The sequence below is a fragment of the Rana temporaria genome, chromosome 4, assembly GCF_905171775.1.
Source record: "Rana temporaria chromosome 4, aRanTem1.1, whole genome shotgun sequence".
NCBI lineage: Eukaryota > Metazoa > Chordata > Amphibia > Anura > Ranidae > Rana > Rana temporaria.
The window spans coordinates 396,184,558-396,256,646 of record NC_053492.1 but is presented as its reverse complement, the minus strand read 5'-3'; the positions used below and the strand labels follow the sequence as shown (position 1 = coordinate 396,256,646).

Sequence of the window (72,089 nt, the reverse complement as noted above, 5' to 3'; positions counted from 1 at the left end):
GCATCGGATGGCTCAATAGAAACCGGCCAACATTCGGCCTGTGTGTATGGCAGCTGGTCTGACACGGGCAGCTTCTGTCGAAGGTTCATGACCAAAAGAGGTCTGCTGACCGTCTCCCTGAGAGCGCTGACCGGAGTGTTCTGGGGGGGGGGTCCCCCCTGTCAGAACACAATAGAACAGCAGGGGAGAACATTGGATTGTTAGTACAGCAGCTCCTCCTGAGTAGGGATGAGCCGAACACCCCCCGGTTTGCATCAGAACCTTCTAACGGACCGAACGTTCGGGCAAACTTTAGAACCCCATTGAAGTCTATGGGACTCGAACGTTCGAAATCAAAAGTGCTAATTTTAAAGACTAATATGCAAGTTATTGTCCTAAAAAGGGTTTGGGGACCCGGGTCCTGCTCCAGGGAACATGTATCAATACAAAAAAAAGTTTTAAAAACGGTTGTTTATTCGAGAGCAGTGATTTTGACCACTTGACCACCGGGCCTATTTTGGCACTTCTCTCCTTCATGTAAAAATCTTAATTGTTTTGCTAGAAAATTAATCAGAACCCCCAAACATTATATATTTTTTTTTTAGCACACACCCTAGGGAATAAAATGACGGTCATTGCAACTTTTTTCTCGCACGGTATTTGCGCAATAATTTTTCAACTGCCTTTTTGGGGGAAAAAAACGGTTTCATGAATTAAAAAAAAAAAAAAACAGTAAAGTTAGCCCAATTTTTTGGGATAATGCGAAAGATGATGGTACGCCAAGTAAATAGATACCCAACATGTCACACTTTAAAATTGCGCACACTCATGGAATGGCGCCAAACTTCGGTACTTAAAAATCTCCATAGGTGACACTTTTTTTTACAGTTTACTATTTTTGAGTTACAGAGGAGGTCTAGTGCTATAATTGTTGCACACACTCTAACGCACGCGACGATACCTCACATGTGGGGTTTGAACGGCGTTTACATATGTAGGCGGGACTTGAATGTGTGTTTGCTTCTGAGCGCAAGCTACCGGGGACAGGGGCGTTTTTAATAAAAAAATATATATATATTTATTTTACTTTATTTTTTTATTTTTACACTTTTTTTTTTTTTGATCACTTTTATTCCTATTACAAGGAATGTAAACATCCCTTGTAATAGGAATCACTGTGACAGGTTCTCTTTATGGAGAGATGTGGGGTCTATAAGACCCCACATCTCTCCAACAGGCTTAGAAGCATGAGATTGTGAAAAAAAATTCACAGATCTCATGCCGACAGCCGCTATTGCGGCTTTGTTTACTTACGGGCGTGACGTCATAACGGGCCTCCGACGGTCATCGAGATGACTGGTGACCAGATGGTCACCAGTCATCTCTATGCTTCCCAGCCAGTGTCGGCTGATTTGTTCTCCGGGCCCCCGATGGCACGGGAGACCCAACATGTCACACTTTAAAATTGCGCACACTCATGGAATGGCGCCAAACTTCTGTACTTAAAAATCTCCATAGGCGACACTTTTTTTTACAGTTTACTATTTTTGAGTTACAGAGGAGGTCTAGTGCTATAATTGTTGCACACACTCTAACGCACGCGACGATACCTCACATGTGGGGTTTGAACGGCGTCTACATATGTAGGCGGGACTTGAATGTGTGTTTGCTTCTGAGCGCAAGCTACCGGGGACAGGGGCGTTTTTAATTTAAAAAAATATATATATTTATTTTACTTTATTTTTTTATTTTTACACTTTTTTTTTTTTTTGATCACTTTTATTCCTATTACAAGGAATGTAAACATCCCTTGTAATAGGAATCACTGTGACAGGTCCTCTTTATGGAGAGATGTGGGGTCTATAAGACCCCACATCTCTCCAACAGGCTTAGAAGCATGAGATTGTGAAAAAAAATTCACAGATCTCATGCCGACAGCCGCTATTGCGGCTTTGTTTACTTACGGGCGTGACGTCATAACGGGCCTCCGACGGTCATCGAGATGACTGGTGACCAGATGGTCACCAGTCATCTCTATGCTTCCCAGCCAGTGTCGGCCGATTTGTTCTCCGGGCCCCCGATGGCACGGGAGAGCCCGGAGAAGCACCGGATGGCGGCGGGAGGTGGGGGGACGTCCCCTCCCGCTGCCTATAAGAACGATCAATCGGCAGAACTGCCGCTTTGATCATTCTTATTGTGCAGAGAATCGGCGGCTGAAGACGATGATATCTGAATGATGCCTGTAGCTGCAGGCATCATTCATATATCATCGCACAAAGTCGAGGACGTCCATGGATGTCCTCGGTTGTTAAGTGGTTAATGATGCTTAAAGTGGAAAAAAAAAGTGAAATATTCCTTTAAATATCATACCTGCTGGGTGTCTATAGTATGTCTGTGAAGTGGCACGTGTTTCCCGTGTTTAGAACTGTCCTTGCACGCAATGACATTTCTATAGGAAAAAGGTAATTTAAAACTGCTCGTGGCTTTAATGTAATGTCTGGTCCCGACAATATGGATGAAAATCATTGAGAAAAATGGCATGGGTACCAGCTCAGCCCATTACCAGCCCCTTTGGGTCTTGTATGGATATTAAGGGGAAAAGGAAAGGAGTTTTAAGGAAAAAAAAAAAAAAGAAAGATGTGGGGCCCCCAGGCCCTATATACTCTAAACAGCAGTATACAGGCAGTGCAAACAAGACAGGGGGGTAGATTCAGAAAGAATTTACGCCGGCGTATCTATAGATACGCCGCGTAAATTCAAATCTGCGCCGGCGTATCTTCTTTCTGTATTCAGAAAGCAAGATACGCCGACATTAGCCTAAGATACGACTGGCATAATTCTCTTACGCCGTCGTATCTCAGGGTGCATTCTCACGCTGGCCGCTAGATAGCGCTCCCGTTGTTTTCGGCGTAGAGTATGCAAATTACCTAGATACGCCGATTCACAAACGTACGTGCGCCCGGCGGTAGTTTTTTACGTCGTTTGCGTAAGGCTTTTTACGGCGTAACGTTGCTCCTGCTTCTATGAGGCGCACGCAATGTTAAGTATGGACGTCGTTCCCGCTTCGATTTTTGAATTTTTTACGTCGTTTGCGCAAGTCGTTCGCGAATAGGGCTGGACGTAATATACGTTCACGTCGAAACCAATACGTCGTTGCGGCGTACTCGGGAGCAATGCACACTGGGAAATGTACACGGACGGCGCATGTGCCGTTCGTAAAACACGTCAATCACGTAAGGTCATCACACATTAACATAAAACACGCCCCCCCTTCCACATTTGAATTACGCGGGCTTACGCTGGCCCCATTTACGCTATGCCGCCGCAACTTACGGAGCAAGTGCTTTGTGAATACTGCACTTGCTCCTGTAAGTTACACCGGCGTAGCGTAAAGACGATACGCTGCGCCGCCGTAAGAGGAAGCGCAGCTACGTGAATCTACCCCAGGGACTGTAGGTTTGTTGTTAAGTAGAATCTGTTTGTAATTTTGAACTGGTACATTTTTAAAGTGTAGCTCCAGCCAAAAAAAAAATATTTTAAGCTTTTTGGAAAACAGAGAAGGGTTATCACCCCTGTAACATTTGTTTTGCTGTCTGTGCATCTGTTCAGAAGATTTCACCTCACTTTCTGTCCCAATGACACATGTTTTTTTTTTTTTTTTGTTTTGTTTTTTGTGAAACAAGGATTGGTGATAAAGCATCAGTGGACAGGAGACACCTCTTACATAAGAGAATTTCCCTTCCTAGGGGTAGATTTCCTCTCACTTCCTGTTGTCTCCTTCCGTTTGCAAGTAGGAGTCGTTTGTAAGTTGGATGTTTGAAAGTAGGGGCCTGCCGTATATACTCTGCAGAAATTTAGGCCTTAGGTGTTGGTGTTGCCACAACACTGTAAGCCCTCACAGTTAGTCTTTGTGGGCGCTGGAACGCCCTGCTGTTAAATATTAGATCAAGAATTGTAAGTACATGCCCCTGTTGAACAGGGGCAGAAAAATTGGGCCTTTGTTGGTGGTGGGGGCGGTGCTGTTGCCACAACATTGTAAGCCCTCGCAGTTACTCTTGGTGGGCGCAGGAATAGGCCCTGCTGTGAAATATTAGATCAAGAATTGTAATTACCGTATTTATCGGCGTATAACACGCACAGGCATATAACACGCACCCTAACTTTAAGAGGGAAGTTTCCGGGAAAAAAACTTTCCACAGCCCCCTGCGTATAACACGCAGGCACAGTTTACCCTCTATTTTCAGGGTAAAAAAGTGAGTGTTATACGCCAATAAATACAGTACATGCTCCTGTTGAACAGGGGCAGAAAAATTGGGCCTTAGGCACCGCACCGCAACCCCTCACAAATACTCTAGTTGGAGCGCAGGAATGAGCCCTGCTGCAAAGTATTGCATCAAAAATTGTAATTACACGCCCCTGTTAAACAGGGGCAGAAAAATTGGGCCTTGGCCACTGGTGGTGGTGCCCAGAACCAAAAATGTTCTTACAAGCTATCAGCATGATCATGGAGGAGGAAGAGGATAGTCACTCAGCATAACAGGATAGTCACTCAACATCAGCATAGGCAGTCTTGAAGGGATCTGACATTTAAAAAAATATTCAGTTACATCAGCATCAGGTGCTTGGTAGCTGGTGGTGATCCAAGCCTGATTCATTTTTATAAAAGTCAGTTGATCGACCGAGTCGGTTTGATAGGCGCACCCTGTGATCGATTACAAAGCCTCTAGCAGTACTGAATGTGCGTTCCCGAAAGAATGCTGGATGCAGGACAGGCCAGTAGTTCAATTGCATACTGTGCAAGCTCTGGCCAGTGATCCCATTCTCAGGACCCAGTAACCCAGAGGATTTTCGGTGGGAAAGGTGTCCAAGCCTGATCTTGCCCCTAGGTATTCCCGCACCATGTAAAACAGACGCTGGCGATAGTTGCTGGAACTGGTCATACCTTGGGGCTGCAGACTAAAAAATTGTCTGAACGCATCGGTCAGACGGCCACCTTCTCCACCGCTCCTTCTTTGACTGACCGAAGCCTCAGCAACACGTTGTCCAGGACCAGGATTTTGTAACCTCCCAGTCCCTGGGAACGCGTTGCACAGACCTTTCTGCAAGGCCTCCCAAAGATGTTTCATCCTCTGCGCCAGCAAGATAAGGTCCGCAACCTTACCCTTGTAACGTGGATCAAGGAGGGTTGCCAGACAGTAATGATACCTCTCCTTGATAGCACGAATATGAGGATCCTTCCGCAGGCTTTGCAGGATCAGGGAGGCCATGCAGCGTAGATTTGCTGAGGCATTCTTTGCGGAGTCCTCTGGGTCACTGAGGACGACATGATCTGCAGCCACTTCCTCCCAGCCACTTACACGTCCATGGGTTTCTTGGGACTGTAATTGATCCCTTGAAGACTGCTGCTGATGCTGAGTGCTAGGCTGCACCTCCATGCTGACACAATCCTCCTCCTCGTCCTCTTCTTGATTGATAGGCTGGCAAGCAGGAAAACTGTCTGGATAAAGGGGGCCTTGAGAGGTAAGGAAGTGGTGTTTGGGAACCTGCCACTGAGGTACCGCACATTCCACAAACTCACGGAAGGGGGCAGAGTCTACCAACTGAAAAGGCAGCAGTTGAAGTGCTAGCATTTTATCTAAGCTAGTATTCGACCGCTGGGCATATGGATGGCTGGGAGCGAACTTCTTTTGGCGCTACAGCAGCTGGGGCAGGGAAATTTGCCTGGTACAATCTGATGTCAGTATACCGATAGCAGATTGCCCGCAAGTACTTGGCTGTGACACACCTAATTCTACACCTTCATTCCTATCAGTGCAGGCTTCAGAGAGGACTGAAGGTATAGTGGGGTTGGAGATCCCAGCTGATGAGGAGCAAGGAGAGGTCCGCTTTGTTCTTTGGTCTGGTTCTTTTAGGTACGGTTGCCAACGAACTGCATGGCAGGTCGACATATGTCAGGTCAAGCATGTGGTGCCCAAGCAGGTAATGTTTTGGCCACGCGAGATACGCTTGCGACATATGTTGCAAATAGCAGCAGTGCGATCTGATGCACTCATCTCAAAAAAGGCCCACACCAAAGAACTTTTGGAATAACGTGGAGAGACAGCAGCGCCCTGCACATGCGGAGCTCTGCGGTGTGATGCAGTCAGTGTGCTGCCCTTAAGCTGGCCCCTGGAGGGCACCCACGTGGAGTCCGTGACCTCATCATCCCCTCCCTCCTCCTCACTGTAGCAAACCTGGCAGTATGCTGCAGCTGGGGGAACATGACTGCCAGATTTCTGTCAATCTTGGGCACCCCCTCTCTCTGGGCTCACGTTACTGCCTTCCTCTAGCTGGGTACCATCATCAAAGCCTTCAAAACGCTGCGCATCCTCCTGAAGCATGTACCCAACACTGTGGTCAAACAATAAAGTAAATGAGGCATAGGGAGTCAAATCAATAGACACCACATCCCGTAACAAAAGGAGAAATCAAATAAGGGGATAGGGTAACAAACCCTGGGACTTTAAACGGTGTCAAAAAATAAATGGATCAAAGGGTAATGAATCTACATAAAAATATAATTTATTGAAAAGTACAATATTTCACAACATTAAAGCATGACAGTGTTGATCCTTGTAGTCATATAGCGGCTTGGATAAACCAAACAGCGCCCAGACCTGTTAAAAAGTGCCCTTTTTCCATTTTTTCTGGGTTTTCTTTTCTTTTCTTTTTTCTTTCTTCCCCCCCCCCCTTTCCCTTTTCCTTTCTCCTTTTCTTTCTTTTTTCAATTCCCCTTTCCCTCCCCCCCCCACCCTTCCTTTGTGTTCTCTTCCCCCCCCTTTCCTTTCCCACCCCCCCCCTTCCTCTTCCCTGTTTCTCCATTTTTCCCCTCCCCTTTCCCCCTATTTCCTTCCCCCTTCCCTTACTCAAATCTCTTTCTGTTTTCTCTCTCTCTTTCCTTCTTTTTTGTTTCGTTTTTTTTGGCTAACACTAAGATTGGTCTATTGTTAAATCAGTCATTTTTATATCTAATGTATACATGTCTATGCAGAGCAGACTTGCCAAGTTCCTCAAATCCAGATTATTTCATTATTGAGAAATATCTATATTTATATCTATTCGTTTTTATATATTTCTCTGTAGCCGACACAACAACTATTACAACTGTGTTCGCTTCATTTTTTCCTTATTTACTAATCATGCGTCCTTTTGCACACCCATATGCACAATTTACCTTCTGCCACTCCTGTATTTTTGATTGTCTGCACTGTATCCTCTCCTACATGCTGGTGTCATATTGCTGTATGGGCACTAGGGGCGCATTATTTACTATGGGGCATTAGGTCCGGTCCCTATAGTCCTTGTGATCCCTATTGGTCTTGTGACTTTATTGTTCTCTCTCTGCTTGGCTTCCGCCACGGATGAGGTTTTTAGGTTTCGCCTGGCCACCTTCATCCCGGCCTCCATCTACTTTTGCCCCGCCAGCCCCCAAATGGGTTCGCTCTCTCTGCGCCGTTCACTTCTATGTGTCGGCGCATTTGACAGTCAGTGACCCATTCTAGAGTTCACTGCACGTCTTTGCCAGGCTTCCATCCCTGATCTAAGATGGCGTTCCCTCCCAGCGCCGCCTTGTGACGTCATCCATCTGTCACAGGTGGGCGCGCTTTGGGTCTGTCTCACCGCCAGTGGCATTCCCAGACAGGGGATTTCCAGTTTCTTTCCCCCTGTCCCCTCCCTCTGAGTTGAGCACCAATCACTGACCATCCTCTCCGCCCACCCCCAGCGGCGTCATCACACGCCGCTCGGGTATATAAAGGGATTTTCTTTCCTGATCCATTCAATGGCTCTGCCTGGTGCAGGGCTACTAGACTACCGTATGTTGGTCTATGTTTCACTACCCAGCCAATTCACCTCCAGCAATCAGGTATGTGTTGCACTGCTGCTTTGCTGCTTTCCTTATTTTTGTGAACCTTTCTTTATCTTCAAATCAATCATTGGTTATTGGTTTGTTTCTTTTGGATTTGGATCTACTTATACTCAAATAAAACCAAAATAAAAGGATTTTTTCTACACAAAAAATGTTTTTATATTATTTTCTTTCATTTAACAGTTTTCAATATTGGGAATTTTTCCTGCTTTTGACCAATGGTTATCAACCATTTATGTGCTGGACTCACTTATACATTGTTGCCAGTTCCTTTACCGGATTCCACCAACCTAAATAGGTAATTTTAATCTTCTCCTAACACTCAGCATGCATACTCCATACTTTCCATGCGAATACCCTGTAATTACAGGGTCTTTGCAGAGATATTTTTCCACGCATGTATACATATATGTGTGTGCAAATTCATGGACACACATCCTGTATACACCGCATTAGTACCTTTTGCATATTTAACTCTATCTATTCTTTCCTTTGTACTGCAGCAATTTTTGACGAATCCAGGCACGGATTGGTGTCAGTGTGGCTTGTATGTCTACAGGACAAGTGTGGCCAATAACTATGGCTATACATGCATAGTTTTTATTTATTTTCATGACTTGATGATCTTTGATGTTGCTTGGTAAGTCTGCTTTTTGATCACGTCTGTTCATATATGTTCTGTTGTGATCTATGTATTATTCATGAATATTTGACATTTTCTACTTGATTCTTCTCCCCTCTCCCCCTTCCCCTCCTCAAAGTTTGATGATTGATCGCCATTATTGACTGTCCCAATTTTCTGAATTGCCTGTCACTGTAACAGTATTGACACGCCTACGATATATTTGTATTAATATTCATGTTGTTCTTTGTTTATTCCTTGTAGCCTCCCCTGTTTATATGCTCCTAGGGCACTTTTTAACAGGTCTGGGCGCTGTTTGGTTTATCCAAGCCGCTATATGACTACAAGGATCAACACTGTCATGCTTTAATGTTGTGAAATATTGTACTTTTCAATAAATTATATTTTTATGTAGATTCATTACCCTTTGATCCATTTATTTTTTGACACCGTTTAAAGTCCCAGGGTTTGTTACCCTATCCCCTTATTTGATTTCTACTGTGGTCAAACAGTTCAGGGGACTCCTCAGGAGAACATGGTGGGGCTAGGAAAGGAGTGACTGATGCCATTGAGCAGAGGGAAGAGGCCGCGTTGGCAGCTGCTTTGCTAAAGTACCCTGAGCCTGGGTGAGAGAGAATGAGGAGGATGAGGACGACTTGGTCATCCATTCTACCAAGTCTTCGGCATGTTGCAGCTCAACACGGCCAGCTGCCGAAAAAAAAGGACGAGCGTGTCCCACGGCCACGTGCTGATGAGGATGCACCGTGTCCACGACCAGCACTGTTGCCTCTAGACGCAGAGCCTGCTTTCCCTCTTTTATCGGCTCGTGACTCTCTGCCTCTCCTTGTTGTCCTTCCAGATATACTAATGGCCTGGAGGGAAATGTAGCTGCACAAATACTGACAATACTTGCAGATCCCTGCCTGTGGTATTAGTATGAAAACACCAGCAATTGTAGTCAGATAGCTTTAGGTGCACACTGCAGAGGACACAGTACACCAAGTGAAAATACTTGCAGATCCCTGCCTGTGGTATTAGTGCCCACCTTGCCTGTCGTGGTTTCAACTGAGTGGTTGGTCCTCTTGGATTAGGAGCCAACCCACTTCAGTGTACTCATTGCATCCCACATGTAGTTGAGGGAAATCCTCACTAGGGGACACCTCACAGAACCGGAAGTGTCCTCCACGTGGGGAAACAACATATAAAATCACACTGGTCGGCATTAAGGCGCCGCAGAGTGACGTCACGACGATCGTAATTATGATCGCATCAGTGAGGGAGCAAATACTTGAAGGGAGTCCTTTCACAAGGATGCCCCATCGGGCCGAACATCTTACAGGGGTAAAAACCCCGCGCCTCTCTGCGGATCCTCCGCAGTCGGCAATTGCGGCGCCGCGAGATGACGTCACAACGCCCGGGAATCAGTGACCAAAACATTAGGTTACATGATCCGGAAGACGCGGGCCAATCATGCTTAAGCTTTGAAGGCCATGTGACCACAACAAAGGGTCACATGGTTGGAATGCAATGTAACAACGTCACATCTCCAGCCACACACAAACACACATGCCAGAAACCTGTGCAGATACAGGCACTGCCCCTTTTGTATCATCCAGGAGGAAACTGCTTTTCGTGTTTTCTGGGAGTGCCCCTTTGCACAGGGCCTGTTGAGGGCCTTGGAACCTGAACTTAAAGACTTTGTACCACAGACTGCTATTACACACTCTTCTGTGGAACTCATTCACAGGAGGACATTTACAGTGCCTAGCGGGTGCTGTGCTGCCTTAAGGACGCTTTATGGTGCGCCAGAAAGCATCTCATCCACCAGCGGGAGAGGATGTCCATCGAGGACTATCGCAGACTGATCTTCAGCCTGCTGAGAAACTATACCTTGATGGACTTTAAGGAGGAAGAGGACGTCTGAAGATCCCCCCCCTCCCCCACCTGTGTGTATCCACTGGCAGTTCAATAAAGCTTCGGGCCTGTGAACTCTTTTTTCCCTCCCATACCCCACCTCCTCCGCCTCCCCTCCCCCCCATCACACCCGTCGTCCATTAGAATGCTAGTTTGACAGCAGTCCCATTGACTTGAATTGTCATCTTTGACAGCCTGTCACCGTGATGCGTCACTTTAAATTTGCTGTAGTTCAAGGCGTACGAACAGTACTCTGACGGTAAGTGGTCACAAAACGGCGACTCAGTTAACCCCTGACCACCCATGTAAAAGAGGCCTAAGAAAAGCCTTTGGGACTGTAATGATGAGGTAGAGATGATGTGGAGGAGTGTGTGTGGTACCCAGTGCAGGAGGTGGTGATATGGGGCCTGAGAAGAACACACACATAATAATACTGAGCACAGCCCCCCTCCCCGGTCACTACTCACTAGTTAGAGCTCTGCCAGAAATTCCCCACCATCAAACCTCAACCGGCAGCAACACGTCTGAGCAGAACCCCCGACTGGTGACGTCACCCCGAGCTTCTCTCCGCCGGTCCGCGCCACAACACGGCTCCCTACAGCTGCTGTACAGGAAGACAACAGGTGTGCAACCCGAATACGCTTCCGTCTGGAAACTAGTGACGCCCGGAACCAAAGACTACAGACGGGGGCGTGTGTGGGTGTACGGTACTGCTGATGCTGAGGGGGTGTTTCTGTGTTTGAGAGATAGTTAGATAGGTCATCTTTTTTACAGGCACCCGATGCCCATATCGGCAATTTTTAAGCTGTTTCGGCATGTCGCCAAAACAGATGTTTTCGGCCGATATGTATCGGCCACCGATATATCGGTGCATCCCTAGTTCAAAGTTAATGATTGGAGTTTGTTATAGACCACCCAATGTTAACGAGGAGGTGGAGACTCGGCTTTTTGCACAGATGGAAAGGGCTGCAAGGGCTGGGATGGTGATAATAATGGGGGATTTTAACTACACAGAAATTGACTGGAGTAATGGCACTGCTGGGACAGCTAAAGGGCAAACATTTAAAAACCTATTGCAGGACAATTTTATGGTCCAGTTTATTGAGGCCCCAACTAGGAATGATGCTCTGTTGGACCTGGTAATCTCAAACCATGCAGAGCTTATTACTAATGTTCAGATAAAGGAACACCTGGGTAGTAGTGATCATAACGTGATTTCATTTAATGTTAGCTGTAAGCAAGAAATACATACAGGAAAGATAAAAACACTTAATTTCAGAGAGCAAATTTTCCAAGGATGAGGGCTGCTCTCCAGGACTTGGACTGGGAGGGAATATTGGCATCGATGAACACAGAACAGAAATGGGAATTCTTCAAAAAGACCGTTTATGAACTCACTACAAAGTATGTTCCCATGGGCAATAAGTTTAAAAGGCTAAAGATAAAACCTATGTGGCTTACGGTCAAAGTTAAAAAAGCTATAAACAATAGGAAAATAGCTTTTAAAAAATATAAAAATGAAGGAACACTAGTGTCGTTTAAATATTACAAAGAATATAACAGGATATGTAAACAGGAAATCAAGGATGCAAAAATTCAAAACGAACGACAGATTGCAAAATATAGTAGGACAAACCCCCACAAATTCTTCAAATATATTAATAGTAAAAAGGTCAAGTCTGAGCATGTAGGGTATAGGCCCTTTACAAAATAATCTAGAGTGGGTGACTGGGGACAAAGAGAAGGCTAATTTATTAAATGCTTTTTTCAGCTCTGTGTAGGCGCATGGGGGAGCTCAAGTCCATAATGGGGGTGGGAGTGACACAGCCCCAAATCCACAATGGCTCAAAAGTGATATGGTCCAGAAATATTTAGACAGAATAAAGGTGGATAAAGCACCTGGACCAGATGGCATCCACCCACGGATCCTAAAAGAATTGAGCTCTGTAATTTCAAAGCCATTGGGGTTGATTTACTAATGGGAAATCCACTCTGCACTACAAGTGCACTGCAAGTGCACTTGAAAGTTCACTTGTAAGTGCAGTCGCTGTAGATCTGAGGGGAAGCTTATAAATTAGGCAAACCTCTGCTGATTTTATCATCCAATCATGTGCAAGCAAAATGCTGTTTTTTATTTACCTTGCATGTCCCCCTCAGATCTACAGTGACTGCGTTTGAAAGTGCACTTGTAGTGCAAAGTGTATTTTCCTTTAGTAAATCACCCCCATTGTATCTAGTTTTTAGGGACTCGTTAATGACAGGAATAGTACCACTGGGTTGGCGTAAAGCCAATGTGGTGCCTATATTTAAAAAGGGAACAATTAGCCGGATTCAGGTAGACTTACGACGGTGTATCAGTAGATACGCCGTCGTAAGTCCGAATGAGCGCCGTCGTATATTTAAGAGTATTCTGGAAACCAGATACGCTTAAATTTGGCCAAGATACGACCGACGTAAGTCTCCGTCATATCTTATGTGCATATTTACGCTGGCCGCTAGGGGCGTGTACGTGCATCATTGGTGTCATTAAGCCCCATTGCTGGTGTCATTGGAAGAAATTGTGTCCCATTGTTAGTGTTATTGCGAGGAATTGTGTCCCATTGTTCGTCTCATTGGGAGGAATTGTGCACCATCAGTGGTGTCAGTGGTTCGAATTATGTCCCATTGTTGGTATTAGTGTTTGAAAATAGTGCCCCAAGGGCCGGATCAAAGCAAGCATCTGGCCCCCGGGCAGGGCCGGTGCAAGGATTTCTGCCTACACAAGCGAAGCTCCATTTTGGCGCCCCCCCCCCCCCCCCAAAGACCACCCACCTCCCTTGCAAAAATGTTTCTTTCAATAATTTTTTTATATAAAAAAACACACTAATTTGTGCTTTTGTAACCACGCCACACCAGAAATTCTTAGTATAATATACACCATACTACTAAATGTAAAACATACTGGACCCCTTTACATTACACAGCACCATACACCACTGGACCCCTTTACATTACATAGCACCCTGCACCTCTGGACCCCATTACACAGACACCCCCCAACAGTTCAGACCCCCCAACAGTGCAGACCCCCACAGTACAGACACCCCTATAGTGCAGACCCCCACCCGACACAGTACAGACACCCCTACAGTGCAGACCCCCACAGTACAGACACCCCTACAGTGCAGACCCCCATACCCCACAGTACAGACACCCCTATAGTGCAGCCCCCCACAGTAGAGAAACCCTTACAGTGCAGACCCCAACCCGACACAGTACATACACCCCTACAGTGCAGACCCCCACCCCTATAGTGCAGACCCCCACAGTACAGACACCCCTACAGTACAGACCCCCCTATAGTGCAGACTCCCACAGTACAGACACCCCTACAGTGCAGACCCCCACAGTACAGACACCCCTATAGTGCAGACTCCCACCCCTACAATGCAGACAGCCCTACAGTGCAGACTAGAGGTAGACCGATATGGGTTTTTCTCTGGCCGATACCGATGCCGATATTTCAAAATTGGGGCGGCCGATGGCCGATATTTTAGGCCGATTTTTGCGGCCGATATTTTTTTTTTTTTTTCATTATCTCAGAAAATCTAGGTTGGGGAGGAGGTTATTGTTTAGGGTGGAGAGGTAAAGTGCAGCCTATCAGTGTCCAACAGTGCCACCTCATTAGTGTCCACCAGTTCAGCCTGTCAGTGCAACCTCATCACTGCCTACCAGTTCAGCCCATTAGTGTCCATCAGTGCCACCTCATTACTGCCCACCAGTGCCACCTCATAATTATTAAAAAAGAAAAAAAATACAATCTTAGTCATTTTAAGGAGGGGGGTACAGAGAGGTGGTTGTGGAGGAGGGGGGTACAGAGAGGTGGTTGTGGAGGAGGGGGGGTACAGAGAGGGCTGTAAAGCTACTTCTCTGTGCCCCCTCCTCTACCGCCACCTCTCTGTACCCCCTCCTCTACAGCCACCTCTCTGTACCCCCCTCCTCTACAGCCACCTCTCTGTACCCCCCTCCTCTACAGCCACCTCTCTGTACCCCCCTCCTCTACAGCCACCTCTCTGTACCCCCCCTCCTCCACAGCCACCTCTCTGTACCCCCCTCCTCCACAGCCACCTCTCTGTACCCCCCTCCTCCACAGCCACCTCTCTCTGTACCCGCCTCCTCCACAGCCATGTGTTGTGGAGAGGGTGGATGGTGCTAGGCGTGGGTGGGGATACGTTGTGGAGAGGGGTGGGTGGGGATGCGTTGTGGAGAGGGGTGGGTGGGGATGCATTGTGGAGTGGGATGGATGGTGCTTGGCGTGGGTGGTGATGCGTTGTGGAGAGGGGTGGGTGGTACCCGCCTCCTCCACAGCCACCTCTCTCTGTACCCGCCTCCTCCACAGCCATGTGTTGTGGAGAGGGTGGATGGTGCTAGGCGTGGGTGGGGATGCGTTGTGGAGAGGGGCGGGTGGGGATGCATTGTGGAGTGGGATGGATGGTGCTTGGCGTGGGTGGTGATGCGTTGTGGAGAGGGGTGGGTGGTACCCGCCTCCTCCACAGCCACCTCTCTCTGTACCCGCCTCCTCCACAGCCATGTGTTGTGGAGAGGGTGGATGGTGCTAGGCGTGGGTGGGGATGCGTTGTGGAGAGGGGTGGGTGGGGATGCATTGTGGAGTGGGATGGATGGTGCTTGGCGTGGGTGGTGATGCGTTGTGGTGATGAGTTGTGGAGAGGGATGGATGGTGCTGGGTGTGGGTGGGGATGTGTTGTGGAAAGGGATGGATGGTGCAGGGGATGCGTTAGAGAGGGATGGATGGTGCTGGGTGGGGATGAAGATGATTGTGTTGCATTGTGAAGATGGATGAGGATGACTGTGGGGATGAGAGTTACATTGTGAAGAGGATCTCCACAATGTAACTCTCATATCCACCCAGAGTCATCCTCATCCATTTTCTCAATGCCAGCCTGTCAACCTCAGACAGGTTTCCCTTTAAACAGGAGTTTAAATAAAGTCTGCAGGGGGGGGGGGGCACAGTAACACACACAATTTCTGTTACCCTCCATCCATGCTGCTTCCTGGTATTTATACAATAACATCATTAGCATGTGACAAGCCCGAGTCTCTGCTGCCTGACTAGTAACTCGACCCAGCAGGAGATCGTGGCCAGCACTAGCTAAGCTTCTCTTCCTTCCCTGCTGAAGGGAGCATGCTGGCTGCTTGTAATTTTTTTTGTGATGGACGCTGATGAGCTGACCAGCCAATCTGCATGCACATGATAGGGCTAGGTGCATGCAGATTGGCTGGTCAGCTCATCAGCGTCCATCACAAAAAAAAATTACAAGCAGCCAGCATGCTCCCTTCAGCAGGGAAGGAAGAGAAGCTTAGCTAGTGCTGGCCACGATCTCCTGCTGGGTCGAGTTACTAGTCAGGCAGCAGAGACTCGGGCTTGTCACATGCTAATGATGTTATCAGGGCCGATCCTAGGGTCACATGCGCCTGGGTGCAGAAAAATTTCTAGAGCCCCTACAAGGGTGTGGTCACCTTACTAACTCCTCCCCCTTTACAAATGTTTCTATGGCAACGACTCAAACACAAAGATGCTCCGCTAAGGAGTCAGCTATACCCTGGGATCCTCCCACAATCTCTTAACAATAAACAAAATACAGGAAGAGAAGCAGAGTACTCTAATTGGACCTGGAGGGGAGTCTCTCTAATGGACACAAAGAGGGCCTCTGTTAGAAAGTCTGTTTAAAAAAAGAAACCCCAGACATAGTATAGGAGATGGTCAGAGACTGCGGAAATGATACAAGAGATTAATGCAGCCTACCAGTGCCCACCAAATGCATCCTTATCAGTGCCCACCAAATGCAGCCGACCAGTGCCCACCAAACAGAGAGGGGGGCTGAGAGAGAGGGTTTAGAGAGAGGGTAGCGGACAGAGAGGGGAGCTGAGAGAGAGGGGCTCAGAGAGGGTAGTGGACAGAGAGGGGGCTGAGAGAGATGTGGGGCTGAGTGAGAGGGATGTGGGGCTGAGTGAGAGGTGGTGCCCACCAAATGCAGCCTTACTTAGTGCCCATCAAATGCAGCCTACCAGTGCCCATCAAATGCAGCCTACCAGTGCCCATCAAATGCAGCCTACCAGTGCCCATCAAATGCAGCCTACCAGTGCCCATCAAATGTAGCCTACCAGTGCCAATCAAATGTAGCCTACCAGTGCCCACCAAATGCAGCCTTATTAGTGCCCACCAAATGCAGCCTACTAGTGCCCACCAAACAGAGGGGGCTGAGAGAGGGCTCAGAGAGAGGGTAGTGGACAGAGTGGGGCTGAGAGAAAGAGAGAGACAGAGAGAGAGGGGCTCAGAGTGGGTAGTGGACAGAGAGGGGGCTGAGAGAGATGTGGGGGCTGAGTGAGAGAGATGTGGGGGCTGAGTGAGAGAGATGTGGGGGCTGAGTGAGAGAGATGTGGGGGCTGAGTGAGAGAGATGTGGGGGCTGAGTGAGAGAGATGTGGGGCTGAGTGAGAGATGTGGGGCTGAGTGAGATGGAGGGGCTGAGAAAGAGGGGCTCGGAAAGAGGGTAGTGGACAGAGAGAGAGAGGGGCTCAGAGAGAGTAGTGGACAGAGATGTGGGGCTGAGAGAGATGTGGGGCTGAGAGAGGGTATTGGACAGAGACCGGCTGAAAGAGAGAAAGAGAGGGGCTCAGCGAGAGGGTAGTGGACAGAGAGGGGGGCTGAGTGAAAGAGGTGGGGCTGAGAGAGATGTGGGGTTGAGCGACAGAGGGGATGAGAGAGAGGGTAGAGTACAGAAAGGAGGGCTGAGTGAGAGAGGTGGGGCTGAGAGAGAAATGCGGGGCTGAGGGAGAGGGGCTCAGAAAGAGGGTGGTGGACATAGAGGGGCCTGAGAAAGTGAGGTGGAGCTAAGAGAAAGGGAGGGGCTGAGAGAGAGAGAGTAGTGGACAGAGAGGGCGGCTGAGAGAGGGGGGACTGACAGAGAGACCACTAGCCCTGTCCCCATCCCAGTCTTTATCTGTAAGAAAGTCTCTGTCTGTGCATGATGCCCTGTACCTTCTTGATCCGGGAGGTGTTCTGCTGCTTCTTCCAGCAGCTCCCTGGCAGCTTGCTCGATCTTGTCTTCCTGGACTCACTGCTGATGCAGAGAGGACGTTGGAGGAGACAGAGTCCAGGCTTTGAGACTCCGGGGATGCTTCTGCGCACCACCTTGGGGGTCAAGGAGGCTGTGAAGCTCTTCTCTCTCCTGGGCTCCCAGCTGCCCTCAGTGTTCACCTTCCACGTGGACACAGCCTCATTCTGCGGGGCTGCCCACTCGCCATGTGGAGATGCCTTCACCCCAAGGAGGCTACCGCGTCACGCTCCCACCTGACATTACAACAGGGCTGGTGCAAGTATTTTTGACACCCTAGGCAAAACCTTATTTTGCCACTATTGGACATGGCAGGAATATAGGATCACTATGGTACATGAAAGGCAGGGAGACTATGGCGTGTGAAAGGCAGGAAGACTATGGTGCATGGAAGGCAGGAAAACTATGCCGCATGGAAGAGTATGGTGCGTGGAAGGCTGGAGGATTATGGAGCGTGGAAGGCTGGAGGATTATAGCGCGTAGAAGGATATGGTGTGTGGAAGGATATGGCGTGTGGAAGGCTGGAAGGATATGGCGTGTGGAAGGCTGGAAGGATATGGCACATGGAAGGCTGGAAGGATATGGCGCGTGGAAGGCTGGAAGGATATGGCGCGTGGAAGGCTGGAAGGATATGGCGCGTGGAAGGCTGGAAGGATATGGCGCGTGGAAGGCTGGAAGGATATGGCGTGTGGAAGACTGGAAGATTATGGTGCGTGGAAGTCTGGAAGATTTTGGCGCGTGGAAGGCTAGAAGATTTTGGCGCGTGGAAGGCTGGAAGGATATGGCGTGTGGAAGGCTGGAAGATTATGGCTGGAGGATTATGGCATGTGGAAGGCTGGAGGATTATGGTGTGTGGAAGGCTGGAAGATTATGGCATGTGGAAGGCTGGAGGATTATGGCTGGGGGATTATGGCATGTGGGAGGCTGGAGGATTATGGAGCATTTAGGGAAGAGAGAGAGGGGAGAGATCGCTCACCCAGGCTGCATTCTATTTGGAAGCACAGGCAGCAGCGACATTAGGACAGTGTCACTGGTCTGGCTGCTTTGAAATCTCCCGCCCACACTCCCTTCCAGGCACAGGATTGGCTGCACGAAGGTGTTGTGGGTGGGCACAGGGGGGGACATGTGGAGGAGGTGGGGTGGACATAACTTACTTTCTCTTCCCTCGTACTGGATACAGCAGGCGCCGGGCGGGGATCTGGAAACTGCAGCGGGCGTGCCGGAGGGCGGGTCAGTGGCGGGCAATAACGAGATCACGGAGCCCTTGTTGTTATGCGCTCTAGCTGACCAGCGTGCACCTAGCCCTGATAACAACCAGGGGAAGCTGCTGCGGGTCCCAGTGCACCCCGTCCAGGATCGGCCGTGGATGTTATTGTTCTTCTGCAACAGCTCGCCGGGGGAGGGGGCGGGGCCAGTGAAACTTTTTCTCCCTCCCTTCTCCTCTACAGACGCCGTTCCCGCAGGACTCGAGCCCTGGAGCGGGACACCGGGCGCCGGCGGCAACTCCGGACAATAAAAAAAAAAAAAAAAAAATGAAAAAAAAAGGTCATCTTTCCGCCCCATCCCAGGCTGCGGACCTGCCCGCCCCAAGCGGCCGCTTGGTCCGCCTGGTGGTTGCGCCGGCCCTGCCCCCGGGCCGCAGTTTGGAGACCACTGGTCTAAAGGAAAGAGATTTCATCTCCAAATATGGAAAGGTTTCTTCACAGTAAAAGCTGTGAAAATGTGGAACAGACTCCCTCCAGAGGTGGTTCTGGCCAGCTCAGTAGATTGCTTTAACCACTTAAGACCCGGACCAAAATGCAGCTAAAGGACCTTGCCCCTTTTTGCGATTCGGCACTGCGTCGCTTTAACTGACAATTGCGCGGTCGTGCGACGTGGCTCCCAAACAAAATTGGCGTCCTTTTTTTCCCACAAATAGAGCTTTCTTTTGGTGGTATTTGATTACCTCTGCAGTTTTTATTTTTTGCGCTATAAACAAAAATAGAGCGACAATTTTGAAAAAAATCTAATATTTTTTACTTTTTGCTATAATAAATACCCCCCAAAAATATATATTAAAAAAAATGTTTTACTCAGTTTAGGCCAATACGTATTCTTCTACCTATTTTTGGTAAATAAAATCACAATAAGCGTTTATCGGTTGGTTTGTGTAAAATGTATAGTGTTTACAAAATAGGGGATAGTTTTATTGCATTTTTATTAATATTTTTTTTTTTACTACTAATGGCGCCGATCAGCGATTTTTTTCGTGACTGCGACATAATGGCGGACACTTCGGACAATTTTGACACATTTTTGGGACCATTGTCATTTTCACAGCAAAAAATGCATTTAAAATGCATTGTTTATTGTGAAAATGACAATTGCAGGTTGGGAGTTAACCACAAGGGGGCGCTGATGGGGTTATGTGTTCCCTGAATTGTGTTTACAACTGTAGGGGGGTGTGGCTGTAGGTGCGACGTTATCTATTGTGTCCCCCTATAAAAGGGATGACACGATCGATGCAGCCGCCACAGTGAAGAACTGGGAAGCCGTGTTTACACACGGCTCTCCCCGTTCTTCAGCTCCGGGGACCGATCCCGGGTCTCCAGCGGCGATCGGGTCCGCTGGTCCCGGTCACGGAGCTTCGGACTGGGTCGCGGGAGCGCGCCGCGGGCGCGCATCCGCGACCCATGGCTGGGTACAAGTACAGGACATACCTTTACATACATGTGCCCAGCCGTGCCATTCTGCCGACGTATATGTGCAGGAGGCGGTCCTTAAGTGGTTAAGAAAGGTCTGAATACTTTCCTAAATGTACAGAATATAACTGAGTACTAAGATTTGTAGGTAAAGTTGATCCAGGGTAAATCCGATTGCCTCTCGGGGGATCAGGAAGGAATTTTTTCCCCTGCTGTAGCAAATTAGATCATGCTCTGCTGGGGTTTTTTGCCTTCCTCTGGATCAACTGTGGGTATGGAGTTGGGTGTATGGGATTGTACTGTGTTTTTTATTTTGTTTGTTTATTTTTTTGTGGTTGGACTGGATGGACTTGTGTCTTTTTTCAACCTGACTAATAGTGTAACTAGCTACTTTGTCGGAGATGTGGAAAGCCAAAGTGGATCTCCTGGCTTCTCGACTCAATCTGAAGGTATTCAGGTTTGTGGCCAGGTCAAAGGGTCCCTGGGCGGACGCGTCAGATGCGTTGGTGGCTCCGTGGGGACAGTATCGGCTCATATATGCCTTCCCCCCGCTGAAGCTTCTTCCTCGTCTGCTTCGAAGGGTGGAGACTAGGGTTGTCCGATACCACTTTTTTGAAACCGAGTACAAGTACCGATACTTTTTTTCAAGTACTCGCCGATCTTGAATACCGATACTTTTTTTTTGTGACAGTGGCGGTATTTATTTATTTTTTTACACAATTTTTCTTTTTTACTATTTTTATTTTTACAGTGATTTTTATTTTATTTATTTATTTTTTTGGTGAGATATCAGGGGTCTTAACAGACCTCTGACATCTCCCTTTTAAGACAGAGAAAGGGACTAAGGACACAGATTCCCCAGTCCCTTTCTCTGCAGCCTCAGCTGAAATGAATGGAGAGAAGCTCCTCTCCATTCATAAACTGAAGCATCGTAAACACAGGTTACGATGCTCAGTTATGTGAATGGACATTCGAAAAAGGTAGGAGCCGGATTGAGCGGCTCCTACCTCCGCTCTCCATCCTGACAAATTGAGGGGGGAGAGCGGCATGGAGGGGGGAGAAGACGGCACGGGGGAGAGCAGCACAGAGGGGTAGAAGACATCACAAGGGGAGAAGACATCACGGGTGGAGAAGACACCACGGGAGGAGAAGACATCACGGGGGGACAAGGCAGCACGGGGGGACAAGATAGCACGGGGGGACAAGACAGCACGGGGGGAGTGCGGGGCAGAGCAGGAGAAGACAGCACGGGGGGAGAAGACGTCACAGGGGGACAAGACATCACGGGGGGACAAGACATTACGGGGGGACAAGACAGCACGGGGGAGAGCAGCGCAGTGCGGGAGAAGACAGCACGGGGGGAGAAGACATCACGGGGGGAACAAGACAGCATGGGGGGACAAGACAGCACGGGGGGACAAGACAGCATGGGGGGACAAGACAGCACAGGGGAGAGCGGCATGGAGGGGGAGAAGACAGCAAGGGGGGAGAGCGCCACTGAGGGGGAGAAGACAGCATGGGGGGAGAAGACAGCACAGGGGGAGAAGACAGCATGGAGAAGACTTGTAACCCCCCCACAACCCGATACCTGACTGCCCAGGTATCGGGTGAAGCATCGGAGCATTTCCCCCGAGTACAAGTACTCGGGAAATGCTCGGTATCGGTACTGATACCGATACTAGTATCGGTATCGGGACATCCCTAGTGGAGACCGAGGGGATCCCACTGATTCTGATTGCTCCAGATTGGCATCGGCGCCCTTGGTACGCCGACCTATTACGCCTGGTGGCGGATGCTTCTTGGCGACTGCCATTCCGGGAGGACCTTCTGTCGCAAGGTCCCATTCTTCATCCTACTTTACAGTCACTGGCTTTAACGGCATGGCTGTTGAAAGCCAGGTGCTGAGAGACCGGGGCCTGTCGGATTTGGTTCCACCATGCTAAGGGCACAAAGTCATCCTCTCGGAACATTTAACATCGCACGTTGAAAGGCCTACATCTCTATGTGTGATGAGATGGGGTGGAATCCACGTACATATTCTGTTTCTAGGATCCTGCAGGGAGTGGATCAGAAGCTTGACTTAGGTACCATTAAGGGGTAGATTTCAGCTTTGACGTGCAACTTTCTGGTGAGTACGTTTGTTCAAGGGGTTCGACATGTGGCTCCTCTGGTTTCGACCACCACTACCTATGAGGGATTTGAACCTGGTGCTCTCGGTGCTCCAGAAAGCTCCTTTTGAGAACATCAGAGAAATTCCTCTCTTGACGTTCTCTCAGAAAGTTGCCTTTCTAGTGGCCATTACATCTGTCAGACGTGTCTATGAGTTTGCGGCCTTGTCTTGCAAGTCCCCCTACTTGGTCCTCCATAGAGATAAAGCGGTGCAACGTCCTCAGCCTTTATTTCTTCCGAAGGTGGTTTCGCTTTTCATCTAAATGAGGACATTGTACTTCCATCCTTATGTCCTCGACCGTCACATCCCAAGGAGGCTGCGTTACATTCCCTAGACGTGCTCTGCGGGTGTATCTGTCTGCTATGGCTCCGTTCCAGAGGTCAGACTCACTGTTTGTATTGGTGTCTGGTCCAAAGAAAGGCCTGGTGGTCTCGTCGGGCACCATTTCTCGGTGGATCAGACAGATCATGATTCAGGCTTACGCCCTGAAAGGGCGGGCGCCTCCCTTTCCTGTGACGGCGCATTCGACCAGGGCAATTGGTGCTTCCTGGGCTTTCCGACATCAAGCGTCTGTCTCACAGGTGTGTAAGGCGGCAACCTGGTCGTCCGGTCACACTTTAACTAAGTTTTACAAGGTTGATGTAAGTGCATCTTCGGATGCCTGCTTCGGCTGCAAAGTTTTGCAGGCGGCAGTTAAAGGTTGCATCTCCTCCTTTGAGGAGCTCTAGTGTGTTGGGGTGAAGTTTGGTTTTTGATTGCTGTTCCGACCCCTCGTTTCTGACACTGCTTGGGGACGTCCCTACAGTCAAGAGTATAAGGAAGCTGTGTCCGTCCATGCACGAAAGAGAAAATAGGATTTTTGTGCTTACCGTAAAATCCTTTTCTCTGAAGTCCATGGACGGACACAGCACCCACCCCTCCTTTTTTTTGAGTTTGTACTGCTTTTTGACGAACTGAGCTGCTCAGAGCAGTGTAAGGGGTTATGACCAGAGGGACCGCCCCCTGGGTGGGGCTGTTTCAGCTTTGCTAAAGTTGACATGTTTTAACCATTAACATGTCTGCCTAGTCCTCTCCGAATAGACGGAACATAACCCTTCAGTCCAGAGTATAAGGAAGCTCTGTCCATCCATGGACTTCAGAGAAAAGGATTTTACGGTGAGTACAAAAATCCTATTTTTTGTACTCACCGTAAAATCCTTTTCTCTGAAGTTCATGGACGGACACAGCACCCACCCCTCCTTTTTTAAGTTTGTACTGCTTTTAGACGAACTGAGCTGCTGACTGCAGGGTGAGGGGTTAAGACCAGAGGGCCCGCCCCTTGGGCGGTGCTGTTCGGCTTTGCTGTGTTACATGTTTTTTAACCATTTAACATGTCTGCCTAGTCCTCTCCTGATAGATGGAACATAACCCTACTGTCAAGATTATTTGGAGCTGTGTCCGTCCATGAACTTCAGAGAATGATTTTACAGTGAGTACAAAAATCTTATTTTTATAACAGAAACTAAGAAAAACATATATATTTTTTTTTTAAATATGTTTTTTATTTGTTTAGCAAAAATAAAAACCGCAGAGGTGATCAAATAGTCAGTGGGCACTTGGCATAAATGACATGATTGGGTGCAAAGCTTCATCTGAGAAGCAGAAAAAGAACAAAGGTGGTGGTATGACGGCTAACGCAGTGCTGTGAAAAGGGTAAGTGTGACATTTGGGGTGAGACACTTATTTGTAATAGAAAAAAAGGCTGCCAAGGTGTGTAAAGGTTCATTTTTACTGATAATTGAACAGAAAGGGTTAACAGCAGGTTACAGGTGGAGAATGCGGTCACTGGACCCACACCTCACAGCGAGCAGAATAGACAGGCAGGGATTGTGGAGGGGGCGTGGCCCGCCTGTATACTACACATCGACATGACGTTGGTTGCCACGGAAACGCATTCCGCCCTGACCTCCTTGCGCGTTCCCGTTGCTCTCCCTCCATCCGGGCTCCTGGCTCTCCACACAGCTGGAGGAGCAGAGCGGCGGCGGCCCCATGGCGGAGGATGCGGAGTGGGTGCTGGACAGTGTGCTCGCCTTCCTGAGGTGTCCGCTGTGGACTGGGCCGGTCACCGACTTCATAGAACAGAAATGCTCAGGTAACGGGGAAAGGGGGGCCCTCATCTCCCACAATGCTGTGCGGCCCACAATTAGGGGTTCAGCGGAAGAGGCAGCTGTGTGTGTGCGGGGTATGGGAAAGATTCACTCCACAACGCATGCGTGTTCCATTTATTTATGTTGCCTTGCAGTGCATTGCGTTTGTGTACATTTGAACGAGTTTCATTAAAAACAAAGTAGCGCATACTGTGGTTTTCCTCAAAGCAACACGCTGTGAACGGCATTCATAGGGAACCATCATTATTATTATTTTGGTTGCCATGCATTAGAAATGCGCTCACAAATGCTCCCCAGTGAGCGATTCTGGTGTGAACGACTCCTGGCGCTCTATTGGACACAATGGACAGCTTGTAAGGGGGTAGGGTAGTAGGCAGGTGGTACCTCCTCTATGACCCTACCCTGGGGTGGGTTCTTCTGGGCAGGGCCGGTGACTTGTCCTGAATGTTCCACTATGGGGGAAGTTCCTTCACTGACTGCGCAGGCGCAAACTTCCCGACGGAAATCCCCGAACCTCGCCCGGCATCCAGGCTCATTCTTTAACCGCTTAAGCCCCGTACCATTTTGCAGCTAAATGCCCAGGCCAGGTTTTGCGATTCGGGACTGCGTTGCTTTAACAGACAATTGCGCGGTCGTGCGACGTGGCTCCCAAACAAAATTGGCGTCCTTTTTTCCCCACAAATAGAGCTTTCTTTTGGTGGTATTTGATCACCTCTGCGGTTTTTATTTTTTGCGCTATAAACAAAAATAGAGCGACAATTTTGAAAAAAATTCAATATTTTTTACTTTTTGCTATAATAAAAATCCCCCAAAAACATATATAAAAACATTTTTTTTCCTCAGTTTAGGCTGATACGTATTCTTCTACCTATTTTTGGTAAAAAAAATCGCAATAAGCGTTTATCGATTGGTTTGCGCAAGATTTATAGTGTTTACAAAATAGGGGATACTTTTATTGCATTTTTATTAATTTTTTTTTTTTTTACTACTATTGGCGGCGATCAGTGATTTTTTTTGTGACTGCGACATTATGGCGGACACTTCGGACAATTTTGACACATTTTTGGGACCATTGTCATTTTCACAGCAAAAAATGCATTTAAATTGCATTGTTTGTTGTGAAAATGACAGTTGCAGTTTGGGAGTTAACCACAGGGGGTGCTGTAGGAGTTAGGGTTCACCTAGTGTGTGTTTACAACTGTAGGGGGGTGTGGCTGTAGGATGGACGTCATCGATCGAGTCTCCCTATAAAAGGGATCACTCGATCGATGCGCCGCCACAGTGAAGCACGGGGAAGCCGTGTTTACATACGGCTCTCCCCGTTCTTCAGCTACGGGGAGCGATCGCGACGGTGCGGCTAAAAACAAATAGCCGCGCCGTCGTCCCGGATCGCTCCCCGAGGCATCCCACCCGCCGCACGCAGCGGAGGGGGTCCCGATCGGACCCCCCACCCGCTAGAAGGCAAGGGCGTATATATACGCCCATCTGCCTGTCCGTGCCATTGTGCGGACGTATATAGGCGTGCGGCGGGCGTAAAAACATTTTTTGGGTGAACCCCCACTTTAACATTATACAAAAAAATTGGGCTAACTTTGCTGTTCTTCTTTTTTTAATTTATTAAAGTGTATTTAAAAAAATAAATAAATAAATGCGTTTGAAAAACCGCTGTGCAAATACTGTGTGACATAAAATATTGCAACAAATACCATTTTATTCTCTAGGGTCTCTGCTAAAAAAATATATATATATATCATGTTTGGGTATGCCAAGGAGAAAATAATGATTTTTTTTTTTTTTTTTTTTAGTCTAAGCAACAAATGTCAGAAAAGGTTTGGTCGTTAACCACTTCAGCCCCGGACCATATTGCTGGTCAAAGACCAGAGCACTTTTTGCGATTTGGCACTGCGTCCCTTTAACTGACAATTGCGCGGTCGTGCGACGTGGCTCCCAAACAAAATTGGCGTTTTTTTTTTCCCACAAATAGAGCTTTCTTTTGGTGGTATTTGATCACCTCTGCGGTTTTTATTTGCGCTATAAACAAAAATAGAGCGACAATTTTGTATATTTTTTACTTTTTACCATAATAAATATCCCCCAAAAATATATAAAAAAACAATTTTTTTCCTGTTTAGGCCGATACGTATTCTTCTACATATTTTTCGTAAAAAAAAAAAAAAAAACGCAATAAGCGTTTATTGGTTTGCGCAAAAGTTATAACGTCTACAAAATAGGGGGTAGTTTTATGGCATTTTTATAAATATTTTTTTTTTACTAGTAATGGCGGTGATCACCATTTTTTTTTTTTCGGTACTGCGACATTATGGCGGACACTTCGGACACTTTTGACACATTTTTGGGACCATTGGCATTTTTATAGCGATCAGTGCTATAAAAATGCATTGATTACTGTAAAAATGCCACTGGCAGGGAAGGGGTTAACACTAGGGGGCGGGGAAGGGGTAAAGTATGTTCCCTGGGTGTGTTCTAACTGTAGGGGGGGGGGGGGGACTCACTAGGGGAAATAACTGATCGCTCTTCATACATTGTATGAACAGACGGTCAGGCATTTCTCCCCTGACAGGACCACGAGCGATCGCGGGTGCCTGGCGGTGATCGCACCTGCCGGGCACGCGCGTCGAGACCAGGGACGAGCGGGGGGCGCGCCCCCCTATTCCCTGCTTTGCGAGGCGACGTAGAGCTACGGGCTCTCGCGCAGGGGAGCCGACCTGCCGCCGTAGAATTGCGGCGGCTGGTCGGCAAGTAGTTAATAAACTTCCTTCATCTACACGGTGGAGTTCTTTCCTTTGATAAAAGGATGAAAAGATACTTTGTTTTCACTTATTCCCATGTTGTATTAAAACTTGGCAGGCTGCCTGGATTTTGTTTATCCAGCTGTGAGAACTCCATGCTGTTTTAAAGATCGGAAAGGGAAAACACGATTTTGATTCTTCAAGATTAATCGTACACACACACACTATTACCAAAAGTATTGGGACACCTGCCTTTACTCACACATGAACTTTTTAATGGCATCCTAGCCTTAGTCTATAGGGTTTAATATTGAGTTGGCCCACCCTCTGCAGCTATAACAGCTTCAACTCTTCTCTGAAGGCTGTCCACAAGGTTTAGGAGTGTGTCTATGGGAATGTTTGACCATTCTTCCAGAAGCACATTTGTGAAGTCAGGCACTGATGTTGGATGAGAAGGTCTGGCTTACACTCTCCGCTCTACTTCGTCCCAAATGTGTTCTATTGGGTTGTGGTCAGGACTCTGTGCAGGCCATTCAAGTTCCTCCACCCCAGACTCGCTCATCCATGTTTTTATGGGCTTTGCTTTATGCACTGGTACGCAGTCATGTTGGAACAGGAAGGGAGCATGAAATTGTCCAATATGTCTTTGTATGCTGACGCCTTAAGACTTCCATTCACTGGAACTAAGGGGCCAAGCCCAACCCCTGAAGAACAACCCAACGCCATAATCCCCCTCCACCAAATGACTTGGGTTAGTGAACAAAGCAAGGTCCATATAGACAAGGATGAGCGAGTTTGGGGTGGAGGAACTTGACTGGCCTACACAGAGTCCTGACCTTAACACAACAGAACACCTTTGGTATAATTTAGAGCGGAGACTGCGAGCCAGGCTTTCTCATCCACATCAGTGCCTGACCTTAGAAATGCGCTTCTGGATAAAATGGTCAAACATTCCCATAGACACACTCCTAAACCTTGTGGACAGCCTTCCCAGAAGAGGTGAAGCTGTTACAGCTGCAAAGGGTGGGCCAACTCAATATTGAACCCTACGGACTAAGACTGGAATGCCATTAAGGCCCCTTTCACACTGAGGCAGGGGGGGTGGCGCTATTCTTAGCTGCGCTTTACCATCGGAATTGCGGCGGTATTCAGCCGTTAGCGATGCGGTTTTACCCCCCGCTAGCGGCTGAAAAAGGGTTAATACCGGCTGCAATTTGCCTCTGCAGGGGCGCATTGCCATTTCCCATTGCCTTTGATGGGAAGGAGCGGCAGAGGAGCGGTAAACACACTGCTCCAAAGATGTGGCTAGCAGGACTTTTGGAGCGGTCTTGCTAACGCACTGGAGAAACAGCAGCCGCTGTTTTAGGTCGGTTTACAGGCGCTATTTTTAGCGCAATAGCGCCTGCAAACCGCCCCAGTGTGAAAGGGGTCTTAAAGCGGATGTGCCACGGGAACAAAATATTAAAAGTCAGCAGCTACAAATACTGCAGCTGCTGACTTTTAATATTAGGACACTTACCTGTCCTGGAGTCCAGCGCCGATCGCAGCAGAGCACGAGCGATCGCTCGTCACTCTGCTGCTCCCCCCCGCCATCCACGCTGAGGGAACCAGGAAGTGAAGCGCTGCGGCTTCACTGCCCGGTTCCCTACGGCGCATGCGCGAGTCGCGCTGCGCCCGCCGATTGGCTCACACGCTGTGTGCTGGGAGCCGAGTGTTCCCAGCACACAACGGGCGACAGACGGGATGTGACGGAATGCCCGTCTTTCGCCCGTATCGTGTGGCCGGAAGTGGGTGCAAATACCTGTCTTTAGACAGGTGTCTGCACCCCCCTCCCCCCTGAAAGGTGTCAAAAGTGACACCGGAGGGGGGGAGGGTTCCGATCAGCGGGACTCCACTTTAGGGTGGAGGACCGCTTTAAGCATTTAGAGCAGAACTGTAAAGAATAGTGGGCCAAAATCTCTCCTGAGATGTGAGCAAACCTGGTAACAAACTACAAGAAACATCTTCCCCCTGTGCTCGCCAACAAGGGTTTCTCCACCAAGTACTAAGTCATGTTTTGCTTGGGGATCAAATATTTTATTTTACACACTACATTTGTATCGTGTTTTTCGGGTATTTTGGTTGATATTCTGTCTCTATCATTTTAAATACACCCATGATAAAAATTAGACCCTTCATTTCTTTGAAAGTGGGCAAATTTACAAAATCTGCAGGGGATCAAATTTTCCCCGCTGTACGTAAGCGATTCATCATCAATTTAACACTCGGTATTGTCTCACACTTTGCAGTAAACTGAAAATATTGATTACAAATCTGATTAGTTATACATGTGAATGACCTAATAAAAATGGTCACTTAAATGATCTGAATTATGATCGGTTCTCCCAGCACACACAGATATTCGATCCATAAGATGTAATCAACAAAACTCCACCACAACCAATCCTCTGGGCAGAGTTGAAATCCATCTTTGGTTTGCGAGTTATTTATATTTTATTTATTTTTATGAGCAAGCTTACGATCATATTGATACGTGTAGCCCTAACTCTAATTTTAGTTCAGTTAAAACAAAAATGCAGCTCTGCCCCAGCAGGACTTCTGAATTTTCCATTTACTCGTCAATTCTTGTCTTCAGTGACTAACAGCATTCCCATAGGAGTGAATATAAAACCTACTGTGCATGCATAGACTTGTTTTGGCTTATTGAGCAAACCTAAATTGTCCATGGGTCTTACTGCACGATTATATATACTAATTTAATTTATGTAGCATAAGATCAATTGTGAGTGGCTTTTGACCCTACATACATGATCGATTTTATGCTTTGGCTGTATATTCAGCAAGTACAGGTGCTGATTATATATATATATATAATTTTTTTTTTTTTTTTTTACACACACGTGAAAGTACACAAAATTTTCCCTTTTGGGGTTTAAAAAAAAATTATATTATATATATTTTTTTTTTATTAAACCCCAAAAGGGAAAATTTTGTGTACTTTCACGTGTGTAAAAATAAAAAATAAATATAAAAAATATTATATATATATATATATATATATATATATATATATATATATATATACTGCTTACTAATTTTAATACTTCCCATAATACAGTGGGGAAAATAATTATTTAATCCCCTGCAGATGTTGTAATTTTGCCCACATACAAAGAAATGAAGGGTCTAGAATTTTTATCATAGGTGTATTTGAAATGATAGAGACAGAATATCAACAAAAATCCAGAAAAAAACACACAATACAAATGGAGTTGCAGTTCAATGAGTAAAATTAAATATTTTGATCCCCAAGCAAAACATGACTTGGTACTTGGTGAAAACAACCAAACAAACTTTTTTCCCTCAGTTTAGGCCGATACGTATTCTTCTACATATTTTTGTTAAAAAAATTGCAATAAGCGTTTATTCATTTGGTTTGCGCAAAATTTTATAGCGTATACAAAATAGAGGATAGTTTTATTGCATTTTTTATAAAAAAAAATTCTAGTAATGGCGGCGATAAGCGATTTTTATCGTGACTGCGACATTATGGCGGACACTTTTGACACTATTTTGGGACCATTGTCATTTTTACACTGAACAGTGCTATAAAAATGCACTGGTTACTGTAAAAATGATACTGGCAGTGAATGGGTTAAGGAAGGGGTTAAGTGTGCCCTAAGGGAGTGATTCTTACTGTGGGAGGCGTGGCTGTGCGTGTGACTTTACTGATCGTCGTTCCCTATGACAGGGAACAGACGATCAGTGACACTCACTAGGAAGAATGGGGAAAGTTTTTTTTTATTTTTTTTTAATTTTTTTTTTACACTTACCTCTCCCCGGTTTTCAGCTCTGTGACCCGATTGCGGGACACCGCCGGTGACCGGGTCCCGCGCGCGACCCACAGCTGGGCTCTTAAAGGCGACGTACCTGTACGTGCTTATGCAAAGCCGTGTTGCTCTGCCGACGTATATCGGTGTTAGGCAGTCCTTAAGTGGTTAATAGATTTAAATCGCTAGTAAAAAAGGCTTTTTTGATTTAAATTGACTTGATTTAAATCAAATCCACCCTGTGTGCTACCAATGGTTTGTTTGACGACTGTGGCCCCCACTGCTTTGAGATCATTCACAATCTCCTGTGTAGTCCTGGAATGATCCCTCACTTTTCTCATGATCACTCTTACCCCATGAGGTGAAATCTTGCATGGAGCTCCAGACCGAGGGTGATTGATGGTTATTTTGTTTATTCCATTTGCGAATAATCGTTCCAACAGTTGTCTTCTTCTCACAAACCTTCTTGTAGCCCATTCCAGCCTTGTGCAGGTCTACAATCTTGCCCCTGATGTCCTTTGACAGCTCTTTGGTCTTGCCCATGATAATGAGGTTTGAATAGAAGATTCTGTGGACAGGTGTCTTGAGTTGTCGTTAGGAGCACCTACTACAGGGCTAATCTGTGTACCACATGAGCACATACTGTAGCCAGGGCCGTCTTTAATATGGATTGGACCCTGGGCAAACATTTTCTTGGGGGCCCGCCCATGAAATTTAGCTCTCCACCCCAACATCTCAAAAAACAAACACACACATAGAATTATCCAAAAAAAAAGGAAGTTGACAGGCTGCAGAGACAAAACTGTTCACCCCACTGAGCACTTAATCATGTCTGTAATATCATTTCTCTTTTATTGCTGCTAAAAGAAGAGTATCTGTGTTTTGTTTTTTTTCAATCCCCTGCTAAACCTGGGCAGTAGGTTTTTGTGTTAAGCCTCTGGATTTGCGAATCATGTTTAGTACAATGTTTAGCTATTTACCAGATAAATCCATGTAAAATACTTGGAGACATTGTTTTTTGAAGTTCCAATTCTGCATTATAAATTATAATTTTTTTCTTTTTTTTTTACTTTTGCAGTTTTTGATGACGATGAAGAAAATAAGTTATCATACACAGAGATACACAATGAGTATAAAGAACTGGTAAGCAAATTCTGATGCTAAATACATATTAACACAATCACATAATGAGACTGAGAACTGCTGATTAGTGACCTCTATTGTAACCAGATGTCTGAAGGGAGTGTCAGGGGCAGAGTATTATGCCGCGGTTCTATCGAGATATGTTGAAAAATGCCTCCGAGGGGTCTGTGCATGTGCAGTACCAAACGTCACTCCAGCTGATATGTTGATAAGCTGCCGTGACATCAACACGGCGCATGCGCAGATCATCAGAGACCTTATCCAATGCTATGCAAACAGCGGGGGGACATACTTGTCAGAGCCTCGCTGTTACGGGGGAAGTTGTGGGTGTGTTGAAGGGTGAGTTTTGTGTGTTGCAAGTTGCAACCCACCCTTCAGCACATAAAAGCACGCCTGCAAAAGCAAGGCACAATATGACCAGTACATTCTCCCTCTGCTGTTTGCATAGCTTTGAATACTGCCCGTCGGAAAATGCCTTAGACGATCTGTGCTTGTGCTGTGTTGACATCACGCCAGCTGATTAACATATCCGCTCGTTTGACATTTGGTACTGCGCAAGCGCAGATCCATCGGGGGGGCGTTTTTCGACAGGAGTTATTTCTTGATAGAACACCGGCCATACATGGGTCAAAATACATCCAGTTCAGCAGGGACCGGCAGAATTGCGATCCATGTATGGGCAGGCCGTCTGTACCCAAGTCAGTCCAAGGTCGCATTTGGAATGCGATTACTGCCGGCGGCTAAAGCCGCTAGCAGTAATTGTTGTCGAGTAGGCAGCCCACACACCCACTATCCCCCCCCCCCCCCCAAATCAGATTACAATAGTGGAGGCATTCTACCATCAACACTTACCATGGTGGAAGGAAAGAAAACTGAATCCTCTATGGGCTGCCTTAGGAGTCAATGTTGTTTGACAAACCCCTTGTGTTTTTGTAACCAGCACAGAGAACATTCCCATAATATTATTGCTAAGAAAACCTTGCTGACAATGTAGCAGTACCTTCAGAAATGACCCGGTGCTGAAAATTTCGAAACCAGGTAATGCTCGTTTGTCAAATACCCTTTGCATATTTAGTTATCCTGGTTTCTAGGCAAAATAATAATCATATGCAGGTGAAATCAGAATAATTTGGAGATCTCCTTTATTTTATTTTTTATTTTGTTTTTCTTTAATGATAAGGAGTGCATTCTGGTGTCCCCCTTCTTGAAAGCATTTCAGATCCATGGAGCTACACTGATGTACCAGTTTGGTTTAAGAGATGGAAACATTGTAAGATAACTGTTTATTACAACTGTAAATACATTTGCATTTGTTTATGTTGCCAACCTCTGTGTAGGGATTATTGAATCTGCATGCAACATGTTTCTACAGGTGGAGAAGCTGATACAAGGGCATCTGAATGAAATGGGAATTAGTGAGCAGCAATTTCAAGAGGCATGTTCAGCACCATTCGCTCATGCTCCAGAAGCTAAGGTGACCTTTCTTTGATTACTCGCCATCATCATGTTTGTAATCAGATGCACTGCTCTCCATTTTTATATCAGTTGTCATCTGTAATCAGCCTGTGCCTAGCTGGCAATTGTGGTTCACTATTGGACAGGCTAAATATTAGAGAAGGACGTTAAAATATTTCTCCTCTGGCTTAAAACCTGTACCCCTTGATAAGCACAGTGTGTGGTGAGATATCACAGGCCAGGTTGATGGGTAAATCCTGGGAAAACACAGATTGGGGTTAGATCAATTTATATATCCATCATATACAAAAGATGATTGTTGAGTTTTAGTAAAGCCTTTTTCACACGGGGCGGATCAGTGATGATCCGCCCCGTGAACCTCTGCTTGCTCAGCAAGGATCGCTCCGTTGATCCCCGCTGAGCCAGCGGATGACAGGGCGGTCCCTGCACACTGTGTCTTTTCTCCGCTCTCCTCTATGGGGATCGGATGAACACGGACCATCTGTCCGTGTTAACCCAATCCGATCCTCAGACGGATGGAAAAATAGGGTTTTCTTCCATCTGCAGATTTGGAGGATTGCAAAACCGGGCGAGATCGGGTGTCAGCGGTTCATCCGCTGACACTCGCAATCTCATAGGGACCAATGTATGTCCCTTTTTTTCATCCGTACACGGATGGATGAAAAAGTGGACATACGGTCCGTGGTGTGAAAGAGCCCTAAGCAGTCCTGTCACTTGACAATCTTTTCCCTGCAGGAAACATGAGCAGGGCCGCCTTCAGGGGGGTAGGTACAGGCATTACACCAGAGGGCCGACCGTTCCCAGGGGCCCGGCGCCGAAGGAGGAGGGAGAGATCCGGCTGGAGGAGGGAGAGGTGAGATGGCATTCACTTGCATTCTCGGCAGCAGCACCCCCCCCCCCCCTCACACACTTCTCAACCCGCAGCTGGGAGAGGTGAGATGGCATTCACCTGTATTTCCGGCAGCACAACCCCCCGGCATGAAGCTGTGGTAATTCCTGATGGCGGCCCTGAACATGGGTATATACAGTGCTTGAATCATATACAGTAGATGCAGCTTACAGCTTCAGCAATAAGCTCATGTTCAATAAAACACCTACCTACTAGTTAATAGAATTTTTTCCTCCAAAAGAGGTCTGGTCGAGTCTGAGAGGTCCTAGGACTCGCAATCCTCACCTAATCCTTCCAATTTTATTGATAACAATCGTATGCTTTCGCTTTTACCTTTTTAATAAAAAATCACTTGGGGGGGGGGGGGGGGGGAATAATCTCTACATGTTTTCTAACGTGAATCTGAACTTTAAAATATTCAAATGTATTAAGATCCTGCCTAAGCCATATGTTTGCTATTATTGCCTTTTTTTTAGCCATAAAACATTCTCTGTTTGCCTCTCCGAAACCAGCCATCTCCTCTCAATTCTTTGGGGGTAGTGCACTTGGAAGTGCAGTCACTGTAGATCTGAGGGGGGACATGCAAGGAAAATGAAAAGCAACATTTTAGCCTGCACATGATTGGATGATAGAAATTAGCAGAACTTCCCTCTCATTTCAGATCTTTCCCTCAGATCTACAGGGACTGCACTTTTAAGTGCACTTGTAGTGCAAAGTGGATTTGCCTTTAGTAAATCAACCCCTTTGTGTTGTAAGCAGGAACTCCGTTCCCACGCGTTCCCGCAGGACTTGAGCCCTGGTTGTAAGGACAGAAGTGAGGGAACATTTTCCCAACAAGGATACTTCTAAAAATGTGTCAGATTTCAAGCATTCTTCTTCCCAAGCAAAACGTTTAGTGGCTTCATTAGAGTAAAGTAGGATTAATAATTGTTCTAATGTGTAGTTTGACATTATGTAAAAGAACACATTTTTTTTTTCTTGAATGCAATATTTGTAGTTATTGTGGAATCATTTTTTTTTTTTATTGCCTGCAGTTAAAAGGAATGAAAAACATACCGTATGCCTGCATGCTTTCAAACTGTGCCATAATTATTTCCGGAAAATCTTTGCCAGGGAGAGGATAATGTAGATTAGGAGATAATACAATTGTAATCTTCCTATTGACCTTACTTATGTTAATCTACAGAAAGGATGCTTTGTGACGTTATCTTTTGATTTTATTTTAAGCAAGTTCTGAGTGATGTATTGGAGACACTGTGGAAATTGCAGTTAAATTTGTTACCTCACCATTACTCTTTTTTTTTTTAAATTGCGTATAAAGTACGTTGAATGATCAAAGGATGTCTTAAAGTGATCGTAAAGGCAAAAAAAGATTGTGCACCACCAACTAATGCGCAACAATCTGACCTATGCCCCACAGATTAAAAAATACCACAAATTGGTGAAAAAAAAAACAGGTACCGTAAAGGTAAAAAATATTAAATTCTTATTGCGATTGCTGTCGCTTTTTAAAGAAATAACAGTCAGGGCCGCTGATATGCCAGTACAACTGGCCCTGTTGTACCAGGCCCCCAGCCAGCAGGGGGCCCGGCAATCTGAACAGAGTTCAGAATAAAAAAAAAAAGTCTGACTTCTTCACAGGACTGACCGAGGGAGGAGGAGAACGTTACCCCAGGAGCATGGACATCGCCACTGCTCAGATAAGACACTTATTGGATCTGCTTTGTAACACCTGTGGATCCCTTGCAGAGCTGCCTGCTTTCTCCCTCTGGCAGTTCTGCAGAGGGATCACTTCTATGCTCTCACTGCTCTGTGTTAGTGGTGAACTCCAGGGTTTGGATGCAGAAGTGTTTCTGCTGGAAGGGGTGAGTGTGGGGGTTGCTACTGGAATCAAGGGACAGAAATGTTAGGATTTTGGAGAGGGAGTGAATATGGAGCCAGCCTAGAACTGCAGGTAGCTGCCACTGCAGTGCTGAAGCTAGCAGCCAGTGGACACCTCTCTGTCCAGATGACAGACATCTCTGCCCAGCTATTTATATATACCACCCCTAAGGCCCCCTATATACTTTGTGTAGTGGGAACACATGTTCCTGCTCGCATTTTTTTTAAATTCATTTTTTGCTTGTTTTTTGCACACAGGGGAGCCCTTAAATGGGGTGCTATTTGTGTGACAAACACATCACAGCGGCTCTAGAACATGGGTGCTCAACCTGTGGCCCTCCACCTGTTGCAGGACTACAAGTCCCATGATGCATTGCAAGGCTGACTGTTACAAGCATGACTTCCAAATGCTGAGGCATGATGGGATTTGTAGTTCTGCAGCAGCTGGAGGGCCACAGGTTGAACACCCATGCTCTAGAACCTTTTAAGGCATGCAGCTTTGCCACATGACAAAACATCAGTCAGTTGTTTTGCATTTGGTGTGCCATTAACAATTAATGGCACCACAAGCAATATGCGCATTTGTGGTGCCTTTTCCAAAAATGCCCGTTACCTGTGCACTGTCACACATCCAGAAAACGTCAAATGTGAATGCAGCCTAATGCCTAGAATTCACTGCTATTTTTTTTTTTTTTTTTACCCAGCAGGCTGAATGAAAAAAAAAAACTGACACCTTAGTTCTAACACACATGTTAGTACAGTGATCTCCCCTGCTGTTCTATTGTGTTTTGACAGGGGGACGGCTTCTCCGCTAGATTATTCCAGTCAATGCTCTCAGCCATTGGGAGATGGTCAGCAGACCTTTTTTGGTCATGCCCCTTCAGAAGCCGGCTGTCTTATAGTCAGACAGGGCTGTATACATTCCATGGCTGTGATGCTTTACTTTACAGCTGCAGCATTTTTAACGCAGGCTGCAGAGTTTGAAAGGCAGCACCACCTGTCAAACTTCTCATTGAGTTCAAAGGGGCTGCTCTGCACCTTGAAGCCAAATACTTGGCTCACTGTTGCAATTTAAAATGACTGTTAAGCAATTGAAAAGAAAAAAAACAGGTGTCAGGAAGGGGCAGTAGCGAGGCAATAATTCTGCCATGGCTGCAAAGCATACCATTGCGACCATGGCATTTTAGTGATTTGTTATTTCCGGGGGGGCCCCCGACAGGTAAGTTCTACGGGGCCCCATGATTTCTAACAACAGCCCTGATAACAGTGTTAATGGATTCACCCCTAATGCCACGACAAACAATCAATCAGAAATTACGACAAGCAAACCGCTTTTTGTTTTTTTTTCAACGGAATGTTGGCTCAAACTTGTGTTGTATACACACGGTCACACAAAATTCTGACCACAACACTTCGACGTACAACACTTCGTACAACACTTCGACGAGCCGAGAAAAAAAAATTCAATGCGTCGACTTGATTCCGAGCATGCATGTTTTTTTGAGCGTCGGAAATGCATACAGACGATCGTAATTTCCGACAAGAACCAGCTCTCAAATTTTTGTTGTCCGATTGTTGTCCAAATTCCGACAGAAAAAGTCCGATGGAGCCTACACACAGTCGGAATTTCCGACCAAAAGCTCACATCGAACTTTTCTTGTCGGAAATTCCGACCGTGTGTACGCAGCATTTCGATAGGGTAAATAGTGGCACTGTCTTAGATAAAAATCCTCCAAATACCCATTACCCTTATCAACAAAATAGGAAAATAATATACCTTAAAGAAAAACACCCACTGTTACCTTAATGTGAAATAATATTCATAACCAAAAGTCCACTTGTATTAATCCCAAAAAGAACTCTGTGAAATCTTCTAAATATTGTGCAGTCTTCACACCACATCTCGTGCTTCAGTGTCACCACCTCCTAAAAGACACTCGCCAGATTGATTTGCCTCACACTCTCATGTTTGGCAAAAATACGCTTGGACTCTTAAGTTAGTATGTTCCACCATCGATACTCTCCAGACCACGCTTCTCATAAACCTACCAGTTTATTTCATATAGCGGGAAAAAAAGAAAAAGGGAACTCCAATAGTGTAATATATAAAAAACACCTTTTTTACCCATCTGCCTCATATTGCACTCGCATGCCAAAAAATCTTTGAAGCTTTGAGATCGATAGAGATACGACGGTGTATCTCCAGATACACCGTCGTATCTCTGACTTACACTGGTCCTATCTATGCGTCTGATTCATAGAATCAGTTACGCATAGATATGACTAAGATCCGACAGTGTTACACTGTCGGATCTTATTTTCAATTTGAAAATGGCGCCGGTGATTTACGTTGAATAATATGTAAATCAGCGAGATACGCAAATTCACGAACGTACGCGGACCCGACGCAGTGTTGTTACGACGTTTCCGTAAGGGCTTTCCTGGCGTATACTTACCCCTGCTTCTATGAGGCGCAGCCAATGTTAAGTATAGCCGTCGTTCCCGCGTCGATTTAAAATTTTTTAACGTCGTTTGCGTAAGTCATTCTCGAATACGGATGGACGTCGTTTACGTAAGCGTCGAAACCACTGACGTCCTAGCGACGTCAGTGGGAGCAATGCACGCCGGGAAATTCCGCGGACGGCGCATGCTCATTTAAATCGGCGCGGGAACGCGCCTGATTTAAATAGTTCACTCCCCCTAGCCGCGGAATTTGAATTCCGCTGGGGGATTTACGATCCGCCGCCGCAAGTTTGGAGGTAAGTGGTTTGTGAATTACCCACTTGCCTCTCAAACTTGCGGGAGCAGATCTTAAATCAGGTAGATCGAGTGGATCTAAAGATCCGCTGATCTACGTGAATCTGGCCCACTATCTCTATCTATGTCCTTAGCGCAGGGCTCGACAAATCCTGGGCGCCAGGTCGCCATGGCGACTAGAAATAGGGTCCTGGCGACTTGGCTTGGAAGGGGGGCAAACATTTTTTTTTTTTATTACCACCAGATGTGAGCTGGCGCCATCTGGTGGTGGCCGTTGGTATTACAAGTTAAGCATTACAAGTTAAACAGCAATTCTAATGTTATTTTTCACCATTTTCACTGCCATCTTCTTCCCTCTAATTAGAACCCCCACACATTATATATATTTTTTATCCTAACATCCTAGAGAATAAAATGGCGATCGTTGCAATACTTTCTGTCATGCCGTATTTGCGCAGCGGTCTTACAAGCGCACTTTTTTTGTGAAAAAATTACACTTTTTTTAATTAAAAAATAAGACAACAGTAAAGTTATCCCCATTTTTTTTAATATTATGAAAGATAATGTTACGCCGAGTAAATTCATACCCAACATGTCACGCTTCAAAATTGCGTCCGCTCGTGGAATGCCGACAAACTTTTACCCTTTAAAATCTTCATAGGCGACGTTTAAAAAAAATCTACAGGTTGCATGTTTTGAGTTACAGAGGAGGTCTAGGGCTAGAATTATTGCTCTCGCTCTACCAATCGCGGCGATACTTCACATGTGTGGTTTGAACACCGTTTACATATGCGGGCGCTGCTCATGTATGTGTTCGCTTCTGCGCGCAAGCTCGTCGGGACGGGGCGCGTTTTCTGGCTCCTAACTTTTTTACCTGGCTCCTAGATTCCAAGCAAATTTGTCAACCCCTGCCTTAGCGTGACCGGGTACAATAGTCAGGCTGTTGCAATTGGCGTCCTACCCGACCACTGGTCCATCTCTCCCGGATCATCACTTCCGCTAGAATGTGTTGCGCCACTTCCAGTTGCTGTACAGACACGTTCCAACGCGTTTCGTCGCCACTACTTTGTCTTTTTTTATGTTTTTCATGACTTTGCCTTGTCATGATAGAGGGCATTCTAGTAATCCTCATGGCTTCAGACTGACAGAGATGTGTATGCTGACCTGCGAGACTTCTGGTGAGCACTCAATGGGCTCTTTCAGATCTTCAGGATCTTTTGTCAGAAGGACCAGTTTACCATTCTGCTTCATGGTTGCTGGTTTTAACAGGGAGGATAAAGCCTATCGAGAGAGACTTCATGAACCATGAGACTCATGAGACTTTATGTACAATCTGGAGGAAAGAAGGGGAAAGAGGGACGTCATTAAGACGTTTAAATACATTAATAAATGATCAAATAATTTATTTTTTATGTTTAACCCCTTCATGCTGAAGCCTTTTTCTGACATTTTGTTGCTTACAAGATAATTTTTTTTTTTTGCTAGAAAATTACTCAGAAAGCCCAAACATTATATATAATTTTTTAGCAGAGACCCTAGAGAATAAAATGACAATCGTTGCAATATTTTGTCACACTGTATTTTCACAGTGGTCTTTCAAATGCAATTTTTTGGGGAAAAATACACCTTCATGAATTAAAAACAAATCCGTAAAGTTAGACCAATTTTTTTTGTAGAATGTGAAAACTGTTACGCTGAGTAAATGGATACCTAACATGTCATGCTTTTAAAATTGCGCACACTTGTGGAATGGAGATAAACGACGGGACTTAAAAATCTACATAGGCAGCGCTTTAAAAATGTCTACAGGTTACCAGTTTAGAGTTACAGAGGAGGTCTCGTGCTAGAATTATTGCTCTTGATCCAATGATTGTGGTGATACCTCACCTGTGGTTTGAACACTGTTTACATTTGCAGGTGTGACTTATCTATGCGTTTGCTTCTGTGCATGAGCACAGAGGGATGGGGTGCTTTGAAAATAAATACAATTTTAATTTTTAACCACTTGAGATCCGCGCTATAGACGAAATACGTCCGCAGCGCGGCTCTCAAGTGCCAAGTGGCCGTTTAAAAACGGCCTTTATGTGCATTACCCGCGCGCGCCACTGGGTGGCGCGCGGCAGGTAAAAACTGTCCCGACGCATCGCCGAAGACCCGATGCGTGTACCTGGCGGCCGCGATGTCCGCCGGGTACACGCGATCGTCGGTGACACGGTAGGTGACAGCAGGAACGTGGAGCTCTGTGTGTAAACACAGAGCTCCACGTGCTGTGAGAGGAGAGGAGACCGATCTGTGTCTCTTGTACATAGAGACACAGCATCGGTCCCCTCCCCCAGTCACCCCCCTCCCCCCACACAGTTATAACACACCCAGGCTACACAGTTAACCCCTTCCTCATCCCCTAGTGTTAACCCCTTCACTGCCAGTCACATTTATACAGTAATTAGTGCATTTTTATATCACTGATCGCCGTATAAATGTGAATGGCGCCAAATTTGTGTCAAAAGTGTCCGATACGTCCGCCGCAATATCCCAGTCCCAATAAAAATCGCAGATCGCCGCCATTACTAGTAAAAAAAAAAATAATAAAAAAAATCATAATTCTGTTCCCCATTTTGTAGGCGCTATAACTTTTGCGCAAACCAGTCGCTTATTGTGATTTTTTTTTTTTTTTTACAAAAATACGTCGAAAAATACGTATCGGCCTTAACTGAGAAAAAAAAATAGTTTTTTAAAAAAAAATTGGGATATTTATTATAGCAACAAGTAAAAAAAATATATATTTTTTTTAAATTGTTGCTCTTTTTTTGTTTATAGCGCAAAAAATAAAAACCGCAGAGGTGATCAAATACCACCAAAAGAAAGCTCTATTTGTGGGGAAAAAAGGACGCCAATTTTGTTTGGGAGCCACGTCGCACGACCGCGCAATTGTCAGTTAAAGCGACGCAGTGCCGGACGCTGAGATTTCGCCTGGGAACGAAGGGGGTTTATGTGCCCAGTAAGCAAGTGGTTAAAAGGGACTGTGTAAAAAAAAAAAATATCTGATCACTTTTTTTTTGCTGTCAGAAGGAATGTTCGACATCCCTTGTGACAGTAATAGGCAGTGACTCTTTACCTTCATAAAGGTACTCTTTATGAAGGGATCTGGGGCTATCAGACCCCAAATCCCTTCTTTGCACTTTACTTTACAACCAAAGCCCCCTTTACTCCGATACCCCTAACTAAAGTCGAGTGGAACCAATTGCCTTCAGAAGTCACCTAATTAGTAGGCAGCTGTTCTATGAAGCCCTAAGGGTGCTTTCACACCAAGGCGTTGGCGTCAGGGGTAAAATGACGCTTTTTTTTTTAGCGGTGCTTTACTGTCGTTTTTGCGGAAGTATTTGGCTGCTAGTGGGGCCCTTTTAACCCCCGCTAGCGGCTGAAAAAGGGTTAAAACTACCCGCTGTGCTTCGGGTGATTCGTCGGCGGTGCCTATTCATTTCAATGGGCAGGAGCTTCTTCACTGCTCCAAAGATGCTTCTTGCAGGAGTTTTTTTAACGTCCTGCCAGCGCATCACCTCAGTGTGGAAGCCCTCGGGTTTTCACACTTAGACTGCAGGGGAGCTGTTTTCAGGCTATTTTTAGCACAAAAGCGCCTAAAAAGCGCCCCAGTGTGAATGGGGTCTAAGAAACCTACTAGAACAGCTGAACTATATTTGGGATTAATTAGAGACACTTTAAATGATGGCAGGTGTGTACTGACTCCTATTTAACATGAGTTTAAGGCTGGGCTCACACTGGTACGAAAAAACGCTCTGACATTGGGAGCTCATGTCGCATGACGTGAGAAAAATCAATGTTTCCCTATGGGAGCTGTCTTAACTGGTGCTACACAAGTCGGTCCGACTTTGAAAATGCTCCCTGTACTACTCTGGTCTGACTTTGATCCTACTTCAGCCCATTGAATATCACTGAAGTCGGATCAAAGTCAGAGCCCCATCTTGCCTGATCCGACTATTTTTTAAACGTCATGGGTTCCCCATTTTAAGAGCATACCAGGCCCATCGGTCTGGTATGGATTTTGAAGGGAAACCCTACGCCGAAAAATGCTGTGGGGGGGACCCCCCCAAAATCCATTCCAGACCCTTATGCTCAGAATCAAGTATGAGACGGGAGCTCTCCTTCTGGTAAAACTAGCGTTCGTAATGGAGATTGGAGCACATTCGTCACGCTGTAACAGACTGAAAAGCATGAGGCTGAAAAGCGTGAATCGTCTCTCGCCAAACTTTTGCTAACACGCAGTAACACGAGATTAGCAAAAGCAGCCCAAGGGGTGGCACCATTGGAATCGAACTTCCCCTTTATACTGCCGTTGTACGTCGCCGTGTTTTAGAATGACAAGATTTTATCTTGACAGTGTGTATGCAAGGAAAGCTAGACAAGAATCCCGTCAAGCTTGACAACAATCCCGTCGAGAAAAACTTTTTTTTTCAACCTAGTTGTTGCCTTGCAAAGGCAGTGATTGAATATTGGGAAGGAGTGCACATAGAAGAGCACCTATGTGGGATTTTCTTTATCTTAAAGCATCTAAGAAACTCAGAGGATTTTCTACAGTGGGGAGAACAAGTATTTGATACACTGACGATTTTGCAGGTTTTCCTACATACAAAAGCATGTAGAGGTCTGTCATTTTTATCATAGGTACTCTTCAACTGTGAGACGGAATCCTAAAACAAAAATCCTGAAAATCGCATTGTATGATTTAAAAAAAAATAATAATAATTATTTGCATTTTATTGCATGACCTAAGTATTTGATCACCTACCAACCAGTAAGAATTCCGGCTCTCACAGACCTGTTATTTTTTTCTTTAAGAAGCCCTCCTGTTCTCCACTCATTACCTGTGTATTAACTGCATCTTTTTGAACTCATTACCTGTCTAAAAGACACCTGTTCACACACTTGGTCAAACAGACTCCAACCTCTCCACAATGGCCAAGACCAGAGGGCTGTGTAAGGACATCAGGGATAAAATTGTAGACCTGCACTAGGCTGGGATGGGCTACAGGACAATAGGCAAGCAGCTTGGTGAGAAGGCAACAACTGTTGGTGCAATTATTAGAAAATGGAAGAAGTTCAACATGACGGTCAATCTCCCACGGTCTGGTGCTTCATGTAAGATCTCACCTCGTGGAACATCAATGATCATGAGGAAAGTGAGGGATCAGCCCAGAACTACATGGCAGGACCTGGTCAATGACCTGAAAAGAGCTGGGACCACAGTCTCAAAGAAAACCATTAGTAACACACTACGCCGTCATGGATTAAAATCCTGCAGCACACGCAAGGTCCCCCTGCTCAAGCCAGCGCATGTCCAGGCCCGTCTGAAGTTTGCCAATGACCATCTGGATGATCCAGAGGAGGAATTGGAGAAGATCATGTAGTCTGATGAGACAAAAATAGAGCTTTTTGGTCTAAACTCCACTTGCCGTGTTTGGAGGAAGAAGGATGAGTACAACCGCCAAGAACACCATGCCAACCATGAAGCATGGAGGTGGAATTATCATTCTTTGGGGATGCTTTTCTGCAAAGGGGACAGGGTGACTGCGACTTCACTGTATTGAGGGGAAGATGGATGGGGCCATGTATCTCGAGATCTTGGCCAACAACCTCCTTCCCTCAGTAAGAGCATTGAAGATGGGTGGTGGCTGGGTCTTTTAGCATGACAACGACCCAAAACACACAGCCAGGGCAAATAAGGAATCGCTCCGTAAGAAGCATCCCAAGGTCCTGGCGGGGCCTAGCCAGTCTCCAGGCCTGAACCCAATAGAAAATCTTTGGAGGGAGCTAAAAGTCCGTATTGCCCAGCGACAGCCCCGAAACTTGAAGGATCTGGAGAAGCTCTTTATGGAGGGGTGGGCCAAAATCCCTGCTGCAGTGTGTGCAACCCTGGTCAAGCACTACAGGAAACCTATGATCTCTGTAATTGCAAAAGGTTTCTGTACCAAATATTAAGTTCTGCTTTTCTGATGTATCAAATACATATGTCATACAGTAAAATGAAAATGAATTACTTAAAAATCATACAATGAGATTTTTCTGGGTTTTTGTTTTTAGATTCCGTCTCACACAGTTAAAGAGTACCCATGATAAAAAAATTACAGACCTCTACATGCTTTGTAAGTAGGAAAACCTGCAAAATCGTCAGTCTATCAAATACTTGTTCTCCCCCACTGTATATACCCTTGTTAAAACCAGAGAACAAGGGATTACTATCATCCTAAGTGATATTTTGTTTCAGGCTTCTACCTCTTGTTTTTACTTGTAGAATATGTTGCAACCTGTGTTTGCCGTAGAAGATTTTGTAACTTTTAAAGAAATGATGCTGCAGAAGAATATCGAACTACAGTTACAAGCTATTCAAATAATTCAGAAAAGAAATGGTAATGTTATGTTTTTATTTCATGCAGTTATATACCTTTCAGTTGTACTTTAAATTGTAACTAGTTTTGGTATCTTAAAGTGGATGTAAACCCATTGTAGAGAATACGATTTCCTATCATCTGTCCCCAGTCTTGCCACACAGAGTTAATCCAGCTCTGAGCAATCCTCTTTTATTGTTCAGTTAAAATTAACAGACTTCCAGATAAAAACCTGTCTAAATAAAAAGTCCTTTCCGTCCTCTTGCTTCGAGTGACATACATTACCTCTCGCAATGAACTGTGGATCACCCCCCATATTATGATAAACATCCAGGAATGTGCATGTGTCCAAGCTAGTGCACGAGATATGTAAAAACCCTGTCACTCGAAGCAAGGGGACGGAAAGGACTTTTTTTTTAGACAGGTTTTTATCTGGAAGTCTGTTAATTTTCACTGAACAATAAAAGTGGATTGCTCAGAGCTGAATGAACTCTGTGTGGCAAGACTGGGCACAGATGATAGGAAATCCTATTCTCTACATAGTGACATCCACTTTAATGGATCTTCATATCAGTCCCTGCACAGCAGCGGGAGGGCCAGCACTCTCGGCCAGACAGACAATACTGCAGAGATTATATTCTGACAATGAGGATCCTGGCGGGTGGATAAAAAGAATAAACAGAAGGATGACCTGATTTCTGTCCTACTGTTGTCGAACCTTCAGACCTCTATAAAGCAATATTATTTTCCTTTTCATGGAACGTCACGATTGACCCTGACCTAGTGACTCTGGAATCGAGCTTTGAAATCGGAGGAAGTCCTTTGATAAATTCAAGCCTGTTGGGTTCGGAAGGAGTCTCTGGTATCCTGGTGGTGCAGGGGACTTGGTTGTAAGAGTAATTTTGTCTCCCAATCAGTATCCTAGAACTTTGGGTGATTTGGTTGTCAGTGCAGCATTGGACCATCCTGCTGGAAGGTCATCTGAACTGAATTCAATCAGACAATGTCATGGCGGTTGCCTACATCAACCATTAGAATTCTGTCCTGGGCAGAACTTCCTTAGACAATTGACAGAGGTTGTTGGGATCTTTTGCCTCAAGGACCAATTTACAAAACTGCTTCAGTTTCTGCCTTTAACAGTGCATGGCTGGTGAAACCCAGGTTTTGAAAGACTGGCATCTCCAAATCTGATTCCTACAATGCTAAAGAATAGCATACTTCACTTTGGTGTGATTCTCAGGGCTTCCCACCCAATGGCTTTCTCTGTGGGACAAATCCTCTCCTTCATGCAGAGCAATCTAGATTTGTCTCTTAGCACTAAGGGCAAAGTGTCTACCCTTTCAGTCTTCATTGATTAAGACCTATCTACAGGGAGTTTCCATGTAGCTTCTCCTATTCATTCCCCCCTTGACTCTATGGGATCTGCATCTGGTTCCCACTGCGCTTCAAAATCTGTTTGCATTCTCCTCTCTTGCCCATGAGGTGGTTTTTCCTTTTACCCATCACCTCTGCAAGAGGAGTGTCTGACCAGGGTGCCCTGTTCTACATTGAACCTTTTCTAGTTTTGCATAGACACAAAGTGGTGCTGAGTGCCAGGATTTCCCTTTTCCCTAAGCTAGTTTCTCCCTTTCACCTCAACCATGACATTGTTCTCTTGTACCTGTCTGGCTCCATTTTGTCAAAAGTAAATTGCCCTCCATTGTCTAGATGTAACTGGGGCTGTGATAGTCTCTTAGCCACGGCTTCCTTTAGAATTCCCCTTTTTGTAATCCCAGGTGGACCCTGTTATGGTGCTCCTGGCTTTTTGTTCTACGATTTCTAGGTGGCTCAGACAGTCCATAATCCAAGGTTATGGTTTCAAGGATCAGGTTCCACCCTTTCTTATCATGGCACACTCAGTCTTTCTTCGTAAAATCTGTGCTTCTTGGACTCTTTTGGCATCAAGCACTTGTTACTCCAGATTTGGAAAGCTGCCACCTGGTCTTCTGTTTTATAAGTTCTATAAATTCTTCTAACAGGTAAATGTTTAAGCCTAATCAGATGCCACAAAGCCCTTTAGGCAGCTCTTTGAGCTGCAGGAAGTCCCAGGTTTACTGCTGGTCCTTTTTTGGGTACCTAAAAGCCATTTCATCTAAATCTTTTAAAATTTTGGTTAAGTTTTCCTTATTTCAAAAGGTCAACTGTTGTACTTTTCAAATTTATATGGACTCCCATTACCCCCCCCCCCCCCCCCCCCACTTTCAGTGGATGAGGTGATATTTTTAGTTTTCTTTTTTTTTTCTTTTGTACAATCCATTTTCTAATAGGATACCATGTTCCACTAAGCACCAATCTCTGATTTTTAACATGGTTTTCTGAAAACTCTAGATGATCCAAATTACATGCATTTGGCTTGCTTTTGGATGTCCTGAAGGTATACGACTTGCTATGTTCACACTACATAACTTAAGTGAGCCATAGATTTCTCTTTCAACCTACGGGTTAAACAAAATAAATCTATTTGATTCTTTAATCCATGCTAGGGATGCCCACAGCTTGAATTTTTGACCAATTTAAGCAGGAATTGGCCACAAATGTATAGTGTATGGCCAGCTTTACCTTAACTCTGTTCCCAGAAATAAAGGTAAACTATATATGTTTGGACAATGGTTGCTTTATACATTTTGTTTTAATTGTTACATTACCTCAAACTCTTTCTGTCACCAAAAATGTAAACGAAACCTGTGCTGTGTGAAGACTGCAATCCTTCACATGAGTAGAGGCTTCAGGTAAACACCACTTTCCTCCTTATATCATTTATTTCTTGATGCATTTAAATATGGTGTGTTTTTTTTATTTATTTTTTTGTTTTTTTTTGCTATATGATTGCTCAAATCTTATCTCTTCCCTCCCTTTTTTTTTCTTTCGTGCAGGTGTGCTTCCAGAATGTTTGCAGAATGGAACAGATAATATGTCTGACCTTGAACAACAAGAGATGAAACTGCTATCTGAAGCATTAAGGTAAATATTTATTTCCATGTGTGGTGAAACAGGAAGAAAAGTGAGTGGTGAATGGCAAGTTTACTCACTGCAAAGGGCATTGCCTGATAGTGTGTTTCATAAATATTTAGGCACATCCATTTGATTGTAGTACATTTGACAGAGTGCATAGGTATATGTATGAACTGGCATTTCTACCTTTTTTAGAAGGCAGCTTTCAATGCCCCCATGTGCTCAATCTTCTAGGTTAAGTGACCTAGGTGTCATACAACCCAGAAGTCTGAGGATGTTTTATAGCAAGCGAGGTACTGTCGGGAACAGCTTTGGATTGAGTAGCTGAATGACGGCTACAGTGCGGTTGCACATTGCCAGGAGGGCGTCCTCACGTGATCATGCTTCTCGCGCGCCACGCATCTGCAGGCATCTATGATTGCTGTGTCCTTGAGACACAGCTGATCACAGATCATGATAAAGAGCCAATCACAGCGTCTCTTTACCACGTGATTAATGTGTCCAGTCACAGCTGGTAACCATGTAAACAGAATTTGCCGGTTATTGGCATTCCTCTCCTCGTGCTGATAGCGTGAGAGGAGTGAAGATAACCGGCAAATCCACACAGAACATCTACACTGATAATCGGAGACTGATCATCAGTGCAGCCCTAACAGTCCCCACCAGTGCTGCCAATCGGTGCCCACCAGTGATGCCTATCAGTGCAGCCTCATCAGCGCACATCAGTAAAGTTGAAAAATTCACTTAAAAAACAAAAATTATAAAATAAATTAAGAAAAACTTCTTACCTTTTTTTTTTTTTTTTTTTGGTCTTTTTCATTTTACAAAAATATAAAAAATAAACAGTTTTTAAATATGACCAATAAAATACTCTGTTTCAAAAAATTATAAAAATTAAGTTTGGGCACAGTGTTGCATGACTACGCAAATGGTATTGTGTAAGAAGAATCATTCAATTTTTTTTTTTTTTGGGGAAGTAATATATGTAAAATATGTTTTTTTCACTTTTCAGAATATCAAGAGAGGAATATGAGCTTGAACAGTTGCACAGGAAGGTAAGTAAAGTCTCAAACTAAAATAATTTAAAAAATGAAGAAAAACCTTAGAGGTTTTTGTCATTTTATCGTATTGTTTTTAGGAAAGAAATGCAGCCAGCTTAATAGAAAATCCCCCCAAAACCTCAATTTCTGCTGCAGTCACAACTTCACAGAAAGGTAATAATATACAAATGTAGTTTACCATGTCTAAATAAAAATGGATATTTTAATATATATTGATATTTTAAGAGACGATGGGTAAAACTTGTACAAAACAATAAAGGTATACAATGATTTATTTCTAGATCTGGCGAATTATTCATTGCTCTGGGCAACAATCACATCTATAGTACTGTGTGACTGTAGTAGACGCCCCCAGCTGACAGACAGTGGGGAGCACGGTCATTTATTTTGGTTGGATTTTTCTCATGATTGCTATTGTCCTTTGGAGATTAGGTGGTGTGTGTGTGTGTGTGTGTGTGTGTGTGTGTGTGTGTGTGTGTGTGTGTGTATATAATATATATATATAGTATAGCGGTAAAATAGGAAAACTTTTAGAAATGGAAGCGTTTAATAGTTTTTTTTTATTTGATAAAAAATAAATTGAAAGTAAATGAACAGAAGAGAAATCAAATCAATATTTGGTGTGACCATCCTTTCAAAACAGCATAAATTCTTATAGGTACACTTTCATACAGTTTTTGAAGGAACTCGGCAGGTAGGTTGTTCCAAACATCTTGGAGAACTAAACATAGATCTTCTGTGGATGTAGGCTGCCTCAAATCCTTCTGTCTCTTTATGTAATCCCAAACCAATTTGATTATGTTGAGGTCAGGGCTCTGTGGGGGACAAACCATCACTTCCAGCACTCCTTGTTCTTCTTTATGCTGAAGATAGTTCTTAGTGACATTGGCTGTATGTTTGGGGTCGTTTTACTGCTGCAGAATAAATTTGAGGCCAATCACATGCCTCCCTGATGGTATGGCATGATGCATAAGTATTTGCCTATATTTCTCAGCCTTGAGGGCACTATTGATCCTGACCAAATCTTCAACTCCATTTACAGAAATGCAGCCCTAAACTTGCAGGGAACCTCCACTATCTTTCACTGTTGTACTGCTGTCCAGCCCTTCGCTAACAAACTGCCTTTTGCTACAGCCAAATATTTCAACATTTGATGCATCAGTCCAGAGCACCTGCTGCCGTTTTTCTGCACTCCAGTTCCTATAGTTTCATGCACGCTTAACCTTATTTCCGTGTCCATGGTGGGCATTGAAGGGTGATCATGAGGCATTTAAATGTAGAATAAATGCCACACAAACACAGGGTAGTGACGCACATGTGTGAACAAGCCCTCAGGGTGGCAGAATGTGGCCAATGGGAAGGAAAAATGTCCAGTATTTTGTTTCGGGGGGAAAAACAGTGAAACATTTTTGGCATCAAAGATTTGTGACCCATCGTTGGTGTCAGTGGGAGGGATAATGCCCCCATCGTTGGTGTCAGTGGGAGGGATAATGCCCCCATCGTTGGTGTCAGTGGGAGGGATAATGCCCCCATCGTTGGTGTCAGTAGGAGGACCAAAAGGCTGGTTAAAAGCTTGGCTACTCAAGATATTCTCTCAAGCGCCCAGTATTAAGAATACTTTTTATATACAATACCTGTAATTTTTCAATGTCATCTGAGGCTGATTTAATTAAAACATTTTAGAAAGTTTGCACAATAAAATTTTCAATTATCCAATAGAGTGAATGGAAAATCTCTGTATACCCATTTTTTCTACACATTATTGATAATTTCAATTAATCTTCACAAATTTTATTGTATAAATTCTCAATTTTATTTAGTAAATCCACATCTGTATATACTCCTCAGCAGTGTTTGATATATGCTAGATCTACTCATCAGCTTTCTGACTTTGTCTACTAGATAGTCTGCAGATATTTATCAGTTATAATGTGTAACATATTTAAATTGCTGTAAATGACTGTGATTTGCATATTTACCTTAGCCGTAATTAGTAAAGATTCATGTGTATCTTTTAAACCATATTTCAAGAAATCTCTCTCCAAAGCTGCTAATAAACTTAAATTGTACAGACACTAGAGACTATTTGAATGTGTAAGCATAATTCAACCCTCTCGCAATGTCACTTGGCCCAAACTTCGCTTTAAGCTGGTGGGAGAGGAGCAGTTTTACCTGATGAAAACAGCCCCAATGGGGTTCTTGAGCTACCAATCTAGATTTTTCTTGCCTGTCCAATCACTTTCTGCAGAATCAGTCTGGCAAGATTACCTAATGCTAAAGATGGGTACACATGGGCTGAATGTCAGGCCTGTGTGTATGTCGGTCTGTCTAACAGAAGCTTTTGGTTATTAGACTTGTGGCCACTACTGAGGAAAAAAACAAAACAAATTTTAGTACAAGTGTTTTGTGTTTCTTCTTGGCTAAACGTTTGAAAATGCTCATTGCCTAAAACAAATTTGTAACTTGTTTGGATCAGACAGAGTAACAGGCTTTCTTGATGGCAAGCTCCACCAGTAGTCGCACAGCTCACCTCTCCGGGCTCTCCCTGCGCTGCCTAAGCCCGCCCCGATGTCACTGCTTCACTTACGGGGGAGGATGGGGGCCCGGGCCTGACACCCCCCCCCCTCTTTCCCCAGTATGTGGCACCCGGGGCAGATCGCCCCCGCCCCGCTGTCACTGCTTCACTTATGGAGGAGGATGGGGGTGCCAGCCTGACACCCCTCCCCCTTCTCCAGTATGTGGCACCTGGGGTTCTTCAGGTCCCAATCTAGATTTTTCTTGCCTGTCCAATCACTTTCTGCAGAATCAGTCTGGCAAGATTACCTAATGCTAAAGATGGGTATGCACGGGCTGAATGTCAGGCCTGTGTGTATGTCGGTCTGTCTAACAGAAGCTTTTGGTTATTGGCTTGTGGCCACTACTGAGGAAAAAAACAAAACACCAGTAGTTGCACAGCTCGCCTCTCCAGGCTCTCCCTGCGCTTCCTAAGCCCGCCCCGCTGTCACTGCTTCACTTACGGGGGAGGACGGGGGCACCGGCCTAACGCACACCCCCCTTTTTTTTTTCCCAGTATGTGGCACCCGGGGCAGATCGCCCCCGCCCCGATGTCACTGCTTCACTTACGGAGGAGGATGGGGGCGCCAGCCTGACACCCCTTCTCCAGCATGTGGCACCTGGGGCGCATAGCCCCCGCTACTGCTTATATATCCTTTTTTCCCCTCCCACTTTACCACTAATGCTGCCCGTAGATCAGTGTGAAAGGGCTACAATAGAGGATCCAGTTTTGGGTACGATTACCGTAAAAGTATACTGAGGTTTTCATCTTGCACAGGTTTTCTTAATGTTACTATCTGTTTATGTATGCGAGACTCTAAGCTTTTCCCTTTTTGCTTTCCAGCAGAAACCGTGTATTTGGAATCTAAAAAACAGCCAATAAAAATAGAAGAGCGCCCTTACAAACCTTCAGCTACTCCTATTGCAGAGCTGAGTAGCTCAGAAGCGGCTCAGGCTTGGATGGAGCAAGCAAGAAAAGAGGCTGGCATACAGGGCTCTGTCGCTGTGAGTACCATTTTTAATGAGTAAACCTGACTTACCCTAAAAGTAAAAATGGTGCTGTATCACAAGCACTTTGTTCTGCTAGCAAATATTTTTTTAATTTAACACAGTGACATTGCTCTAAGACCAATGCAGCTCCAGCCTCCACAAGCTCATCTACATTTACTGCAAGTAATTCAAAGGAAGGAGCAACCGTTTCGGGTTAGGTGCTGTCAATGGCTTTATTAATCCAGATGCTTCAAGTATATCCCCATCAGTATCCTCATAATCTGACACATTTCACATGCTGACAGGGATTAAAGCTGAATTTCGGGCACAGACATATTCATTTACTTACTTCCCACTTGGCCACTGTATAAAAAAACAAAAAACGGCTGGACGGAACTAGCATTTTTATTTAGGAGGACTATGCAATCTGTAGACACAGTGGATCACAGGTTGGGGTACAAGGCTGCTGTGATTGGCCCTGGTATCGTGATTGCCGTGACCAATCATGCAATCTCATTACTAGTAGTAAACAAGTGCTATCGTTCATGATGCCATTGATTACTACTGTGATCTTTGTGATTGGTTAATCACAGCAGCCCTGTACCATGTGAGAGCTGTGGCCAATCAGAGATCACAGTAGTACTGAGTCCTCAACATCTGCAGCATCTCTTCTTGACTCGCTTCTTGAGTCTGGGACAGAAGTAAAGAGGAGAGTAAAAAGGCAACATGAGAAGGATATTATTACTAGGGATACACCAATAAAAAATTGTTAACGCTGAGTACAGTACGTCTGCCGATTTATTTTATTTTTAAGTAGGGGTAAGTGAGGGCAGGGTAGTTGAGGGTGGGGTGTGATAGGGGTTGAGGGCTGGGGTGGTTGGGATGCAGCTTCTTATGCAGGTGGATCATTTCTGGAGCTGGGAGCCTGGGAACAGCTCAGTACTGCTGATAGATCTGGTCCTGCTCCTTCCTCCAGGGCAACTGGGACTAGGGGGGGACTCGGTGAGGGGGCCAGAGGTAGGGTGGGCAGGCACTCCAAAATTCTGTGTATCAATTAGCGAATCCTCTGCTGTCCAGCTATTTTTTTTAAAGAACTTCTCCAGGTCAGTGGGTGCGGGGGGACAGAAAAAAGCAGACTGATAAACCGCTTTCAGGTTTAGGCGGATTAATCTGTAGCAACCCTTCCAACCATCCCCAGTGTACTGATATAGAAGAGCCCGGGCTTCAACGTAATTGTGTGGAGAGTGACAACTGGCGGGAGCGAAAGAGACGGTGGGGAGGGCTCCTTTTAACAACGAATAATTGCTGGCATTCTGTTCTTTACATTTGAGCTATTAGTGGGGAAATCCTGCTGACAGCTGAAAGAATTGAGCCAGAGGGTATCAATTTCGGGCATTTGCACGAGTACCGATACCCATGCAAATACTTAGTATCGGTACAACCCTAATTAATACTCAAGTAAGAAATGAAGTCCAGGCTTATTTTGCAGAGAAGCCCCTTGCTAAGGAGGGGAGACCCTTTGAATTGGTGGAAGAGTACGCAAGAGAAATCCATGCCATCAGAGTGCCTCTTCTCTTCTGTAGGTAACATAGTTTGTAAAAAAAAAAGACCGAAAAAAACACAAACTTTCTCCTCACTATCATTGTTCCAGGGCTATGGCTGGCTCTTTGTAAAAAAAAAAAAAAAAGGATAACCGGCCAACTGATTATGAAAATGATTGTTCGTTGCAGCCCTAGTACCGTATATACTCGAGTATAAGCCGAGTTTTTCAGCACATTTTTTTGTGCTGAAAATGCCCCCCTCAGCTTATACTCGAGTCACCTTTTTGCGCCTGATCTCCCGGACTTTGGGGACCCGGTACTGGCTGGCCGTAGCTCCCCTGGTTCCCAAACTTGTTTGTTGTCAGGGGGACCTACGACCAGGGAGCACCTATTTATTTTATTTATTTTTATTTTATTTTATTTATTTATTTTTTCAAAGTCGGGCACCCCTTCCATAGACTCCCATGTTAAACAGTCATATTTCCGGTAACTTTGGGGACCCCCGGTACTGGCTGGCCATAGCTCCCCTGGACCCCAAACTTGGCACACATATAGCCCAACTCTTCCTCCTGCAAGTGTGTTTGCTGTCTGGGGGAGTGTAATGACTATGTGCCCATTAGTAAAAATAAGTCTAGTCATGGGCACAGTGAGGCATGGACACAGTGAGACATGCAGATGGACACCCTAGGCTTATTCTCGAGTCAATACGTTTTCCCATTTTTTTGTGGTAAAATTAGGTGCCTCGGCCTATATTCGGGTCGGCTTATACTCGAGTATATACGGTAATTATTATTTATTTTTTAAACTAGAACCTGATAAGAGATGTTTTATTAATTTTCCGTCCAGAGCCTGACCCAGGTGGAAAAGGAACAACTTAGAGAACGTGCTGAATACCTGAAGCAGAGAAGAGCTGAACTTTTATCAAGGAAGTTGGATTCCAAGAAAAAGCCACACATTCCTGAAGAGTGTAAAGAAAAGGCACAAGGTTCCAGCCAGGTAACTTGCTCAGAACACTAGTTTATGGAATCGCCAAATTATATAAGATCACAGTGTGTAGGGATAGTATCAAGGATTATTCAAACTACAATACAGGCAATACGAGTTGCCATAGCAGTCTCTGAGACCTCTCCAAATACAAACCTATTTTCTCTTTGGATTGCAGTCATGAAGAACACTAAAATTTGTATAATTTTGTTTGGAACATAGATGGTTAGGGGGGAATAGCCCATAAAGGTTTAATGCATAATGTCCCTGCTGAGTGTAATAAAAATAAAAACAGACCCACGACCCTAAAGGTACTCCCCTTGAGAAAACCCTAGAACACACTAAGGCCGCGTACACACGGTCGATCCATCCGATGAGAATGGTCCGACGGACCGTTTTAATTGGTTCACCGCTGAAGCAGACCGATGGTCTGATGTGCGTACACACCATCAGTTCAAAACCCGATCGGGGTCAGAACGCGGTGACGTAAAACACATGACTTCCAAGCATGCGTCGACTTGATTCTGAGCATGCGCGGGTTTTGAACCAATGCTTTTGTGTACTAACCATCCGTTTTGACCGATGGTCAGCCGTCCATCGGTTCGATTTTAAAGCAAGTTCTATAATTTTTGTCCGAAGGACAACAGACCGATGGGTCGTACACACGGTCGGTTTGGACCGATGAAACTGGACTTCAGGTCGTTTTCATCGGTTTGGACCGTCCGTGTGTACGCGGCCTCAGACATGAAAGTCACAACAAATCTCTAGATTTAGGTCCAGTGTGACACTGTTGGAACAGAGGCTAATTGCAGGGAATAGGGAATATCACAAAGGCTTTGGAGCCCAGTGTGACGGTGCAGGGATCCAGGAAAGAATACACTGTGGTCAGGCTAGATCCATCTGACGTCATCAAAAGCATGTTGGTACAGGACCCTAAAACTCATGTTTACACGTGCTTCAAAATGTGGTAATTGGACACGTTTTTTTTTAAAGCACTCTGAATGCCAATCAAAGCACGTCACTAAATAAAATGGGAAACTTACAGTTCTGTTTATACATTGTGTTTGCTTCAAAAATTATACTCCATGTCGCTTTCTTGGTGCTTGAAAGCATCTTGAAAGCCTCCATAGAAGTCAATGACAAAGCTCACTTGCACCACCTGCAGCTTTTGAGAGGCTTTTATTCAGCTTTACACCGCTTTGTTTTGGAGGTATTGCAGGTATGAGATATCCCAGGATGCACTGGGAAACCAACAAGCAAACTGGATCATAATCAGGCATTACTTCTGGTTCATATGTATATATTTTGGTAGTGTCTGATGCAGACATGACATCTGGTGTGCAGCGTGGAGCTGCAGGAATAAGAGCAGGGACTGGAGTGGAGCAACTAGTAGACAGCACACATGGTGTGCAACATGGAAACGCTATAGTGGAAGGTGAGAGGGGAACCGGAGAGTGAGGAGGATCAACAAACCAGAGGATCAGCAGAGCTAAGGAGGGTTACTACTTGGTGGGGGATCAGCACAACTGGGGGTTACTACTGAGTAGGGGATCTGCTGAATGAGGGTACTAATGAGCTTGGGAGCTGCTAAGTGGGGGTACTACTGAGATGGGGTTCTACTTTAAAACAAATCAAAAATCAACGCACACATGGCATTTGCCACGCTTAAAGTGTTACTAAACCCACAACCGTAAAATCATTCAGTATATGCAGTAAAGCATGCTTGTTATACTTGCTGTGAAACCTAAGGGCTTAATCCTTTGCATTGTGTAAAATGCTGTTTGATCCTGTCGTCTGATCCTCCCCTTCTTCCACTGTCCTAAATTTATCTCCTGATAGTACAGAGCCTCAGTTTGGTGTGTTTTTTTTTTTTTGTTTTGTTTTTTTTTCTTGGGAGGGTGCATGTGATCAGCACAGGGCCGATCAGCACTGTCCATAGAGAGGGTCATGAATCCTGCAGCCTCATAGGACAGTCGGAGTGGAATGAAAACTCCTCCTACGAGCTTTAAGCAGACACTGATAAGTCATAAAACTACTATATACTGCTGATGAGAAAAGGTATTTAGCAGTTTATATTTACTAAAATCAATGCTTTTCCATGTTCTGTGGGAGACTAGATATAGTGAATGCAGAGTCCTGGGTTTAGTAACACTTTAAAGCTTAAAAAAAAAAAAAGCACCACCGAAGCATAATAAAAGCATTAAAAACCCATCCAAGAAGCATGTTGATGCGGTAGGCGCTTTAATGTGTATTAACCTCTTGCCGACCGCGCTATAGACAAAATACGTCTAAAGCGCGGTCCAGTTATTCTGGGAGGACGTCCCCCCAGAATCTTGCTTTCGCGCGCCCCCTGGGGCGCGCTCCCGGAATCATCCGTAGAAGACCCGGCGCAACACGGACCACGCGGTAAATTGCTGCTGATAGCGGGCGTTTATCACGTGATCGCTTCGTCAAATGACATAGTGATCACTAGTAAACAAACCGGCGTCATTTGATGACGCCGATTCCTGCCTCCCCTCTCCTGTACCGATCGGTACAGTGTGAGGGGAGAGAGCGAAGGCAGCAGTGCTGTGGGCTGGATCTGTGACAATTGCAGTCACAGATTCAGCCATCCATCCCTGCCCAATACACTAATACCCTGTGCAATACCCTCCGCAATACCCTGGAATACTCCGCAATACGTCCCCCCGCCACCCTCCGGTGCTTTTACCGACTGACTGCTACAATTGAAGCCAGGATTGTTTTTTTTTTTATTTCAGTCTTGACCCCACATCTCACTTTAAAGAGGACCTGTCATGCTATATTCCTATTACAAGGGATGTTTACATTCCTTATAATAGGAATAAAAGTGATCAAAAAATGTATTTTTTTGGGGGGGGGGGGGGGGAGTGTCAAACTAAAATAATTAAAGTAAAATGAACAATAAATTATTATTTTTCTATATTTTTTTAAAGCGCCCCTGTCCCCGTGTGCTCGCATGCAGAAGCGAACGCATACGTAATTTCCGCCGACATATGAAAACGGTGTTCAAGCTACACATGTGAGGTATCGCTGCGAACGTTAGAGCGAGAGCAATAATTTTGGCCCAAGACCTTCCTATGTAACTAAAAACATGTAACCAATAAAAAAAATTAAAGCGTCACCTATGGGGATTTTTAAGTAGCAAAGTTTGGCGCCATTCCACGATCGTGTGCAATTTTGAAGGGTGTGATGTTGGGTATCTATTTACTCTGCGTGACTTCATCTTTCACATTATGTAAAAACATTGGGCTAACTTTACTGTTTTGTTTTATTTATTTTTTTAAGCACAAAACCGTTTTTTTAAAAAACGCGTTAGAAAGATTGCTGCGCAAATCCCATGCAAGATAAAAAGTTGTAATGGCCGCCATTGTATTCTCTAGGGTCTTTGCTAAAAAAGCATATATAATGTTTTGGGGTTCTATGTAATTTTCTAGCAAATAAATTATAATTTTTAAATTATAATTGTAGGAGAGAAATGTCAGAATTGGCCTGGGTGCTCCAGAACGCCTGAAGGTGCTCCCTGCAGGTTGGGCCTCTTTATGTGGCCACGCTGTGTAAAAGTCTCACACATGTGGTATCGCCATACTCGAGAGGAATAGCAGAATGTGTTTTGGTGTGTAATTTGTGGTATGCATATGCTGTGTGAGAGAAATAACCTGCTAATATGAAAATGTTGTGACATTTTTTTTGCAAAGAATTGTGGGAAAAATATGACTACTTCAAAAAACTCACCATGCCTCTTTCTAAATACCCTGGAATGTCTTATTTCCAAAAAGTGATCGTTTGGGGGGTATTTGTACTTTTCTGGCATGTTAGGGTCTCAAGATTTTTTTTTTTTTTCAGATATTGGCACCATAGCTTGTGGACTCTATAACTTTCACAAAGACCAAATAATATACACCAATTTGTACTTATTTTTACCAAAGATATGAAGCAGTATAAATTTTGGCCAAAATTTATGAAGAAAAATTACAAATTTTTAAAATTTTATAACAGAAACGAGAAAAATTCCTTTTTTTATACAGAATTTTCAGTCTTTTTTTCTCTTATAGCGCAAAAAATAAAAAACGCAACGGTGCTTAAATACCACTAAAAGAAAGCTCTTTTTGTGTGAAAAAAAGGGCGAAAATTTCATTTGGGTACAATGTTGTATGACATTCAAAATGTGAGAGCACCGAAAGCTGGAAATTGGTCTGGTTAGGAAGGGGGTTTAAGTGCCCAGTGGTCAAGAGGTTAAAGTTGAAGCAATTGAAAATGAGTCCTTGGAGATCTGTGTGTGTGTGTGTGTGTGTGTGTGTGTGTGTGTGTTATATAATATATATATAATTTCAGAAATGTTTCACCTTTTTAATGTGACCTATAAACTGTACAGCTCAGTTGAACAACAGACTGAAATCTTTTAGGTGAAATGAAGTAAAAATAATAAAAAAAAAAAAATATGGTTGCATAAGTGTACACACCCTTAAACTAATACTTTTGTTGAAGCACCTGTTGATTTTATTACAGCACTCAGTCTTTTTGGGTATGAGTCCATCGGCATGACACACTTTGACTTGGCAATATTTGCCCACTCTTCTTTGCAAAAACACTCCAAATCTGTCAGATTGTGAGGGCACAGTCCTCTTCAGGTCACCCCACAGATTTCCATTCGGATTCAGGTCTGGGCTCTGGCTTGGCCATTCCAAAACTTTAATATTCTTTTGGTGAAGCCATTCCTTTGTTGAGTTGGATGTATACTTTGAGTCGTTGTCATGCTGCAAGATGGAGTTCCTCTTCATATTCAGCTTTCTAGCAGAAGCCTGGAGGTTTTGTGCCAATATTGACTGGTATTTGAATCTGTTCAAAATTTCCTCTACCTTGACTAAGGCCCCTGTTCCAGCTGAAGAAAAGCAGCCCCAAAGCATGATGCAGCCACCACTATGCTTTGCGGTGAGTATGGTGTTCTTTTGGTGATGCGCAGTGTTTTTGCGCCAAACATATCTTTTGGAATTATGGCCAAAAAGTTCAATCTTGGTTTCCTCAGACCATAACACATTTTCCCACATGCTTTTGGGAGACTTCACATGTGTTCTTGCAAAATTAGTCTGGGCTTAGATGTTTTTCTTCGTAAGAAAAGACTTCCATCTTGCCATTCTACCCCATAGCCCAAACATATGAAGAATACGGGAGATTGTTTTCACATGTACCACACAGCCAGTACTTGCCAGATATTCCTGCAGCTCCTTTAAAGCGGAGTTCCGGCCACAATTTCACTTTTTAAATATAAATACCCCTGTAATACACAAGCTTAATGTATTCTAGTAAAGTTAGTCTGTAAACTAAGGTCCGTTTTGTTAGGTTGTTACAGCATTTAGACACTTTATAAAATAGAAATTGACTGGGGCCATCTTAAGTGTGGGCATCATGAAGCCAGACTGTATGACTTCCTGGATTTCAGCCTTGCAGATCTCGCACAAGCAGTGTAATGGACAGTACAGGTGCTGAAACCTGATCTGAAACCTAAGTCACATGATTCTTTGAGACTGGGGAGTGCACAGACTCCTGGAAAGTTACACCCACTACATTCCCAGGAGTCTGTGCGGTGTAGGTTAGGAAGCTTAAGCACCTAGGTGCAGGAAGTGGGAAGATTAACTATTCTGCCTAGCAACAACACTTTGAAGGCATCTAAAAAAAATATATATTTTTCTTAAAGGACTAATGACATTTTTTTAAAACTACTGATGTAATGTTATATTTATGGGTGGAACTCCACTTTAATGTTGTTGTAGGGCTCATGGCAGCCTACCTGACCAGTTTTCTTCTTATCTTTTCATCAATTTTGGAGAGAGACGTACAATTCTTGTCTAGTCACCGTTGTGACATATTTTTCTTCACGTCATGATGACTGTGTTCCATGGTATATCTAATGCCTTGGATATTCTTTTGTATCCTTCTCCTGACCGATACCTTTTAACAATGAGATCCCTGTGATGCTTTGGAAGCTCTCTGCAAGCCATGGCTTTTTCTATAGAATGTGACTAAGAAAATGTCAGGAAAGACCTACTAGAACAGCTGGGGTTCATCAGGGTCACTTTAAATGATGGCAGGTGTGTACTGACTCATATTAAACATGAGTTTGAATATGATTGCTTAATTCTGAGCACAGCTACATGCCCAGTTATAATGGGGGTGTGCACACTTATGCAACCACATTTTAGTTTTTTATGTTTACTTCCCATTTCCCATCCTAAAAGATTTTAGTTTGTTTTGCAATTGAGTTTTATCGTTTATAGATCACATTAAAGGTGGGAAAAAGTTCTGATTTTTTTTTTTTTTTTTTTTTTATCTTTGTCTCTTTTTTTTTTTCTACATCACAGAAACCTGACTTTTTAACAGGAGTGTGTAGAATTTTTATATACAAAAAATCAATTATCAATTATTTTAAAAAATTTTTTTTTTTTTTTTTTTTTTTTTCAGGAAAAGAAGATGGATGAAGAAGAAAAGAAAAACCTACAGAGAAGGAAGCAGTTAGCTGAAAAACTTAAAGAAGAAGTAATTAATAAATAAGCCAGCTACTGCACCGCACATTTCTTCCATTAATCTATTGCCAAAGCTAAGCGTGTGTGTATGCAAAAAGTGCAAAATATAAGTGCAGCGCAATCACGTTAAATACAACATAAATGAAACCATAAGCAAAATACAACAGCTTGGACTCACTTTGGACACACTTAAGAATGTGTTGGCAGCAGTCTCTGCCTTTGTTATTGGGCAAATGATAATTATTGGTAGACATTTGCACATATATTTGAGTTGTTGTTGTTTGCGCTGATTATATTTCACCATACAAGTGTATGTATGTATGTATATGTGTGTGTGTGACACACATTTTGTATGCCTTAAATAAATAGTCACTGCTGCTGGGAAATTATATTTATGCAGTTAAACATGACATAGAGTAGCTGTTGTGTGCGCGCACACAGAATGCAGCCCCATATTTTGATATCATTGGTACATTTTACTTTTGAGGGGTTCTGTAGTGAAAATATAAACCACCTTAAGATATATATCGGGGTTAATGTTTATTGCCAGATGTGTGATTTTACTTATTGCTGCCCTCGTATTGCTAGTTTTTCCATTGGCATTAATACACAGTTACGCATTCAAGAAGGGAATGCTGCATTAAAGACCTACATAAAGAACAGGGAGAATTTGGTTACATAGCCAGCCAGTGAAGTTTGAAGCCTGCTCATGTTTCGAGTTTTTCTTTGCTAAAATTTCAGTTTTATGCAATCTATGCTGTGTAGAAGAAAAAACAAGCCAGGGTCACACCGGTGCACTGCACCCAAACTGCAGTGCATCTGGCTTATACAGATGGTTTTATATGTGTGTTTTCTGAAAGCACATCAAAGATGCAGAATGCAGGACTTTGATGTGTTTTCTTGAAAATTAATGGTTTATTGGAAGTCAATTGGAGCGCACCTAAAACCACATGTGAAAAACACGATACAATTGCTCTCCACCCAAACTGCAGTGCACTGGTGTGAACTCGGCCTTAAAGCTCTGTTCAGGCAAACTTCTAAATGCACAATTGAAATGCATATACAGTATGGGGGTCTGTATTAGTATTTATGTCCATACAGTCCTAAATTCATACAGATCAGTCAGGTTGGTGACTTAAGTTTTTTTACATGCTGCAGTTTAGCAATACAAATGGATCCAGCCTGCAGAGTCCAGCCATGAAAGGCAGCTCTAGGATGATAAACTAATGACTTTTTCATTCTGCTCTGTCTTGTCAGTAAGTATGCAGCATACCTGATTGGCTCATAGTGCTACCCCTCCTCTGCCAGTCTGAGTGATTCTGTAGAAGCTATATAAAGAGGCTAATGCCAAATAAAATTCAGGTTCTTAAAGTGGTTGTAGACCCTATTGCACCACTTTTACCTACAGGTAAGCTTACCTGTAGGTACCTTGAATATCTCCTAAACTTGCACAGTTTAGGAGATATTCAGTATATGTGCTGCTGTCGATGTTATTAGTGCATGTGCACTGACGAAATGGGCCGCTGGTGCCGTTTCTTCAGAAGCTGTGCCATGACCAGTGGCTCTCGTGTGCATGCGCGTGAGTGATGTAATTGCGGCTCCGGCCAAACACAGTGCCGGAGCCGCGAAACCCAGAAGTAACTCCGGTGGAACATGTCTGCACTGTACTCAGAGGGTCGACGCCGATCCAGGGCATCTTTCTAAGGTAAGTATTTCATTATGCCTTTTTGTTTTGTTTTTGTTTACAACCCCTTTAACACTTGTTGAATTTAAAAATAAATTTAATGCTTTTTAAAACCTACTTGCTTTTAATTGGTGTTTTATTTCTGTGTTTTAAATTTTAAAATGCTTTCTGTTTTTTCTTTGCTGATATTCATTGTCAAGTAAAATCGTGAGTTGAAATTGTTAAGCCTATTGGAATGTCTGTGAAGTGCAAATATGGTTATGTAGTCGGCTATACGATTCAAAAAAGATAGTCGCTCTCGTGTTTTTATTTAAAGCGGAACTTCACTCTTTTAGTCAACATGGACTATTTATTCTGTAACTTCCTGGTTTCCAGGCCTAGGCAAATGATGTTACACATCCCAAGAGTCTTCAGGAGGGGAGGTGTTTTCTTTGCTAAGTACACCCTACCTTGCTCAAGATGGCCATGGTCAGAAGTGTTAGGGGGGGTTGTGTTTAAATGATTTTTCATGAAAATAAAGCATGGAGACATGGATGGATGGATTAGTTTGCTTTGAATATTACAAATTAATGAAAAAGCATTTTTGGTTTGTAGTTTTTAGATGTAGTGTAGTTCCACTTTAAAGTATATGTAAAACAACCCATTCAGTTTAAAATGGAAATGAAAGGCAAAACATTTGTGTATGCAGATAACATTTTTAAATACCTATTTTCATGGAAAAGTACCTACCCATGAAAAAAGTGCTGCTCGCCCCAAAATATATATAACAAAAAAGTGCTATCAAGGGCTTTCAGACAGCAGAAAAAAATCGGACTGATACTAAAATGTATGTACCGTATTTTCTGGCGTATAAGACGACTGGGCGTATAAGACGACCCCCTAATTTTCCAGGAAAAATGTTGGTTTTGGGATATACTCACTGTATAAGACTACCCCCTTCTTACTAGTCTTTCTGGAAGCTGAGGGGTAGCCAGAACCGCTGACAGAAACAGGCTTTTTCAAATCTCACTGCACTGTGCCATTACATTACATTCCTCACTGTGCCATTACATTACATTCCTCACTGTGCCATTACATCACTTGCCCCCTCACTGTGCCATTACATCACTTGCCCCCTCACTGTGCCATTACATCACTTGCCCCCTCACTGTGCCATTACATCACTTGCCCCCTCACTGTGCCATTACATCCCTTGCCCCCTCACTGTGCCATTACATCACTTGCCCCCTCACTGTGCCATTACATCACTTGCCCCCTCACTGTGCCATTACATCACTTGCCCCCTCTCTGTGCCTGAGCTTGCCCCCCAGTGCCATCACTCACTGTTTTTTCAGGCGGTGCGGTGACAGTCTCCATGCTGCGCGCGTCAATGATTTAAAAGACGCGCCTTCTCCTCAGACTGTCCTGTGTTAGGCGGAACACAAATCTTTCCAGCAGCGCCTCTGTTCTGTGTTCCGCCTATCAGGGACGTCTTCTCATCTCGTCTGAGGATGAGATTTGTATTTATACATAGAATTTCTGGGTATCAACATTGATACCATTTTATGTCAATACCAGCTTCCATTGGTTAAAATAACTAGGATTGAGAACCTAATTTGTCTCTTTTTTACGCAAAAAGATTTTGTTAAAAGAACTTCAGTCTTTTTTAGGATTACTGGCAGAATATTTTCCAGGAGATTGTCCATGGCAATGTCTGGCTTTAAGTCTCCATTTTCCCATATTCACCTCACTTCTGAGCTAAAAGATGATCTTTTGGTTTGGTCACAATTTTTGATGGATTACAATGGCCGAACTTTCTTTCAGGAAGAATTTGTTTTTTCAGCTGATATGGACCTATACACGGATTCAGCAGGTTCTCTTGGTTTTGCAGCAATTTGGAATACCCATTGATGTTGTGGTTCTTGGCCTTTTTTTTGGGTGGCCAACAATGCAACCAAAAACAGAAATAAATAGTTGCGCTAAGTGATACCAAAAATTCAGATAAGTGATAAATAACATTAATAACAAATGAGTGAAAAAAATGTGTAAAACAACTCAGCAGCAGATAATGTAAATCGCAAAATATCTGCCAGTGAAAAAAATATATCAGCAGTAATGACCATTAACATCAAAAATGCAAAATAAAAAATAGTAAACCATATGTGATATAAAATGTCCCAGGACAAAACAACCAATGGATACAAACATATTCAGATTGTATCCACATGCAAGGAACGATCAAAAATTCAATACAGCAAAAATAGTTCAATAAAGGGAGGAAAGACCAGAACTTCAAGTGAACACTGATAGATGTGTCTGCAGATAGGAAGTGAGACTGTCATCCGCCACCACAGCGATGAAATATTCTCCCGTGCCACACAGAATAGTAAAGGGGGGACCCTTACCAGAACCGTAGGACCTCAGAGTGTAAGGTCTAAACTCGCCTTTGCAGATATAAACCTCTGCAGGGGTTATGGTAGATCCTCCAGCCTCTAGTCTCCTCGGTATCTCCCCAAGCAATACTCCTCTTTCTGATGGTTTGTATTTTCGATGTTAATGGTCATTACTGCTGATATATTTTTTTCACTGGCAGATATTTTGCGATTTACATTATCTGCTGCTGAGTTGTTTTACACATTTTTTTCACTCATTTGTTATTAATGTTATATATCACTTATCTGAATTTTTGGTATCACTTAGCGGAACCTTTTTATTTCTGTTTTTGCTTGTCTCATGATTATCACATGTTAATGTTGCTGCTTAGACCTTCCTTTTTTTCAATATTTGTTTAATCAATTTCACTTTAGATTGATTAGCGCAGGAGCAACCCCCCTTTTTTTTCCAAATGCAACCAAAAACATTGTATTGCTGGAACTATTCCCCATAGTAGTAGCATTTGAGTTATGGGGGGAATTTTTTGCTAACAAAAGGATTTTGGTTCATTCAGATAACAAAGGCGTTATCTTTGCGCTGAATTATCTTTCTTCCAAGTCCATATTCGTCATAAAACTGTTAAGATATTTTGCATTATTAAGTGGTCTTGCATAGCAAGAGCACTTATTGTTATCTGACATATATATTATTATTATTCTTATAGCCAAATTTGCCCCCCTAACTCCTCCCACAGTTTTTACACTACATAGACGAGTAATATATCGAATCGTGTGGATTGTTCCCGATCGGTGGGCTATTACTGTGTGGAAAATTTCGCCGAATCGTTCGCGAAATATTGTAATTTTTGCGGCAAAATTTTCCCATAGGAATGAATGGGGAGCGGTAGAGTGTGGGATTTCTAAAAATGAAAAATCATTACATGATTTGCAAACTGCGACCACACCCTCATTTTCAAGCCGACCTACACAAATCTTATATCAAAACGTTCAGCTATCCCTGCTGCCTCCACATGTGTTCACGGCTAAGTGATTGATCAAACCGTTTTCACAATATGATAATTTGTTTGCAACCTACGCCATCCATTATTTCAATGGAAGTCAATGGAGGTCAAAGTTTAGAAAACTAAAATCATCTTTGGAATTTGTAAACTGCGACTGTGCCTTCAATTTTATTATTTCAGAGACATACTATACATCAAAATGTAGGTCTGGGTCTTGTGATTCGTAAAATATAAAGATATTCGCTGTACGATTCATAGTTTTTAAAATACAACCATTTGAATAGGACAAGTATTTAAGAAAAATCCAGGATCTGAGTCTCTGCTTAGAGGCTGCATGCTTATGTTTACATTGGTTTCCTAGGAGACGCTGAGGTAATAAAAACTCCTCACGCACAGCTGTAAGGGGATTCTATAGCTCCTCCCACACAGTTGTGAGGCAGTTGTGAGGCGTTTTCTGTGAGGTAAATACCTTCATACACACAGTTGTGAGGTAGTTGTGAGGCGTTTTCTGTGAGGTAAATACCTTCATACACACAGTTGTGAGGTAGTTGTGAGGCGTTTTCTGTGAGGTAAATACCTTCATACACACAGTTGTGAGGTAGTTGTGAGGCGTTTTCTGTGAGGTAAATACCTTCATACACACAGTTGTGAGGTAGCTGTGAGGTGTTTTCTGTGAGGTAAATACCTTAATTTGAAGGACAAGTATTAAAAAAAAATTCCTCAATTTCTGCTGTGTTTACAGAGAGCCTGCAAACCAAACAATTGGTTTCCTAGGAGACGCTGAGGAGTTTAATAACACCTCACAAACAGCTGTGAGGTGAGTTGGCTCCTCCCACACAAGGCTGAGGGAACTTTCCTCTGCTTGCAAGGGTCTCAAACTGGTGGCCCTCCAGCTGTTAAAACTAGCTGGAAAACTACAAGTCCCATCATGCCTCTGCCTGTGGGAGTCATGCTGGTAACTGTCATTCTTGCAATGCCTCATTGGACTTGTAGTTTTGCAACAGCTGGAGGGCCGCCAGTTTGAGACTCGAGTGTGTTTGCATATGTTTACATTGGTTTCCTAGGAGACGCTGAGGTAAAATCCTTCATACACACATCTGTGAGGGCTTTCTATAGCTCCTCCCACACACTGTGAGGTGATATGGCTCAGTTTTTTTTGGCTCTGCGTAACTTCTGCATGCTCTGCATATAGCAACCATACATAGCAACCAGTCCATAGAAACCAGTCCATAGCAACCAGACCATAGCAACCCTCCATAGCAACCAGTCCATAGCAACCAGTCCATAGCAACCGTCTATAGCAACCAGTCCATAGCAACCAATCCAGACCAACCAGTCCATAGCAACCAGTCCATAGCAACCAGTCCATAGCAACCAGTCCATAGCAACTGTCCATAGCAACCAGTCCATAGAAACCAGTCCATAGAAACCCTCCATAGCAACCGGTCCATAGCAACCGTCCATAGAAACCAGTCCATAGAAACCGGTCCATAGCAACCGGTCCATAGCAACCGGTCCATAGCAACCGGTCCATAGCAACCGTCCATAGCAACCAGACCATAGCAACCAGTCCATAGCAACCGTCCATAGAAACCAGTCTCTAGCAACCACTCCATAGCAACCACTCCATAGCAACTGTCCATAGCAACCATTCCATAGCAACCAGTCCATAGCAACCACTCCATAGCAACCGTCTATAGCAACCAGTCCATAGCAACCAGTCCATAGCAACCAATCCAGAGCAACCGTCAATACCAACCAGTCCATAGCAACCAATCCAGAGCAACCGTCCATAGGAACCCGACCATAGCAACCGTCCATAGCAACCAGTCCATAGCAACCAGTCCGTAGCAACCACTCCATAGCAACCAGTCCATAGCAACCCTCCATAGCAACCCTCCATAGCAACCAGTTTTTGATGGGGCAAATAGGATGGTGCAGTTTTGATGGGGTAGTTTTTAATGGAGCAGTTTTTGATGCGGCAATGGACCGAACTGGCTCAACACACTGTTGGATCACATTTACATCTCCAGGGGCACCGTCTCCAGTCAGGAGTATTGGTGGAGGCAAGACCACGCCGCACAATTTCCCCAGAAATTGTATCTTTTCTATGTTTAAAATGTAACATTTGGGTGAAAGCAAAGCATGTTCCTGGAAAAATTTATGTGATAGCTGACGCACTGTCTCGTTTCCAGATGGCTCGTTTCAGACAGCTTTTTCCCAAGGCGGACCTAGTTGGTTACACTTGCCCGAGTCATCTATGGGATTTAACCCCTGTTCTTTCGGCTATCAAAAGCTCTATTGCTCCAAAAACATGGATCGAGTATTCGGTTGCATGGAAAAAGTGTCTCTTGTTTACCGAAAAAATTGGGTTATCTGGCTTCTCACCTACTGAACAAACGGTTCTAGCCTTTCTTTGTTCTCTTATGCAACAAAAATTGTCCTTTAACCACATTAATAAGAGTTTAGCTGAAATTTCCTTTTTCTTAAAACTTCATAATTTACCAGTTTGCAACAGTTTATTTTCTGTTCGTCAAGCTCTAAAAGGATATAGAAGACAGACCTTTCCGCCTGAAATGCTTAGACCCTTTTTAATAGAGCTTTTAAAAAATATTTGTTTAATTACTCCTAAGGTATGTCGTTCAGAATATGAAGCGTTGCTTTTCCATACAGCTTTTGTGCTAATTTTCTTTGCATCTCTGGACTAGTACCAAGCAATAAAAAAGGTGATTCTGATTTAAAATTTGGAGAATTTGCATTGCGCAAGGAAAGGTTCAGGTTTTTATTAGCAAGTCAAAAACAGATTTGGTTGGTAGAGGTCATTGGCTCACTTTACATGCATGTGGCGACTCCATTATTTGTCCGTCCTTAATCCTTTCCAGATATATTTCGGTTAGGCCTTCTTGTGTGGGAAATGTTTTAGGTTCATTTAGACTTTTCTCCACTAACAAAATTTCAATTCTCAACTATATTTCAGTGTTGCTTGGTTTCACTAGGCCTTGGTCACTTAAAATGTTCCTCTCATTCTTTCCGTATCAGAGCCGCCACCGAAGAAGCTAGATTGGGCCTCAATGATTCAGTTATTAAGAGTTTAGGTAGATGGGAATCTAAGAGGTTTAATTTATATATCCGCCCTAATCTATCTCACTGATTCTAGGTTCAAAATCTTCCGTCTGGATTATTGTACATTAATTTGTTCACTGGGCTCACAAACGAGCTTGTCAACGGTGTTATTCTGCCAATTTATCTTTATCCCCTGATTCTTTTCAAGTTTTCTGGAAAGGTATTTTTGGTCTTCAGCGGAACAATCTTTTTCTTCACATTTCTTCTTTATCTCATTTTTTGCCTTATCCAGATATTTTGATAATCCATCTCGGAGGTAATGATGTAGGAAAAAATTCAACGTTGGATCAAATTTTCATGATAAAACGCGATTTGAAACGTATACATCTATCTTTTCCTGGTACTAGGGTAATTTTCTCAGAGATGTTTCCACGTCTGATTTGGCTATCTTTTCCAGAGAATAAATCTTTGGAGAAGATACGGAGACGTGTAAATCACTCCACTGAAAAATACATGCCTATGTTGAATAGCTTCTCCTTTCGGCATATTGATTTGGAAGGAGGTTTTGCTGGCCTTTACAGACTAGATGGAATTCATCTATCTGATGAAGGCTTAGATATTTTCAATCTGGATCTCCAAACTATGATCGAAATGGCCGCGGTGTTGGGGTAGGCCGTTTTTGTTGGCAGACTAAACCGGCTGGTGGGGATCTTAAGAGATAATTTAAAGTTTTGAAAGTTTTATTCATTAAGAATTTAAATAATAATAAATTAAATATTTTGATTATCACATGTTAATGTTGCTGCTTAGACCTTCCTTTTTTTCAATATTTGTTTAATCAATTTCACTTTAGATTAATTAGCGCAGGATTACCAAAAAAAGGTGGCGCGGCCATTTTTACTACCAAAAAAAAAAAAAATGTTATTTATCAATAAAGGTTATTGAATCTATTTTGGTGTATTGTGAGTCTTATTCATTTATGTATTGGAATTAAGGTATTTTTTGTACGGTCTACACTCCCATGCCTATAGATAATTGTGATAAATGGTTAAATCACACATGTATAGCGGCCACTTATAAAAAATTGGTATATAAAAAGACAATATTTAAAAATGACAAAATGTCCGTATAAAATATTGTAGCAGCGCTCTTGTTCAAATGAAGAGAAATAAACAAGCTTCTTTATGTGAAGGAGTTCATAAAGGAAAACAAAAAGAGGTGCCAAAAAGTGCAGTTCATAGTATGTGTAATCGAAGAAACGTAAAAATCCACCGTTACCCCATGTAGCACCACGTGATCACAGGAAGCCCCTCTCGGGGATGCACTTACCACAAGGATAAGCGTATTGGGCCTTTAATCCAAGACAGATCTTCCTCCTCTTTCAAAACCACCTTTCACCACCATACAGGGCACGTATAATAAAGATCCAATGGGCTCATGCAAATGAGATTAAATGATCCACATAGTGTGATATTGTTTCAATATCTTTAATACCCAAATGCAGCCCCCCATACAATATAGACGTACTCTGTGTTAATACAATGAAGCATTAATCAAGTGCATGTGCTTAAAGTTACTCCAATGAGACGTTCAGCATGACCGGTTTGATGGTGAGTCAGTGATGGTCTGGGGAGGCATATCCATGGAGGG

General features: G+C 44.2%; 1 protein-coding gene across 3 annotated transcripts; it reads left to right on the top strand.

The window, feature by feature from the left end:
* Positions 1 to 24,309: 24,309 nt before the first annotated feature.
* Positions 24,310 to 62,478, top strand: CFAP36 (cilia and flagella associated protein 36). Of its 3 annotated transcripts, none has more exons than XM_040351161.1 (10): positions 24,310 to 24,517; positions 32,192 to 32,256; positions 33,629 to 33,730; positions 45,567 to 45,681; positions 48,573 to 48,660; positions 49,664 to 49,706; positions 49,790 to 49,865; positions 53,113 to 53,270; positions 55,643 to 55,792; positions 62,258 to 62,478. In XM_040351161.1, the coding sequence occupies exons 1-10, from the start codon at positions 24,415 to 24,417 to the stop codon at positions 62,345 to 62,347; spliced, it is 990 nt and encodes a 329-aa protein (XP_040207095.1). In that variant the 5' UTR covers positions 24,310 to 24,414; the 3' UTR covers positions 62,348 to 62,478. The 3 variants fall into 3 exon arrangements, with proteins under 3 accessions (XP_040207095.1, XP_040207094.1, XP_040207096.1); XM_040351160.1 differs by having other exon boundaries at positions 24,312 to 24,517; positions 53,110 to 53,270; XM_040351162.1 differs by lacking the exon at positions 24,310 to 24,517 and having other exon boundaries at positions 33,594 to 33,730; positions 53,110 to 53,270.
* Positions 62,479 to 72,089: the final 9,611 nt, after the last annotated feature.

Coding starts and splice junctions, on each gene's coding strand:
- CFAP36 (XM_040351160.1), top strand. CDS start 24,415: ATGGCGGAGGATGCGGAGTGGGTGCTGGACAGTGTGCTCGCCTTCCTG. Junction 32,257..33,628: donor ACAATGAGTATAAAGAACTG/GTAAGCAAATTC, acceptor ATGTTTCTACAG/GTGGAGAAGCTGATACAAGG. Junction 55,793..62,257: donor AGGCACAAGGTTCCAGCCAG/GTAACTTGCTCA, acceptor TTTTTTTTTCAG/GAAAAGAAGATGGATGAAGA.